Raw genomic sequence first — 72,089 nt, forward strand, 5'->3', positions numbered from 1 at the left:
TAACATTAAAATATTATCCTAACTGTTTCATTCCTAAATCACCCCTGAAACCCCTTAATATTACTGCCCCTAATACAATTTTTCGACTGTATTAAAACTTTTAATTCTAAAATATGTTCAAACTAACAGTTATCTAAAACTAATTCTGACTAACAACTATAACCAATTCTCCTAACAACTGAATGACTAAGGTTGAGTTCCCATTGAAACAAAATGAACTGAATTTAAATCATAGCACAGAACTCAACAAAATCATTAAATCTGAACTTGAAACTGGATCAAAATCAATCACAAATGCAGGGATTCTAAGTCCAACCTATACAAGAATGCAGGATCAATGACAATGCCTTGAAGCTAAGTGTCTACAGATCAGAATACATAACACGACATTAAACCATTTGATGGACTTACTGGTCTACAAACAGGAATGAACTAATCGACGAAACTATTTATAACCTATGTTATTAATCGACAGAACATAAACTGATGGAGAAGGGGGAAAATAACGGACAAAAGACGAATTACAATGAACCTAATTTAGGTAAACGAAGAATTGATTGAACTACTTAAACAAACATTGAAATATTTAATCCAACCAAAATCCGAAAAAGAAACAGAATATATATATTGGATTAACTTAAACTAAAAACCCTAAAAAATGACTAATCACACAGACAAACAAACACATAGAAAAGAAAAAGGAAAAAGAAGAAGTTGAAAAGAACTCACTATTTTTCTTGGATTTCAACCATACGCCCTTTCGAACTTGAGTTCCAGTTAGTATTATACATCTATTTCATCAGAAATAGACTTATAATACTAACTAGAAACCGTTCGACCCTGACAGCATTGAAACAATCTCGAACTGTTGATTCCTAGATCCACCATTCGATGAGTTTTACTCGGATTCGAGCCAATCTGGTTAAGGATTAGCAACGAGGAGGTCAAGCTGATTATTGAGTGTGACTTTGGGACTGATTGGGGTGGGTTTCAAGTTTGGCTCGAATCTTCAAATAAAGATTCGAGGAGTTTCAGGAAGATTCGAGCCAGATGGTTAACATATTTGGAGCGAGGGTGGTCTGATGGTCTTATGGTGTTGATTTGGTGACCGGCGGCGTTGTTGCCGCCGGGTTTTAGGCGGTGGGGTGTCATGGCGGCTAGGGTTTCGGTGAGGAGTGTTTGGTTAGGTCTCTGAGTTGAGACGATGAACAGGAAGACGAGGGGAGGTGTTTGGTTAGGGGCGAGGTAGGAGGTTGAGTTTATATAGGGGCGGGGTTATTTGATCCTGAATGTTCGATCAAGCACGATCGACGGCCTGTATCGTTTCATTTAATGGCACGACGCCGTTTGGTCTCTATACGAAATTGGGCCGACCTTGGGTGAAAATGGGTCGGGTATAGAGGAGGCCTTGAGGCCGTTGGATCGAGATAGATGAACTGCTCAGATCTAATCACCTGAAACGGTATCGTTTCAATTATGCAGGGGCTGAACTGGACCGTTTGATTGAAACAAATCAACGGCCCAGATATGAGACTCAGAAATGACGTAGTTCTAGTCTTCTGAGGGACTGGCTGAAATGGACCGGGTCTTTTGAATGTTTAGGCCTGATTTTTAGTCTAAAATTTTGGCCCAAATCCGATTTGCCTTATATTTCAACTCTTTTCATTTTCTTCTTTTAATTAATAATTAACAAAAATTCTAAAAATAAATTGTAAAACCAAAATTAAACTACAAAATATTAATTAACTCTTAACAACAATTAGCACACAAGTTAAAACATTTAATTAAAATAAAATCACACGATGGCACACTTTAAATGACATAAAATAGACTAAATGCATATTTTTGTGATTTTCTTCTTTTAAAACCAAATTATGGTTCGATTAGTTCCTAAATGCACAATCAAATCCTAAATATGCATGCAACATATTTTTTTTTGTATTTTAATTAATTAAAACAGGATAAACATTCACAGATAAAAACACAAATAATTATCCAAAAATGCCACGCAAATTCTAAAAATTGTACACCAAGAAAATTTGTTTTAATTTTTTATTTCTTTTGGAGTAGTTTTTTTCGTGAAGAAAAATCACGTGCTCACAGCTGCCCCTCTTTATCCGAAAACACAAAGAATTTTCGTGCAAAGATAGAGTGAGCGAATTCGAGCGATTTTTGCCCGTTGGAATACTCCGTGTGAAGCATTCTTTTGAAAAGGTTTAACCTAACCTTTGCTTCAAAGGTTTCCTACATATCCCTGGCTAAAAGGGAATCAGGTTAATGTAGTTCGGGAAGTTTTGGTAGCTGGGACTACCATGGGACTTCAATTTTGTTGTTACTGCTGCTGCATGTTGTTACTACTGCTTACCGATCTCCTTGTTACATTGTGCTCAAAAGAAAACAAGAGGCTAGACTAAACTAGGAATTACAAAATCTTATCTATCTTCCACTCGCTCTGGTTGCCTTGCTTTCTTGTCGGCTTGTGTTTCCTCTGGTGCTTTTTCTTCCGAAAACTGCTGGGGATGACACTGGCCTTTTGCTTTTCTGAACACAAGTTTTATTATTTCGTTCTGCCTGTTGGGGATACTGCTTCCTACATTAAAGCTTGTTATGCTAGGGATTTTTGTTGTAACCCTCCGCATTACTGACTTCTGATTTGATCTTGAAATGTATTCCTCTATTCTGCAGGCGGGCTCCTGACTCCAACTTGACTTTTGAAAGATGAAACAACCTCCATTCTCCAGGCGGGCTCCTGACTTCAATAGTAATTTAAAAATATAACAACCTCCATTCTACAGGCGGGCTCCTGACTTCTTCAACAATTTAAAATATAACAACCTCCATTCTACAGGCGGGCTCCTGACTTCTTCAACAATTTAAAAATATAACAACCTCCGTTCTACAGGCGGGCTCCTGACTTCTTCAACTTAAAATTTTAAAATAAACACCCCCATTCTCCAGGCAGGCTCCTGACTTCTTCAACAATTTAAAAATATAACAACCTCCGTTCTACAGGCGGGCTCCTGACTTCTTCAACAACTTAAAATATAACAACCTTCGTTCTACAGGCGGGCTCCTGACTCCTCAACTTCAATTTTAAAATAAACACCCCCATTCTCCAGGCGGGCTCCTGACTTCTTCAACAATTTAAAAATATAACAACCTCCGTTCTACAGGCGGGCTCCTGACTTCTTCAACAACTTAAAATATAACAACCTCCGTTCTACAGGCGGGCTCCTGACTCCAACTTAAAATTAACAACCTCAGTTCTACAGGCGGGCTCCTGACTCCAACTTAAAATTTAACAACCTCCATTCTCCAGGCGGGCTCCTGACTTCAACAACTACTTCAAAATAATTCAGCCTCCATTCTCCAGGCGGACTCCTGACTTCAACAACTTTCTTAAATTTTAACACCTCCATTCTCCAGGCGGGCTCCTGATTCCAACGATTTCTTTAAAATTTCAGCCTCCATTCTCCAGGCGGGCTCCTGACTTCAACAATTCCTTAAATTTTAACACCTCCATTCTCCAGGCGGGCTCCTGATTTCAGCAACTTTCTTAAATTTTAACACCTCCATTCTCTAGGCGGGCTCCTGATTCCAACGATTTCTTTAAAATTTCAGCCCCCATTCTCCAGGCGGGCTTCTGACTCCTTTAACTTGAATCATCTTCTTTCAACTGCTTCCCTCAAAACTGGTGTTTTATTCCTCTAAAAACTGCTGGGGATAACACCGATATTTTATTCACAAATATGTCATTTTCCTTCTTCAAAGACTACTTCCTTTAAAGCTGGTGCCTTCCTTCCACTTGGAACTACTTTCCTCAAGCTGGTGTTTTCACTTCTCTGAAACCTGCTTGGGATATCACTGCTGGAGAATTATCTTCCTTCTTTAAAACTAGTTACTCTCCTCCCTTTAACAATGGCGGGGATGATACTGATTCAAAGACCGCTACCCTTAAAACTTGGGTTATCTTGCTTCTTCCAAGATTGCTTTCTTATTTCAAGAAAATTTTCGTAATGAGAGAAAATTTTCTGCCCCAGTTTGATAATCTTCTTTATGGCCATGTCTTCCTGCAGTTAATACTATTTCCTTTCCCTGCTTTAAATCAAAGAAAAATTTGTTAGTTTAAAACGTGGTGAGTGGTCGTGCCACTTCTGCTGGGGATGGTTTTTCCCCTTTTCTTTTCCCTGCTTTGCTACAAAACTTGTTGGGGATGATATTACTTGTTGGGGATGATATTCCTGCTGGGGATGGTTTTTCTTTTCTCTTCCTTCCCCGCTCTGTGTTGTCCGACCATTGCGGAACTTGGTCGAGAATCTGTCGGAGTTGTTCCTGTATCTTGCAAATCTGTTGGGGATCCTCTTGGAATTTGATCCATAGCTTTTCAACTGTTGTTCTTTCTGTTTTTCTCCAACTTCCCCTGGAAATTTGGTCCTCTTGGGGTCTAGACTCATTCATCATTTGGTCTTGCTACCAACTTCTTTTCGCTTTGTCGTCTTAGCTTTGGCCTATCCTATTCGCATTTTGCTTTGCACCACTTTGGCCACTGGTTGTAAGCTCTGAAAATCCTTTTCAAAAAACAAACTGCTAAGGAGGTAAAATCTTTAAACCAAGAAATGAAAAAGCGATGATTTCAAAAAAAAAAAAAGTCTTTAAATACTGGGGAAAAAGAAAGAAAAGGACTTATCTGAATGATATAACCGATCCCAACGATCATGTCGTGCATTCCGAACTAATCAACCCAGTCTATTCGTATCAATCAATCTTTCGGACGACCTCATCTTGCTGGGGATAAATAAACACTCAACTCTTTGCCAAATGTGGACCCTTTCCGCCAATCTTGCCTTGTCGCCTCATAGTGCCCATCGAGGGGTTTTCACTAATAAGACTCTCTCATTTCTCTCTACTCCCGTCGCCTCATGGTGCCTGTGAAGGTTTTCACCGATAAGACTCTCTCGTTTTATTTTATTTTTCAGCTGGGGATTGGAGTGCTGTCGATATGACTCTCTTTGCTGGGGATTCTTTCGGCTATCAATTCATTTCCAGCTTATGATCTCCTTCTTTGCTGGGGATCAGAGTGTTATTCCCGACTTCCATTTGCATTGACTTGGCACTTCTCAGATACTGATCGGGAGGTCTTTTTTGGACATCAATATGGGTTTTTATGTATGGTTAAAAAGGAAAAGGGGTATCAAAAGTTCAAAATAATTTTGATGGGTAAAACAGTACAACTCTTGGAATCAAACTTTCTTTCCCAAAATTATAAACACAACTTCTGCCCCCAGTTTTTTCTTGCTTGGGTTTTTTTTTTTGTTACACTATGACCGAGCCGTGAGGCACCTACGTATCCTTCTTTGAGGAATCAGGTCAAATTCGTAGTTCCCATTTCCTTTATTTTTCTTGTGACTTTCTTTTGTCTTTATTATCATTATTTTCTCATCTCTTTCTTTCATTTTCATTACTGATTCCAAAAGAGGGATATGAAAGAACAAATAAGGCTCAAAAAGGGAAGCAAAGGTTACAGTGTTTGGATAGAAGAAAGAATTGCCTCCGTCATTTCATTCTCCGATAAATGCTAAATACAAACAAACAACAATTACAACTACAAGAAATCATACATAATATCTCTTAACTGCGTCAGAATTGATAGCCATGTCGACGCATTTCCCTTCGATATCGGTTAAGCATAAAGCGCCATTGGACAATACTCTGGTTACAATGAATGGCCCTTGCCAATTCGGGGCGAACTTGCCCTTTGCTTCGGCCTGATGTGGCAGGATTCGTTTCAACACCTGCTGCCCCACTTCAAATTTTTTGGGGCGCACCTTCTTGTTGTAGGCTCTCGTCATTCTCTTTTGATATAACTGGCCATGACACACAGCTGCCAATCTCTTTTCATCAATCAGGTTCAACTGCTCCAACCGGGCTTTGGCCCACTCGTCATCATCAATCTCAGCTTCAACGACAATCCGAAGGGATGGAATTTCAACTTCTGCCGGTATTACTGCTTCAGTTCCATATACCAACAAATAAGGAGTTGCCCCTACCGAAGTACGGACAGTAGTGCGATAACCTAACAATGCAAATGGTAATTTTTCATGCCATTGTCTGGATCCTTCTACCATCTTCCTCAGTATCTTCTTGATGTTCTTGTTGGCTGCCTCAACTGCTCCATTCGCCTTGGGACGATATGGGGTGGAATTGCGGTGTGTAATCTTAAACTGTTGACATACCTCTTTCATCAAATTGCTGTTAAGATTAGCACCATTATCCGTGATGATCACCTTTGGGATTCCAAATCTACAGATGATATGGGAGTGAACAAAATCCACCATTGCCTTCTTGGTTATCGATTTGAAAGTTTTAGCTTCAACCCACTTAATAAAATAGTCGATGGTCACTAGAATGAACCTATGACCGTTGGTAGCTGCCGGTTCAATAGGTCCAATGACATCCATGCCCCAGGCAACAAATGGCCATGGTGCTGACATTGTATGCAATTCTGTCGGCGGAGAATGAATCAAATCTCCATGTATCTGACACTGATGGCATTTCCGCACGAAATTGATACAATCACGCTCCATAGTGAGCCAATAGTACCCTGCTCGAAGAATCTTCTTTGCCAACACATATCCACTCATATGTGGCCGACAAACTGCAGCATGTACCTTTGTCATAACTGTCGTGGCTTGACTGGCATCTATACATCTCAGCAATCCCAAGTCTGGTGTTCTTTTGTATAACACCCCTCCACTGAGGAAAAACCATTGTCCAATCGCCGAATGGTTCTCTTTTGATCTTCGGTGGCCTGCTCCGGGTATATCCCCATCCTGAGGTACTATTTGACATCATAAAACCATGGCTCGCCATCCATTTCTTCCTTTATCATGTTGCAATAAACATGCTGATCATGAACCTGGATATGCAACGGGTCAACATGAATTTTGTCTGGGTGGTGCAACATCGATGCTAAAGTGGCCAAAGCATCAACAACCTCATTGTGAACTCTTGGGATGTGTCTGAACTCCATTGATCGGAATCGCTTGCTCAGATCGTGCAAACATTGTCGATATGGTATGAGCTTCAAATCCCGTGTTTCCCATTCACCCTGAATCTGATGCACCAAGAGGTTCGAGTCTCCCAAGACCAAGACGTCCTGGACATCCATGTCTGCAGCTAGTCGCAGACCCAAAATGCATGCCTCATACTCAGCCATGTTGTTGGTACAATAGAAATGCAGCTGAGCCGTAACAGGATAATGACGTCCTGTTTCAGAAATAAGTACCTCTCCTATTCCAACTCCCTTCGCATTTGCGGCTCCATCAAAGAAGAGCTTCCAACCTGGTTCCTCAGGTAATTCCAACTCATCTATATGCATCACTTCTTCGTCAGGAAAATACGTCCTCAACGACTCGTATTCTTCATCAACGGGATTCTCAGCCAAGTGATCGGCCAATGCTTGGGCTTTCATGACCGTCCTCGTCACATAGACGATGTCAAACTCCATGAGTAATATTTGCCATTTCGCTAACCTCCCTGTGGGCATAGGCTTCTGGAAAATATACTTTAGTGGATCCAAGCGTGAAATGAGATAAGTAGTATATGATGACAGATAATGCTTCAGTTTCTGGGCCACCCAAGTTAGGGCGCAACATGTCTTCTCGAGTTGAGTGTACTTAACCTCATATACTGTAAACTTCTTGCTGAGATAATATATGGCTTGCTCCTTCCTTCCTGTAATGTCGTGTTGCCCCAACACGCAGCCAAACAAATTTTCCAGGACCGTTAGATAAAGAATTAACGGTCTCCCCGGCTCAGGTGGAACCAACACAGGTCGATTTGATAAATATCCTTTGATCTAGTCAAATGCCTCCTGACATTCTGCCGTCCATTCTATCGTAACATCTTTCTTCAGTAGCCGAAAAATGGGTTCACAAGTTGCTGTGAGTTGAGCAATAAATCTACTGATGTAATTCAACCTTCCCAACAGACTCATTACTTCTGTCTTGTTCTTCGGCGGTGGCAAATGTTGGATAGATTTGATCTTCGATGGGTCCAATTCAATACCTCGCCGACTGACGATAAATCCTAACAACTTTCCAGATGGAACTCCAAATGCACATTTGGCCGGGTTAAGCTTAATATCGTACCTTCGAAGTCTTTGGAAAAACATCCTTAGGTCTGCTACGTGGTTTTCCTGATGCTTGGATTTTATGATCACATCGTCCACGTACACCTCAATTTCTTTATGTATCATGTCATGAAACACAATAGTCATTGCTCTCATGTACGTTGCCCCAGCATTCTTCAAACCAAATGGCATTACCTGGTAGCAATAAGTCCCCCACGGCGTAATAAATGCTGTCTTTTCCGCATCTTCTTCATCCATCAGAATCTGATGATACCTAGCATAGCAATCTACAAAAGATCCGATCTCACGTCCGGCACAATTATCGATCAAGATATGGATTTTGGGTAAAGGAAAGTTGTCCTTTGGGCTTGCCCTGTTCAGATTGCGGTAATCGACACACACCCTGATCTTCCCATCTTTCTTCGGCACCGGCACCATATTAGCCAACCAATCAAGATATCGAGTGACACGAATAACCTTTGCTTGCAGTTGCTTGGTTACTTCCTCTTTAATCTTCACACTCATATCCGTCTTGAACTTCCTCAATTTCTGCTTGACGGGAGGGCATGCCGGGTCAGTGGGCAATTTATGAACCACTAAATCCGTGCTTAACCCCGGCATGTCATCATACGACCATGCAAAAACATCTTTGAACTCAATAAGTGTTGTGATTAGTTCTTCCCTAATATTTGGTACAATGTGGATGCTTATTTTAGTTTCCCTAATATCGTCTGCATCCCCTAAATTGATGGCTTCTGTGTCATTTAAGTTGGGCTTGGATTTCTCTTCAAACTGGCCTAACTCTCTGTTTATCTCTTCGAAGGCTTCGTCCTCATCGTATTCCGATTCATTATCATAATCGACCTCTTGTATAGTTAGTTCGGAATCAGATTGATCTTTTAGACTAGGTTGAAGATCCGTTGTGCATGTCATGTCATTAAGACCAGTATAAAGAGAACTGTTCAGAAAAAGAAAAGAAGAAAACAAAATTAAAAATAAAAAATAAAATAAGGAATGAAGAAGAAACTTTTTTATTTTATTGAATTATGGGATAACAAGGTTTCACACTTCGATGAACATAATAAAATAAAAAGGAATCTGGATTACAACCCTGGAATAATCCAGAAAACAAGAAGGAAAATCAGAGCCAACTACCAGGACTCCCTCCGAGTAGGAAGAGGAGTAGCTGTCCAATTGTTGATATTGACCCTAGGCCCCACAAACTGTATGTCTGCCTTACTGGAACCTTCTCCAGCTTCTATCATGTTGACATCGGCGAACAGCCTTTCGAAGCCTTCATTCAAATCTCCTTCTGGCCTGATCAGTGGTCCGAGAACCTTCTGGACCGACAACTCTCTAATACTTGCTCCGACAAATGATCTGGATAGGCGCGGGATTGGCTTAGGGAGGACCCAGACTCTTTTTTCAACTTGCGGGCCCGCTTTACATCCGCTGCGGTAGGCTTGAATCCTAATCCAAAAGTATCCAGGTTCTTGGGCAAGGAAACTGGCTGGACAATACCCTGCAAATCAACCCCCAAACCTTTTCCTGGTACAAATCCGCTGTTTAACATTTCCGAGGCTATCATGAAGGTCGCAACCGAGATTCTGAGAAGTGGAAGGCCCCCACCCTCAGGAATTTTGTCTACTGAGACTGCGTCAAAAACCTAATAAACCCATCGACCCTTGTCATCGTCGGTTTCTATGAAGGGCACAATGGCATCACTAACGGCATGTGTACCGTCATCCCCATGTACCACAATCTCTTGTCTATCTCATTAAAATTTGACCATCTGATGCAGTGTAGAAGGCACTGCTTTGGCTGCATGGATCCAAGGTCGTTCCAACAGAAGATTATACGACACCGCCACATCTATCACTTGAAATTCCATGGTGAACTCGACCGGACCAATGGTCAATTCCAGTATGATATCACCCACTGTGTCAGTACCTCTCCCATCAAAACCTCGGATGCAGACGCTGTTCTTGTGAATCCTATCATCATCCACCTTCAGTTTGTTCAGAGTGGCCAAAGGACAGATATTGGCACTTGACCCATTACCAATCAGTACTCGAGTGACCACCGAGTCTTCGCATTTCACCGTCAGGTAGAGTGCCCTGTTGTGTTCTGTACCCTCTACCGGTAACTCATCGTCAGAGAATGTCACTCAGTTTACCTCGAAGATTTTGTGCACTATTTTCTCCAAATGGTTCACTGAGAGCTTGTCCGGAACATGGGCTTCGTTCAGAATCTTCATTAATGCCCGACAATGATCGCTTGAATGGATCAACAAGGATAGCAACGAAATCTGGGTCGGGGTCTTCCTCAACTGCTCTACAATGGAATAGTCTTATGCCTTCATCTTCTTCAAAAACTCCTATAATTGAGTAGTCTTGTGCCTTCATCTTCTTCAAAAACTCCTCTGCTTCTTCCTCTGTCACTGGCTTCTTTATTGTTACAGGATTGGCCCTTCTCAATTCTGCGGGAACAAAACACCTTCCCGAACGAGTTAACCCCTGGGCCTCGCATACTTCTTCCACAACCTCCTTCCCCTTATGCATCACTGCCACTTGACTGTAGCTCCACGGCACAGCTTTCTTACTTGTTATCGGCAACTGCATTACTGGCCTGATAACAACTGGTTCTACGTAGGCCCCCTTCACTACCAACACTGGTGTGTTTGATACTCCCTGCAGCACTACCCTGACTGACTCTGGCTTCTTCGCAGCAACAGACGAACCTTTCCCCACTACCACAAATGGCTTGTCATGTACCTTCCCAACTGTACCACTGCCTTTCCACTAGTCGACTTTTCGTTTGGACTGGCACGAATCATCATTACCATTTGTGAGGGTTTCTTGGGCTCTCCCCCTTCGTGCATTAGTTCGATCATGTGAGCCTCGTGGTGCACCGACAATGGGTTCTCATTGATGTTGGGTGCCTCTGGTGCCTGAACCTCGATCCTATTTGTGTCAATAAGATCTTGTACGACAGTCTTCAACTTCCAACACTTCTCAGTATCATGCCCGGGAGCCCCCGAACAATATTCACAGCTTACTGAGTGGTCCAGATTTTTGGGAAGGGGATTTGGCAATTTGGGTTCAACAGGACTTAATAGGCCTAACTACCTCAACTTGTGGAATAGAGTAGTATAGGTTTCTCCCAACAGAGTGAATGTTTTTGACCTCTGCACCCTTTCGTTCCTGAAAGTCTGATTCCCATGAAAGCTTGGCCCTGAAGGATTCCTGTAGGCCCTTGGTGGTGGATATGTGTTTTGTGGAGGTGGATATGTGTTTTGTGGAGGTGAATATGTGTTTTGGGGAGGTGGATATGTATGTTGGGGAGCCGGCGCACGCCATTGCGGGCGAGCCAGAGGCTGGGTGTAAGTTTGGGCGTGATGGACGGAGAAATGTGGCTCTTGTGGTGGATAATAGGGTTGTGGAGGGTTGTATGGAGTGTGTGGATAGTTTGGGTAATGGGGTCTAGGTTGGTAGTGAGGGGAAGGACCTCTTGATATGGACCAAGTACCTGCTTCGACTGTTGAGACCTCCTCTCTCTTCTTTTTCCCGAGTGCACGTCCCGTGACGCTTTGGATAGCCTGAGTTGTAGCCTTGATTGCTGAATAACTCATTATCTTGTTGGACCTGAGTCCTTCTTCAACCATACCGCCCATTTTTACTACTTCATTGAAAGATTTACCAACTGATGTCACCAGGTGACCAAAGTAAGTTGGCTCCAACGTTTGTAAGAAGTAGTCCACCATTTCACCTTCCCTCATTGGTGGATCGACTCTTGTTGCTTGTTCTCTCCAACGGAATCCGAATTCCCTGAAGCTCTCTCCAGGCTTTTTCTCAAGTTTTAACAGTGTGAGACGGTCGGCGACGATCTCAAGGTTATACTGGAAATGACCTGCAAATGCTTGTGCTAGATCGTCCCAGGTATACCACCTGCTAGGATCCTGCCTCGTGTACCATTCTAATGCGGACCCGCTTAAACTTTGACCGAAATAAGCTATCAACGGCTCATCCTTTCCACCTGCCCCTCTCATCTTACTACAGAAACCTCGTAGATGCGCCATGGGATCCCCATGTCCCTCATATAGATCAAACTTTGGCATCTTAAAGCCTGCTGGCAATTGAACATCGGGGAAGGGACACAGATCTTTATAGGACACACTGACTTGGCTGCCCAATCCATGAATATTCCTGAAGGATTGCTCCAGGCTTTTCACTTTACGAAGCACCTCGTCCTGCTCCGGATTCTTAGCCAGCCTCTCAGTTTCTGCTGGGAGCTGAAGGTGAGGGGTGTAAGTGTATGGCTCGGGTGCTTTGAAGGTGAGTTCAGGAGGATAGTACTGGTTGTCGTGAACCTAAAACACTGGTTCCTCGGGTGATTTTTGCAATATGGCGGGTGGAGGTGCCACAAAAACATGAACAGTTGGTGGAGGAGGGTTTTGTTTGGGTGGTGAAGCTTGGGGATTATAGGAAGTTTCCCCCTGATAGTATTGGGCGATGAGGAAGCTCGTTGATGGACCAGTGGAAGGGTGTTCCGGAGTCCGAGCTGGTGAGAGGTTAGGAGTAGGGGGAAGTATTGGTGATGTTTGTCCCTTAGCCCAGGCTAGGTGCATCCCAGCTATCTCTTGTCTCAACCTGTCTACTTCCTCCTTCATCATTTGCATCTCTGTTTTTTCCTCTTCAACACTTTTGTCTAAACCAGACATACTTTCCGGAATGGGCCCTTTAGATCTTGTGTGGTAATGGTAATCTGCTAGAACGTTCTAACGAGCTAACTGTTTCGAAAGCTTTCTCTCGTATAAACAACAAACTTGTTAGCGTTAGAGTTTAACACATATTGCAATTTCACATTGGGGAATGCAATGTTCCTAGGCAGTTTAACCATTTCTAACATGTCTTTGCTTCAATTGCATGCGTCATCCCGGCTTACTCTTTCTTTTTATGTCCTTTTATCCTTTCTTTTATTCACAATGCCTTTTCTCTTTTTTTTTTCTTTTTAGTGATGGTCGAATCTTATGTGGATTGCCTACGTATCATGTCCCCGCATGAATCAGACCGGGCGTAGTTCTGCCACAAGTGCGGAAAATAAAGACACCATTTTTGGATTTTTCAACTTTACTAACAAAACGTTTTATTATAAGACAAAACATTTTTGAAAGGAAATTAACAGACTTGATACAGACTACAGAATTTTATGCTAAAACGGGAAATACAACTCCGACGGTCAACAGAAGACAAGGAAGTTACAGACTCAAGCTATGAATGTTTCAGAGTTTTGAATTTTGGCGCCCGCGGGGCGTCGTTCGGCTTTGCCGCGGGTTTTGGTACAAGGTCCCTTTGCAGATCCTTCAAATCTTCCATGATCTGGTGGACATAAATCATTATTGAAGCAAGGAAGGTGGTGCGGGACATATCCTCACAAGCTAGGCACTTTATGGTGATGTAGTGCCCGATATCGTCGATTCTTCCCTTGATTCTGTCCCTTTCCATAAGCAATCGCTCTATTTGTTGATTCCGCGTCCCCATCATTTGAGCGTTGTAAAGGAGTTGATCCTGAAACTCATTCACTTGTTTCTCCATTTGGGCCATTAGATCATATCATCGCTTCCTCTCTGCTCTGGCATTTCGGACTTGTCTGAAGATCTGCCCTTCGAGAGTGGATATTGTTTCTCTCAATAGAGCGATTCTCCTTTCGTAGTCCCTCTTTATTTGTTGCATAGACAGTGCTCGATGTTCTGCTTTCTTTATCCATTTCACCTGGATTCTCACTAGACCAGCTTTAGATTTTTCCAGGTCTTCTTGATACTCGAGGACTTTCTTCTTCAGACTGTTTATGAGCTTTTCATCAGCCCGGATTCTCTTCAGGTTTCTGGCAACTATTTTCATTTCCCGGATTTGAGATCTGAGGATCTCGCTTTCCCGGGCTAATTTGTTCTTTTCTCCTTCATCGGCAACAACTTTCACCTTGTTCTCAAATTTCAGATCCTTAATCTGTTGTTTCAGCTTGCCTATTTCGGCCCGGTATTCCCGCTCTTTGGCCAACCAGTCCCACGGTTCTTGCGACGCCTCAATGAACTCTTGAATGTGAGGTTTTTTGGCTGGTCGTTCTGGCTCATCTCTTACAGTATCTCTCTTCCTGTACCAGGCGATATAAGCCGGTGAGACTTCACCTCTGGAAAGGTCGCGCACTCGAGTGTTTACTGTTAAATAATGGCATTCATTCCATATAGAACGAACGACTTCTTCATGAAATTGGTCGTTGATACCAATCTCGATTGCATAAACACTAAGATCTTCATCTGGGTGTACCACTTGACACCTCCCTAACTGTCTCATCACCCGGTAAGGCGCATAAGGCTGAATGCTTCGGAGTCCCATTAAGAGGAAGTAAGGACCCGTGGCGGGTATGTACACAATTTCTTCAACAGGAAGCCAAGCCAATGTCCACCCTATTTGTGCTGCAGTGATGGCGCGAAGGCAAGATACCCAATCCTCAGACCTTTCTGGCAATTTGTGACCTGAAACCCTCGTGTTATATCCTTCAATGCAACCTTCGTTTGTAGATCTATAGCTCGTATATTGAGGATGATGACTCAAGTGCTCGATCATCCACATCTGCAATAACAAATTGCATCCTTCGAAAAAATCTGCCCCAGCTTTACAGGCTGTGAGAGCTCGGTATATCTCGGACACTATCATAGGGGCAAGTGTGCTTTTGTTGTTGGTAATCAGGACATTGACGACTCCAGCCACCTTCAAATCAATATTTCTATCTTTCTGAGGAAACACCACAATGCCCAAGAATGCTACCATGAAGGCGAACCGCCTATCTTCATCCCATTTTGTCCGATTCCCTCTGCTGCAAACCCCGCTTTCCAGATCGTCGAACCCTCCTATATGCCCATACCTCTGGTATATGAACTGCAAAGTAGAAAAACCCCTATCCAATTCAGAGTACGGGACTCCCTTGCTTATCTTCAGCAAATCCATGAACTTGTGCGAATTGACGGCTCTTGGAGCAATCAGATATTTGTGCCTTAGCCCCTCAGTAATGTCCATATAACCTGCTACCTCTTCTAAGGTTGGGGTGAGTTCAAAATCCGAGAAGTGGAATACGTTGTGGGTCGGGTCCCAAAATGTAACCAAAGCCTTTATGATGTCACATCTGGGTCTGACGTTCAACAAACTGGCGAGACCTCCCAGATGTAGTTTGATCTTATCTCGCTCTGACTTTTCCAAATCCTCCCACCACAAGCGCAACTCCAAAGGGATCTTGCTCCTAATTGTTACCGGCAAACTTTGACCCAGGCTCATTCTGTATGTTTGTTTGGGGTGATTAACACTCATTGGACTCAAAGAAAGAATAAACTAAAATTGACACATATTAAAATAAAACTCCGGTCTTGTCAATACGGCCTTTCAGCACTTCGAAGAAGATTTAAAGGTTGTGTTTTACCAACCGGACAAAACATTGAAAATGACCAAAAGTGACTATTTTTGCAAAAACAGCCTTCTGGCGTCTTTTTAGGGATATTCGACTATTTTTACAAGAATGAAATCACCCGACTTATTTATGACGAACGATTAAAATTTTTGACATTTTTGGCTATTTTTGCAAAAGGGGAGGTTGGACCCGATGAGGGTTGCCTACGTATCTCACATCCTGTGAGAATCAAACCGGCGTAGTTCGGGCCACGACAATAAACTAATTCTGACAACAAGACTTGTTTAAACAAATTATACTTAACAAAAACATTTTTTTTCATTTTCACAAAATTTTGGCAAAGTTTGCCGGTAACTCAGAATTATCTCTCTACACCGCTATTTTTTTCCCAATATTCTAGTATTTTCAGAAGCCGGTCAGCATGCAAGTCTGCAGCAAATAAATGCGTAAAACAAACAGGATGCAGCAGGATGGTCTTTTTTATTTCAGGTCGCTTGTCCTAGACGGACCCAACCCCTGTGTTGAGTCCCCTAAGTCAAGTGTACATGATGCAAATAAGCGTTCCTACTAGGGATCCGACAGGAGGTTTTGCTATACTAGGTTTATCCTGGGTGTTTGTTTTAGACCTGTCTTACCCGAGCGGACAACTCGAGCCGAGGATGGGAACTTCGTACCGGTAACCAAAAGATCATCCAGTTTTGCAACTCCTCCGAATCCTCGTTCTATTTTGGGATAGGACACTAACAGAAAGAAATCACGACCAGCGTGCACTCCTCAAAAGAGAGAAGAGAGGGATTTCGTAGCATTTTATATATACAATTCAGATAATATCAAAGCGGTAAAAGCAACATTTAGCACATTAGGCCCAAACATGTAATAAAATCAGATAATAAACAAAGCCAGATATAACAATTATTATAAGCTCGAATTCTGAACCCTGAACCAAAAGTTCTGGGTTCGGATCCTCCCCAGCGGAGTCGCAAGAGTTGTCACACCTCCTTTTTCACTACACCCGCAAGGGTACAAGGGAGTTTTTTCAATTATAGAACAATTGAAACAAGATTATTATTAAAGAATCAGAGTCGCCACTTGGGAGATTTATGGTGTCCCAAGTCACCGGTTGAATCCCGAATCGAGAAAAAGAATGACTCTGTTTAACAGTCTGCGCACCAGAAATCCGGATAAGGAATTCTGTTAATCCGGGAGAAAGTTTTAGGCATTCCCAAGTTCTGTGGTTCTAGCATGGTCGCTTAACCGTCATATTCGACTTATTTATCTGATTTTAATACATTTTTGAACCTTTGTGCAAATTTTAACTTTTAGCCGCTTTTATTATTATTATTTTAAAAGAGAATTACAACGTCGTTAAAGCACGTCTCGAACCACGTCACATAAATGCACCCGTAGTTTTTAACATATTTTAACGTCGTTGAGATTTGATTTGGGTCACATAAATGCGCACCCGAATTTAGGAAAGTAATTTTATTAAATATGCGCCTAAAGAGACTATCGTGTTATTAATTCGGTGAAGGTCGTGGATATTCGCTAAACGGCCTCTCCCTAAAGCTAGATAGTTAATAAAAATAGAGGGCCTCGCCGCTGGTACGTTTTATTTTGGTGAGGCACGCCTCTTTTATTTTTAAAAGGACATTCCTAAAGTGTCTACATTTCCTATTTAAGTTTGTCTCTAAAATAAAAGAAAATAATCCTAGTTAATTACACGCTTGAAAAGGCCATCACTTATTTATCGGATTAAAACAAGCGCAACCGGAAAACTGCAATCAAACTTGCGTAAAAGGAGATTATTTCATGCCTTATTCTATAAGCCAATACTACTGAAATTGAAAATACGGAATTGACAAACAATATATATTCAAAAGAAAACTAATTATCCTATAACTAATTTAAACCCACATTGTTAGATGAAATGAACCGTTGGAACTAATTGTTTTCAACTACTTGAAACTAAGCCAACCTTAATTACTAATGATTACGAAAGTTTGCTTAAGCTGTTCTGATTAAATGCACAAGAAAGTTATGGCCTTGGTTTTAACTCTTACGACCAGATTTACATACTATTAGGCGCGTTATTGCATTTTTTTCTTCAGAAAGTATCGGCTAAGATGAAGCGCTATTAACTAAATGAAGCTAACACATTCGAGATTTTCTGATTTTTAAAGAAACATGAATATTGGCTAACTGATTATTCCCAACACTAACACTCACCCAAGTGTTCATTCAAATTCCTATCTTTCTAAGTTTAAGGCATCACTATGTTCACTCAAAAGTTATCTGTTAACAGAAGTCTATTATTTGCTATCATCACTGTGAATATAAACAACGGGAAAGCTGGAAATAAACTACTACACCAAAGTACAGTCCATAGTTTGTTACTAGTCTAAATGGTTCAAAATGATAGAGGCGATCCTAATTGACCAGTTCTTGACTCAATATAATTCAAACAAACGGAAAATGACAACATTGGACTGACTATCACTACAAATATTCACGTGAACATAGGCCGGAAATACTACTTCATTTCATTCCAATTCGAGGTTACACCAATGAATTCGAGCGTGTACCTGGTATTGAAAATACAAGAATAGGAAGAATGAGTGAGTAGCAACAGTAGTGACAACAAAGCAGCAGCAACCCAGAAATAGATTAAAACCAACAGAAATCCAGCAAACAACCAATGGAACAGTTTTGTTTAACCAACAGCAAACTCAGGACCACAAGTTGCAATTTCAGAAGTACCAAACAGCAACACAGATACACCAGAAACCCAGGAATAAAACCAGAAATACCACCAGCAATCACATGCAGAAACAACATGTATTTAGAAATGCGATATAACAGTAGATTTTCTGATTTATGTTCTTCAGACTCTCAAATAAAGAAACTCAGAACTTCAATTAAACAGTAACAACTACTAATACTGATTTTCAATGGTAAAAGAAAGACCTCACTTTCACTCAATACTGGATTCTTTGTCTTAAAAATCCAGCATGTTTTTACTCTCAAACTACTGAACTCTTAGCATTCAAAATTCAGCCTAGACTCTCTCAAAAATCCCTCCAAAATCTCTCCAAAAATCCGCCCAGAACTGAAAACTAACGAAAAACTCTCCAAAATTCCTCCTCATTTCTCTGAAAAAATGTCCAAACCTACTGCCCGACCCCCTTTCTCCCACTAAATCTGAAATTTTCCACTTAAAATCCACTAAGGAAAACTTTGCTTTTTTTCAACCCCCCATTCCCTTTTGTTCCCCATTACCATATTAATTAATATCCCACTAACAAAACACTAACATTAAAATATTATCCTAACGGTTTCATTCCCAAATCACCCCTGAAACCCCTTAATATTACTACCCCTAATACAATTATTCAACTGTATTAAAACTTTTAATTCTAAAATCTGTCCAAACTAACAGTTATCTAAAACTAATTCTGACTAACAGCTATAACCAATTCTCATAACAACTGAATGACTAAGGTTGAGTTCCCATTGAAACAAAATGAACTGAATTTAAATCATAGCACAGAACTCAACAAAATCATTAAAACTGAACTTGAAATTGGATCAAAATCAATCACAAATGCAGGGATTCTAAGTCCAACTTATACAAGAATGCAGGATCAATGACAATGCCTTGAAGCTAAGTGCCTACAGATCAGAATACATAACACGACATTAAACCATTTGATGGACTTACTGGTCTACAAACAGGAATGAACTAATCGACGAAACTATTTATAACCTATGTTATTAATCGCCAGAACATAAACTGATGGAGAAGGGGGAAAATAACGGACAAAAGACGATCAATGAACCTAATTTAGGTAAACGAAGAATTGATTGAACTACTTAAACAAACATTGAAATATTTAATCCAACCAAAATCCGAAAAAGAAACAGAATATATATATTGGATTAACTTAAACTAAAAACCCTAAAAAAATGACTAATCACACAGACAAACAAACACATAGAAAAGAAAAAGGAAAAAGAAGAAGTTGAAAAGAACTCACTATTTTTCTTGGATTTCAACCATACGCCCTTTCGAACTTGAGTTCCAGTTAGTATTATACGTCTATTTCATTAGAAATAGACTTATAATACTAACCAGAAACCGTTCGACCCTGACAGCTTTGACTGGTTTTCGACTTAGGGTTCGAATGTTTCTAGGCAGATTTGAACTGAACCAAAGTCATTTATGGTATGAGGGAGGTCTGGGGGTTGCCTGGTATGAATTTGGAGTGGATTGGGGTAGGTTCATGTTTGGCTCGAATCTTCAAATGAAGATTCGAGGAGTTTCAGGAAGATTCGAGCCAGATGGTTAACATATTTGGAGCGAGGGTGGTCTGATGGTCTTATGGTGTTGATTTGGTGACCGGCGGCGTTGTTGCCGCCGGGTTTTAGGCGGTGGGGTGTCATGGCGGCTAGGGTTTCGGTGAGAGGTGTTTGGTTAGGTCTCTGAGTTGAGACGATGAATAGGAAGACGAAGGGGGGTGTTTGGTTAGGGGGCTGGGGTAGGAAGTTGAGTTTATATAGGGGCAGGGTTGTTTGATCCTGGCCGTTCGATCAAGCACGATCGACGGCCTGGATCGTTTCATTTAATGGCACGATGCCGTTTGGTTTCTATACGAAATTGGGCCGACCTTGGGTGAAAATGGGTCGGGTATAGAGGAGGCCTTGAGGCCGTTGGATCGAGATAGATGAACGGCTCAGATCTGATCACCTGAAACGGCGTCGTTTCAATTATGCAGGGGCTGAACTAGACCGTTTGATTGAAACAAATCAACGGCCCAGATTTGAGACTCAGAAACGACGTCGTTCGAGTCTTCTGAGGGAATGGCTGAAATGGACCGGGTCTTTTGAATGTTTGGGCCTGATTTTTGGTCTAAAATTTTGGCCCAAATCCGATTTGCCTTATATTTTTAACTCTTTTCATTTTCTTCTTTTAATTAATAATTAACAAAAATTCTAAAAATAAATTGTAAAACCAAAATTAAACTACAAAATATTAATTAACTCTTAAAAACAATTAGCACACAAGTTAAAACATTAAATTAAAATAAAATCACACGATGACACACTTTAAATGACATAAAATAGACTAAATGCATATTTTTGTGATTTTCTTCTTTTAAAACCAAATTATGGTTCGATTAGTTCCTAAATGCACAATCAAATCCTAGATATGCATGCAACATATTTTTTTTTGTATTTTAATTAATTAAAACAGGATAAACATTCACAGATAAAAACACAAATAATTATCCAAAAATGGCACGCAAATTCTAAAAATTGTACACCAAGAAAATTTGTTTTAATTTTCGATTTCTTTTGGAGTAGTTTTTTTCGTGAAGCAAAAATCACGTGCTCACACAAGGTTTTTAACGAGACAACCAAAAGGCGTATTGTTAGATATGTGTACTCTTTTTCCTTTACTAGACTTTTTCCCATTGAGTTTTATTTTAGTTAAGGTTTTAACGAGGCACATTACTTATCGAGTAGACATTCAAGGGGGAGTAGAGTGAATGTCTATCTTGTAGAGAGTTTTACTTTGTGACTAAGTCATTTTCCCCTATAAATAGAGGGGTCTTACCGCATTGTAAATCATCCCAAAATTCAATAAAAATTTCCTCTCTTTCTTTCTCTGCAATATTGTTCTTCTACTTTTATTGTTTTATAAATTAACAATTTCTACTTCAAATTAAGTCATATCGTGGGCATTAAATAGGACGAAGAAAATATCTTTTGCCTTCAGAAAATCATGGTGCAGCTGTTTCTTTTCTTTCTTTTATTATTACGAGAGTTTCTTCCCTTTTTTTGGAGAAAAGACGAGGAAAAAAAAAAGATTAACGTTACATTTTTGGGATCAACAAACGTTTGTGTACAATCCTGATCACTGATCGATAGCGGGTTTCTTAGTTGTTTCGCATTTCTTTTGGTAGCAAAAAGCGTCAGATAGGGCCCACAGTGGGTGTTATAAAGGGGGGCCCAGCATGCATGGAATGGGTCATCAACCCAATCAAAAACCCCGCCACGTCAACTACCCAAAGGTCCAGAGTCGTACATTAAATGTACAAGATTATCCTCGGATAAATTCTTAATTGACAAAATCATCCTATGTAACTTCCTTAGCGGCATAGGTCTCCTCCACTCCTATCGAAGCGGATACTACAAATACAAATAGGACGCGCCTTCCCACACGCTCTCTACTCTCCCCTACGGTACGTTCCACCTCTATATGCTCATAATTTTGCCGCTGCTCTATCCCAAATCCCTGAATTTTCCACTAGGTCAGAGATTTGACCTTTTTCCCTTCTTATTTTTTGATTAATATGGTAGTCTCTTAGGGTTTAATCTGTTTTTTTTGTACGTGTAATATGATTGTGAGCTTTTGATTGTTTTACCCGTGCAATATGTAAGTCTCTTCGGGTTAGGGTTTTCCTTCTCTTTTAAAATTTATACTCTTCCTATGCGTTAGAGAATTTTATAACACTAGAATATAATGAGCGGTGATAGAGCAGAATGGATGCAGAGGATCTATATAGAACCGAACTAGTTTAAGGCTGATGCGTAGTCAATTGATCTGATTTTGAAATATTATTTGTTTATTGCCTTTTTTATTATCAATTCAGTTATTTGTGTTAAAAGGCGTTCTGTTATTTTAAAATCTGTGTGTTTGCCCCGTCGTTGAGTGGTACTGACGGTTTCGTGGTCTTTGCACACCTTTGTTGTCTTTTTTGAGCAGCATTACATCCATTGCTATTGGAGATGGGATTTAAGAAAGTTTATAAGGCATTGCACGAGATTTTTCCTGAGGTATGATGATATTTATTTTTCGTTAAAGACTCATCATATGCTCAGTTTTTTGTTTCGGCTTACAGTAAAGTGGCACAATTTTAGCATGTGTGCTCAGCTCTGCACTATCTTTAGAAAAATGTAAAACATCAATTGCCATTTGAAGACATCAAATGGGCTCTGTTATTTTTGGGATGAACGTCCAAACTTGTTTTAAATGTCTGTTTCCCTATGAAATTATGTTCCGTAATCATACAATTGGATCAATGTTACTCTCTTTTTCCTCGTTTAGTTCCAATTTATATGACACTCTTTTTATTTTGGGATATCCAAAATGTCTGACACTATTCTACTAACAATACTATCCTATACAACTTTCACAAGTTTCTAGAATTTAAGTATGTTTAAGAATCTAACTAATCAAATTTGAATGTTGATGTTATGTTTCTTCGTCGTACAAAATCTTCAACTATTAGTGTTAGCATTTTCTTCTACTACTGCTCGATTGGTGTAGCTTAAAATGAGTCAGTGGGAGTGTGGTTGTAAAAAACAAATTACCAACATCATCCCCCAGGAGTGTAGTTCCCATTTATCTATGTTGAGTTTAGTTTGAGATTTGTTGCAAAATATGTACCAAAAATAGCTACAGTTTTGACACTCTGTTTCCTTGATTGATCAGGTTGATTCTAGAATTCTTAGAGCTGTTGCTATTGAGCATTGTAAGGATCCTGACACAGCCGTCGAGGTAGTCCTCAGTGAAATTATCCCCTGTTTGTCTGAAAGAAATAAGCTCCTGTCAGCTTCTTCTGGAGAGACTGGAGTCACTGTTAAAGCATCTGAAGGTAATGCCTAGCTTTGGTGAAACAACCATCTTTCTCTGGTTTAATTTATACGTAAACCTGGGTTCTTGAAATGGAAGCCCTTTTTATTCTTTGTTAGTCCCTTTATCAGACTGAAGTATATTTTGTTTCCATTATACTGCCTGCCTCAGCTGCAGTAGATGCTAATGGAGCTCCACAGACCGATGCTGCTCTTCTTCACAACACAAAGGATTTAGATGAACTGCAAAATGGCTTGTCATTCTATGATGCCAGCTGTGGACATCATCAAACACTTGAAGATACTGATGGTGAATCCCTTCAGCATTATCATGATGCTGTTGGTGGAGATCGTACAGTGCTTGAAGGTGGTACAGCGGTCTCCAGGGAGAAGTGCGATAAAACCAATGTCAAAGTTAATGCTGACGAGTCATGCAAAGTTATATCTGTCATGTCAAATGCTGAAGATAGTCCTAGATATGATGTTTATGAGAAGTGTGGACCCTCCCTCATCGAAAATGAGGAACGTGCTCAGTCTGCAAGTCTTGAAGCAAATCCTTTCAAAGTAAAAGATGATGGAACTGAACTTGCATACAATCAGCTTTATCAGCCTACGGAATGTGTTGTTTCACATAATACCCTTGAAGTGACTGACAACTCACCTTCTGATGATTCTACTGCACTTATTCGCAAAAAAATAGTATCTTCAGTAGACAATCTGGACATGAAACATCCTGAGAGTCAGCTTGCTTCCTTGAATGCTCAAAATTCTACCTTGAGTGGTTCTGAAAGTAGTATAGAGTTGGTGGTTGCACCAGATGCGCGTGACTATGAGCTAGAGAAAGCAGAACTTAGTGATACCGTCAATGTTACATTTAATAATGATTTGGCTGGTGAAATGCTTGTAGATGAAGTAGAGTCTACGCCAAATCCTGTGGTCACTGCATCTGGTCAAATCTGTAGCGTTGACCTTCTTGAGGATATGATCACAGAAGCCAAAAGTAACAAGGTACTCTTTATATATCTTTTTCACACTCGTTTACCAAACAATATGGACGATTAACATTGGCTGTGCCAAATGAGTTACTCTATTGTGTGGCCTAGTGGTTTAATGGTAGAACCACGAGGTCTTATGTTCAAATCTAGGTGATTTTTTCCTATCTGCCTAAGCCTTGGTAGGAAGAGTCACCCGGTACTTGTGCCAGTGGAAGGTAGCATGTACGGGTGGAATATTGAGGTGTGTCTGCTCGCCCGAACACCATCGTCATAAAAAAAAGTTTTTATCCGCTAGTGTAACTTGTCTGTGTTGATGTTGGACACCTTGGTTGTGCGAAGTTGGGAGTATTAGCTGCTTTCAAGTGGAAGTCAGAAGACCTCTTACGCATAGTTCAATTGTGCATACAGGGTTGTTTTTCATGGTTTCTGTTGTGGATTATATTTGTTTGTGCTTATCACAGTGAAAATTTGTTGTTGCTGCTTATTTATGTAGAATGTTCATCAATCAAGCTTTACTGCTGAAGATGCAACTCGCTGTTCTTTCTGTTACAGCAAACTGTTATCAGGTGTTTAGTTCATTGGGATAGGCAGCATTAGGTAGTGCTTCATAATGAGTGCTTGATCAATTGCTTAGTAGTTTCTGAGATTAGAATCTCTTTGTCATGCAAATAATCTGTGCAAGTACGTCCCTACCCCTTGTAATTTGTTTGTCAGTTCCAAGTCCTCTTTAGCTTTGTAATACTTTGGCATGGGGATCAGCTTGGGCTTGTATTTACAGGTCACTGTTGCATAGATGTCCACCATGTCTAGAAACATCTCCGTGTTTACTTTATATTCGGGCCCTGATACATCCCAATCTTATCTAATATTCATGGAAGTTGGAACAGAAACAGAATAAGCAAAGGCCTGTTTTCCTGAAATATGTTTTGAAGTCTGATAGGGGAGGTTAGCAACTTTCTTGGGAAATTTCTGGAAGTCTAATAATTAAAACTTGGTGCAGAAAACATTGTTTTCGGCTGTGGAATCTGTTATCTGCTTGATGAGAGAAGTTGAACTGCAAGAGGAAGCCGCAGAGCAGGCGAAACAGGAAGCTGCTAAGGGGGGACTGGATATGCTTCAGAGGGTTGAAGACCTGAAAGAAATGCTACAACATGCGAAGGAAGCAAACAATATGGTTGCCTTTCTCTTCTTTGGCCCTTTGATATATGATGGTTTAGATCTTTCATCACTCGTAACCTAACAACCACGTTGCACAATGTTTTCTGCAGCATGCTGGTGAAGTATATGGTGAGAAAGCCATCTTAGCTACTGAAGTTAAAGAGCTTCAATCTCGGCTTCTCGGCTTGGCAGATGAAAGGGATAAATCTCTTGCAGTTCTTGATGAGGTGAGGGAATGTTTTAATCTTTGTTTGTGAAAGTGAGGAGCTGTACAAGAGCCTCTGTAAGGAGAGAATCTTATGCAGTCATCGCGACCTCTACAAGCTGAATGTGCAGACAGAATTGCTAGTTTTAGCTGATGATCTTTGTTGTGTTTCAGAGTTAGATTTTTTTTTTTCCATTTATTTTCCTTTTCTTCTAACATGATTTTGTTCTACTATTTTGATTTATACCTGCAACATTTAAAGGGCGACTGGGCATGGCCTTTGTCATTCGAATATTGCATTTAAATGTTCGAGCACTTCCTTTTGTCCTTCAATAACTGTCACTTGACCTCAATATAAGGTATACTAGATCTTGATGTCTAGGATATGCTGAATTGTTTCTGAAACATATAGGTCTGGACTGACACAACAAGCTTACATATTGGACTTGTTTCTGATAAGCTGGGAGGACATGAGTTAAACACAGGGAAATCTAAACATTCCGTTTTAACATTTGTATATCTGTTTGCATGTTCAGTGATACCCTTCTCTGTCTGTCAAAGCTTCTGTTATTGTAGTTCGATCCTTTGAAAGGTGTTCTGCCTCCCAGTGACACACACAAAAACAACCCCCAAAAAAATACAAGGGAAGAATAGAGTGGTTAAGCAGGAGCTTTCAACATGATATGGCACCTTTGAAAGGTGTTCTTCCTCCATTAGTCCATTGGATAGAGCACGTCTTTTCCCTTGTTTTGCCTTGTTCTAAACTTTTCTTGTTTCATATTGCTGGTTCTATGGACTTGAGTGGTAGCTTTCACATGGATATCAAGCTGCCAAACCACAGATGCTTCTCTTGTACTTATGGTTCTCTCCAAATAGAAGAGAGGTGGATGTGAATAGTTGTATGATATGCTTCTTTAACCTGAAATTGGAAGTTTCCTTTGTGCAGATGCATCAGACACTTGAGGTGCGAAAGGCTGCAGCTGAGAAAGTAATGAAAGCTGCTGAGCAAGAAAGACTAGACAAGGAAGAGGTCGCACGCAAAGCACTTGCTGACCAGGAAATCATTATGGAAAAAGTTGTGCAAGAGTCAAATATTCTGAAGCAAGAGGCAGAAGAAAACGCTAAGGTAATGAACCTTGTTACTTAAATGGATTTTTACTCTGCATGGGTCTTCTGAAAAAAGTTGTAGTTTAGTGATTTTATCTTCTTGTTTGTCCGTTGCACAGTTGAGGGATTTCCTGGTGGACCGCGGGCGTGTTGTAGATATGTTGCAGTAAGTGTTCCTTAAATTCTTTAGGTCTTTTTTAAAAATTTCCTTTGATATTTGTGCTCTCCTAACGGGGAATTCTTTTGCTGGAAAAATGTCGAACTGTGCTTGATTGGTGGCATGCCAAGATAAAAAACAGCTGTCTGATTCAGGCTGGTTTTTGCTTGATACATTCAACAGCAAACTAATATTTAACTTGTATTGGGGGAAAAACCAGCCGTCCAAATAAACTTTTATTCTTGTGTTATGATCTGATTTCGCTGATATACCTTGCCCATCATACAATATCCTCACGCTTTTCTTTCTTTGGTTTAAAATTCTGTTAAGCGAAAAAATGAAAAATTCTTTTGAGCATTACTTTTGATGATAGTTTGAATTAACTATTGATGATAGTTTGTTCTCTCTCCGTATTGCCCTTTCTTTTTTTAGTTTTTCCCCTTTACCCAGATCCTATGCCACTGTAATCGTTGTACTTGCTAATCTTTTAATCCTTTAAGACTCAATGGATATTGTTGCAACCTTTTGCAGAGGCGAAATCTCTGTTATATGCCAAGATGTGAGGTTGTTGAAAGAGAAGTTTGATGATCGTATTCCTCTAAGCAAGTCTTTATGTTCCAGCCAAACTAGCTGCATCTTAGCCTCATCTAGTTCATCTTTGAAGAGTATGGTTCCAGATCAGGTGGCTGACCCTGCAGATTTGTTGGATGCTCCAGAAAAGATGGATACAGCTTCTTATCATGAGGAGGAGCACAAGGCATCTGAAGATGTAAAGTCGGTGATCCATGACAAGGATCTTCTAGATGATGAATGGGAAATGTGTGACAACCGCGAGTTATGTATGTGAATAAGTGGTATATGTCGTGACTAGTATAGAAAAACCATTGACTGCTTGCTTTAGCTCCAAATCTCTCATCTATTAAATAAGTTTCTTGGTAGAAACTTTTTTTGAATTCAAGTTTGTTATGCCATTTTGCGATGGTGGTTGAGAGCTATTTCAAACCTGAAGTATCTTATCTCGATTTTGAAGTATATGTACAGAACAAGTATATAATAAAGGCTTATATATAGAGAAGTACATCATGATTTTAGTCAAGTTTAGCTTTATGGTTTCAGCTTGAAAGTGTTGTAGCCTTGTGCCACTTCCATCTATCAGGAATGCAGGGCTATGAGTCAATTTAGAAATTTTCACCTACTGTACTGTTTTTCTTTCCATTTTTCCTATTTGTCACTGCTGACAAGTGATAACGTTAATTTAACCATGCCACATCTGCATAAATTTTGATCAACTAATGTCACGAGTCCAGATTGTTATTGCGCGTGCATACCTCGATTGACTTCCAAAAGTTTCATATAAAGTGTTTATTTTAAGATCCTAAATGACCGAACTTTGCATGATTTGTTAAGAATCCAACAAGTACGACATTGATTTCTAAGGTGATGGATCTTGTATTCCCTGACCAGCCTGTTTCATCAACATGTTTGCTTCACACTCCATCTCCATGTGTTTTGCTCCTGTTAAAACACTAGGATCCTCCGAAAAATTCCACCGATTCTAACAATTCCACGTGTTATTATGCGATTGGCTTCTTCTTCTCCACATCTGTCTTTTCGAGCTTTTAGGGTTAATTTTTGGCAGATCAACAAACAGTTCGGCTGCCTTCGTTCTCCTTCACATCTGAATTGGTTAGTCATTAGAATTCATCTTTCTCTATTTTCCCGATGTCGTTCATACTGTACTATTTGGATTTCTGCCCTTGTGATTACATCATAGCTGTTGACGGAGGTGAGAGTTTGATTTATCCAAATACTTGTATGTCTCCTTTTATTTTGCTCCTTTTCCTCGATTTTTGTCGATTAACAATTCATAAAATTCCCGTTCTTGATAAAAATTCAAGCTTTTCACACTTTCTCTAAATACCCATTAAGAGTTTCAGAATTTCCAAACTAATTGGGATCAAGACTTGCTTAAAACAGTCTTAAGGCTAAGCAGCGTCTTGAAATGAGTGTTTTCGATTCCGGATGCTTCGTTACAATCTCTTAAGGCTTGAGAAAATTCCTAGAGATTTAAATGGGCTTCGGCGCTATTACAAAGAGTTAAACAGAGGGATTTTCTAAGAGGTTATTTTCGATTTCGCATGCTTCGTTACAATCTCTTAAGGATTGAGGAAATTTCTGGAGATTTAAATGGGCTTTGCGTGATTGCAAAGAGCTAAACAAACGAATTTTCTCTATTTTGAGAGGTTATTTGAATCAAGATTTTTGTGGGTGTTTGGGTTATATTGTTGGAACTATTTGAATGAGATGGAAATGTAATTACTGACTCTATTTTGCCGAGGAAAATATTTTCGTACAAGAAACAGGGAGACACCCTGAACAAAAGCTTTGATTGGCACCATTAAGAGTATAAGTTTCACAAAGCCTGCGTGTCTAATCACAAAACAAAAATTATCTATGAAGATCTTTAGGATTCTATTATATTCATGTCTCTTTAAAAAGCATTTGCATATGCTGTCTTGATTTGCTGTGCTAATTGCACTTCAGATTTTGTCGTAATAAATTTCATTATTCTTCTCTATCTTTTAAATCCAAGGAATTAAAATTTCGTTGTTGATGTTGTTTTCAATAGTTCCTAATTTGTGTTTTTGTTTTGGTATAGTTTTTATCGCATCAGGTAATCTGAGTTCCTGAAATTAAATTAATATTGAGTTTCATCAAGTGTTTTCTATTTAATGAATTTTTCACTGTAGATCTTGCATCAACGCATATTTGGGAGCGAGAAATTTGAATATCGATGGACTCTAGACAAACAACTAAGCGTCCATGCTCTGGAAAAAAATGTCTAGATCAGAATGTTAAACGACGTGAACAATATAAACTTAAGATGGCGAATAAAAAGAGTGCCTTAGCATTACAGGAGGTACCTACAAAGCAAGTGCCGAAACATAGTCCCTTTGAAAGAGTGACTTCTATCATTCCTACTAAGATAACAACAACATCAGGATATCTCCAGTGTACTACTACAAAGGATTCTTGCTCTACTCCCAAAATAGGTTAGTATATCAATTTTATATCGCAGTCTCTATAGTATGCGCAACTGTTTCATTATTTAGTGCAACTAAAATTTCTCTGTGTGCATGAATATGTATCATAAATTTAATATTGTGAACATCTGTTGTACTTATTGCCTATCCGTAGATAGTGACGTCACAATCCTTCCATCGTTCCCTGCTTTTGACAAAGAAAATCCTCTTTGCACTTATGAGAAAGGCAAGTTACTGAAAGTTACCATAAGATTATGCCATTATACAAGACATACTATTGTTCACTAAAAAACTATTTATCTGTTAGGTTCAACATCAACTGCACCAAATGAACAATATGATACAACTAAGATAGTGATAACCAGAGGTTTGTATTTGTGTCATCTTTGAATAATATTATTTTTTTCTTCCTGTTTCACTCCATACAACTTCTAGAACGTGCAGGTCGCAATCAAAATAACACAACTGCTATGAATATTAAACTACGATCAGACTATATACCATTAAAAAAGGTTCCCAACTATAAATTCTGCTCTGCGAAAAGATTTGAATATGAATCTGCTGGATTTTGTTGTAGCAACGGTATAATTAAGATAATTTTACATCGAATGCCCGCTAAGCTACATGATCTATATTTCGAGAATAATGAAAAATCCCAACACTTTCGGACATACATCAGAACGTATAATAATTCGTTTTCATTTACATCACTTGGTGTAAACTATGATATAGACTTAGCGAGAAGGACTCGTGATATCTATACTTTCAGAGTTCAAGGACAAATGTATCACCTAATAGACGATTTGTATCTCGGAGAAAAAGAAATCAAAAAATCTACAACTATACTTTTATGACAACAACAATGAGTTAGCAAATAGAATGGCATACTCTAACAAAATTAATGAATCTATAGTGAGAGAGCTAATAGATATATTGAGAATTAACCCATACTCCTTTTTTATCCGATCTTTGATAGATATTCCCGAGCTACAAAACTTTCATATTGGACTCAAATGTGATCCTGGTTTAGATCAACGAGTATATAATTTGCCAACTTCATCAGAAGTTGCTGCAATATGGGTTGAGAACAATGACAATAGTATAAATCATGCACCACATATTCAAATTTACACTCAGAGCAAAAAAACACAAATAGTGAACTACTATTATGGATGTTATGACGCCTTGCAATATCCTTTGTTGTTTCCATATGGGCGAAATGGGTGGCATTATGGTATTAAGAAAATTCCTAAACCAAAAAATATTCGTGGAAGTTATACTCATGAATGTCAACAGTTGTCGAGCATACAAAATCTTTGCTCTCTTGATTCATATCTTCAAATGGAATCTCAAACTTTAGAAAATGGAAAGAAAAAAAAAGATACAGTTTCTGCTCGTGAATATTACTGTTATAAACTTCAATTGAGAAATGATGATGAAGATGCGTTGCTACATACTGGTAGACTATTTCAGCAATATTCAGTTGACGAATATATAAAAATTGAAACCCAAAGATTGGATTTTGCTTCGTTTAACCAAGATTTATTTAGGATGGATATACTGCAAGGATTTCTAGATATTTTAAGATTTGGAGAACGAGATTCTTCTAATATTGGCAAGCAAAAATTCCTTTCAGCTTCCTTTATAGGTGGACCTAGAGATATGCGACAACGATATATGGATGCTATTGCCTTAGTACGATGTTTTGGTAAACCAGACTTGTTTATAACTATGATCTGTAATCTAACTTGGACGGAAATAAAAGAGTATCTATGGACTATTGATGAAGCACAAAATAGACCTGATTTGATTAGTCGAGTATTCAGAGCTAAAGTTGAAGAACTGAAAACATATATAAGCAAGAGAAATATCTTTGGAAAAATTGTTGCTTTCATGTATACTGTTGAATTCCAAAAAAGAGGTTGACCACACACTCATTTTCTTATAATATTAGCTAATGAATATAAGTTATTGACATCAGAGGCTTATGATGGAATTATTAGTGCTGAATTATCAGATGCTAATTTGGATAAAAAGTTACGTTCACTTGTTCTTAAACATATGATGCATGGTCCGTGTGGTAATTTGAATCCAACAAATTCATGTATGAAAAAGAATGGTCTTTGTAAATTTAATTATCCAAAAAGTTTTGCTGAACAAACAGCAAAAGGAAGTGATTCTTATCCCATCTATAAAAGACGAAACACAGGAGAAGTTGTAAAAGTACGGGAGCAATATTTAGATAACTCTTGGGTTGTTCCATATAATCCTTTTTTACTTGGTAAATTCAACTGTCATATGAACGTTGAGGTTTGCTCTGACATAAAGGTTGTTAAATATATTTACAAATATATTTGTAAAGGACATGACAAAATTGCATTTTATGTACATAATAATGATACAAACAAAGAAATAGATGAAATAAAAGAGTATCAATCTGCTAGATGGGTATCACCACCTGAAGCTGTATGGCGTTTATTTGGTTTCTCTATTAGTGAGATGTATCCAAGCGTTTATCATCTTCAAGTACATCTTAAAGAGCAACAATTTGTTTTTTTTAAAGGCAATACAGATATAAACACAATCGTTAATAATCCAATGATTAAAAAAATAATGTTGACAGAATTTTTTCAGATGAACAGAAGTAACAAAGATGCCATAAAGCTTAACTTATTGTACAAAGAATTTCCTGAACATTTTGTATGGTCAACAACAGACAAAACATGGATACGTCGACAACAACGTTGTGCCATTGGTCATATCGTAACGTGTCACCCAACTGAAGGAGAACGATATTATCTGAGACTACTATTGCTGAATGTGAGGGGACCGAAATAATATAATGATCTTCGAACTATAAATGGGGAATATTATAATACTTTTAGAGAATCCTTAGAAAAAAGGGGACTTTACACTGTGATAACAGTTTAATTGATTGCATGTCAGAGGCAGCAAGTTATCAAATGTCATATAGTTTAAGGCGTTTATTTGCTACATTATTGGTGTATTGCAATCCAGCCAATCCAAAAGAAATATGGAAACAATTTGAAGAGTCAATGTTAGAAGATTACAGAGTGTTACCTAATGTTGAAAGAAAAGATATTCAATATCAAGTTTTAAATCAGATTAATGATGTTTTACACTCTATGGGTCATAATGTAAACGAATATGAGCTTATCCCAGAATCAGTTCGACCATCTATATTGGAAAAAGAAGCAAATGAGGTATTCTTTAAAAGAATCATCACGGTTAGTGAAGAGGATATACTGTTACATAAAAAACTGAACACAAAACAATTGAAAGCATACAATGTGATTATTGACCGAGTATTTTCCAAGAAACCAGGAGCTTTTTTTTATTGATGGCCCTGGAGGAACTGGAAAAACTTTCTTATGTCGTGCTTTATTAGCAATTGTACGTAGTAAAGGATACATAGCTCTAGCAACTGCTACTTCCGGCGTTGCTGCTTCTATTCTTCCAGGTGGGCGAACTGCTAATTCACGTTTTAAAATACCTATAGATATTGATGAAAATTTCAGCTGCAACATCAGCAAACAAAGTTCAGCTGCATGTCTGATTCGTGATGCAAAATTAATTGTATGGGATGAAGTATCTATGGCTAAAAAAAGAATCTTGATGTTTTTGACTTGTTCTTAAAAGATCTTATGGATACAAAAATTCTATTTGGGGGAAAAGTTGTTGTTTTTGGAGGTGACTTTAAACAAACTCTTCCAGTTGTTCGAAACGGAAAAAAAGAAGATTTTGTTAGTGAAAGTTTGCTATATTCTACCATTTGGGACGAACTTAAAAAATTGCAACTGTCCGAAAACATGAGGGCATAAACAGATCCTGCTTTTTGTGATTACCTTATGAAAATTGGAAATGGACAAGAGAGGGTCAACACTAATAACAAAATTGAACTTCCAGATTCTATGATTATTCCTTTTACAACTGAAGAAGAATCTCTGGACCATTTATTCGCTGTGACATTCTCAAATGTACACACATGCTCCTCTAATCCTTTTTTTTTTTTACAGATTCTCGTGTTGTTCTGACAACGAAAAATGATTTTGTGAATGAAATCAATGATATTATTATAGCAAAATTTCCAGAAAAAGTAACTACATTTGTTGGCTTTGACGAAACCGTTGAGCCTAATGATCAAAGTCAATTTGAAGACCTATTACACAGTTTAAATCCGGCTGGTTTACCTCCTTACAAATTAACTTTAAAGGAGAATTGCCCCTTTATATTGCTGTGTAATTTGAATCCGTATGAAGGTTTATGCAATGGTACACGATTGATATGTTGTGACATTAAGACAAATGTTATCAGTGCTAAGATTGCGACAGGCGATTTTAAAAATAAGCACGTATTTATCCCAAGAATACCATTATTATCGTAACAGGACGAAAGAATACCAGTTCAATTTAAGAGAACACAATTCCCAGTAAGATTATGCTATGCTATGACTATAAATAAAGCGCAAGGTCAAACTCTGAATTTCGTCGGAATATATTTGCGAAAACCTGTTTTTTCACACAGTCAACTTTATGTTGCCTTAACGAGAGCAAAGAGTTCAAGTTGCGTTAAAGTACTGGTCCGACCGTCCACACTAGCCAACCGTGATGATCATTCTACATACAACATTGTTTATGACAAAATCATCCAAATAGCGTCCTTGTAAGTCTTCTGCTACCCCAAGATAGAATAATTTTTTTGTTTTATTCTGTTTGTCATTTTACTCACGTACATTTTGTTTCATTTTTTATTAATCCTTGAATAGTTAAACAAATAAACTTATAATGCTCTTGGCTCTGTAATATTGTCAGCACTGTGATGCTACCTTCATTCTTGTGCTACATAATTATTCTCTGCCAATTCCTACTCTCCATTTTCTTTGATTTACCTTTTTCTTTTCCCCCCCAGATTCTTCCATTTATCTATTACAGAGAGAAAGTAGCAAATTTAATTGAAATTCTCTCAAAATTGCAGTAAATGAATGGGTTGATGATGCTCTAATTCTTGTTGTATTATTATTTACTCTATCGTTATGTGTGTTATATGAGATGGATTTAATAATTTTCTGTTATTGGAAAATCTAATGTAGGAGGCTTGAACCAACTTCCAATGTACATTCTATTTGAGAATGCTATAGAGACCATGCGCTTTTAACAGTTTGATTCTGAACCATATGTTTTGCTCCTGCCATTACGAAGGTATTCTTTGCTACGTCCTTGATCAAGATCGATTTGTTTTGGCTCTATTTTGGGTGTTGCTCTCTGGCTTCCTATTGTTTCTAAAAGAACTAAAGATAGGAAAACACAGTTGTCTCATTGAAGTGTTTCAGTCATATTTGTTATCTTTGTACTAATTATGTCATATTAATCATGATGGTATCATTGTACAGGCAACATATCTCTACAACATGCTATCAAATGAAGGTTCATATACTGTTCTTATTTCAGATCTTTGTAATCATATTTGGATGTACTTTTCGACTTAAAGGTAATTTTTTCCGTGTTACTCTAATTTTCATACTGCTATGACTAAAAATAAGGTTTACTTTGTAAATTGGGGTTCTTGTTAGCGGGATTATGGCTGTGAATTTTTCTGTATTGATTGTTGATCAGTGGGTTCCCACTGAATTTGGTGTTTGGATTACTGATTAAAGTAGTTGTATTGCTGGTGTTTGTTTAAATTAGGCTTAATACCCATACCAGTACCATCAACGAATTGAGATCGAGAAGCCATTGATCTCAACCAAAAAATTTTCATGTAGGATGAAACTAATCGAATGAGCAAAAGAAGAAGAAAGAAATACAAAACTACAAAATTGAAGTGGAAGAGGATAGAAAAGAAGTATGAACAGAATCCATGAATGTAGAATCTGGTAAGTGTTTTCTATCGTAAAAGAGACACTTAGCTACTTTTCTTTTTCAACCAAATGAATTTTTTGTTAAATCATAATTTACACTTTACATTATAATTATAATCTAATTGAGCTACCTGTCATTTTTAAAAGGTATTGAAACATGTCTTACTCTTTCAATCTTATCCGTTTTAAAATACTTCCTTAAAAAGAATAATTAGCTTAGCCAACATGTATGATGCGTCATGATAAATGCAATACTCAAGCTATTATAAATTGCTTGAGTTTTCTTATATACCCTTCATGTGCCATGCTTTCTTTGACTAGGAGGATAGAGAAGTTTCTATTAGCATCATGATACAATAATTGACATTATATCTAGAAGATTTAAGCTATGTTAAACAAAAGTGAGGTAGTTAAAAGCACCTCTATGTATCATGTTTACACTCTCATAAGCAAAGCTTTGACATTTTCATTAGTAGGCAAGTATTTACCTTATTCTTTTAGTACAAGGTTAACAGTAGTATATGACGGCCATTTTGAGAATCTTACCTCATGTGAAATTTATTTTAACGCAGACATGTCACATTAGAAGCATATGAGAGATCAAAGCACTATGAACTTTTTAAGATAACCTGCACTGAAATACTCATTTATGAATGTTTGTTGCATTTTTCTGTACAAATAGAATAGTGCTTTGCAACTATCCAACGTTGTTACAATTCTGCTTTGATTTGATGTGGTTAATGTTAGCGCACAAATATACAATTGAAACTCTAGGGATAAAATTAACAAAACACTACTCAAATTTACAGTAATAATATCACGTCTAAGGATAAATAATTCCTTCTAACTTCTAAGTTGCAAAGTTACCTAATTTTCTAGGTTTTTGTTTTTTCTTCTGAATCTAACAGGTCCGTTCCTTTTCATTTTCTCTTATATGTACTCTGTGTTTGTTGGCTTTCATTTTGAACTTCTTCGTTTCCTTTGAAATATTTATGCTTCTTGATCAATAAAGTAGATTTGTTGTGAAGTTAATCTGCAACAGATTCCCACTTATTTAAGTTCACATTAAAATTTTGTCTTTTTTCTCATATGTGCTACTTCTTTCCCTCTAGCTTTCCACATAACCTATATTAACAGGATCTATTTTGAGAGAATACTGAAGAAGAATTTGAATTTTCCCTGAAGACATTCTACTTAAATATCGTTAATTATGTTGACATATGAAGTTCACACCAGTTCATTGTGGTCTAGGGGAAAGCATGATAAAATACTGTTCAAGGTCATCCTCTTATATCTTTCTTTCACAAGATATAGTGTCAACCCTGTATGATATATATGTGTTGAAACAAGGGGAGTAGGAAATCTAAGCTTATGACATGTTGATTCAAGTAGCAGCAGAAGCAAGAGGAGTAGGAAATTAGATGCTGCTGAAATTTTGTATTCTATTTATACCTCTTAACTACTTTGAATCTAATTTAAACAATAGTATGATAAAATGGAAAAAGATACTGCTTGAAAGTAGTAGTTGAATAATTTTGAATATATAGTTCAAATACATAAATTAGCTACACTAGTACTTGTTTACTTCTCTTATACATGGCATTTTTCTATTGTCTTTTGTTCATACATTGTAGCGACAATAATTCCTACCTTGGCTACGTCACGTAACAGGTCCCAATGTATTTGTCGAAGACCACAACAAATGAGGCTGACAACTACATACCTTGGTTGGCCTTCAAGTCGATGCATCATGTTTCATTAATATGTGAACAATTAGTAAATAGGTATCTTGTAAACCTCTGGACATATAGTAAAACTTGATACTTTAGTGGATAGTACCAAGAGGTATTAAAGGAATCTTGGTGTATTTGCATTTGTGCTGGTGATCTCTTGCTTTAGGATTCTAAGAATATTCTATTGATTCACTATATGCAATGTAGTTATGCCTCATAGGGACTTGCTCATTTTTATGAATGCAAAGAGGGACGATAATCTTATGGTATATGTTCACAAGTCTAAAGTGAGTAGGAGCTTTAAATCTGATTTTGCCAAATTATAATTATCACTACTAGAAATCCGGGAAAAAGCGACCAAAAATTAGCGACCAAATTTGGTCTGTCAAGAAAAGCGACCAAAGTTGGTCGCCAAACTGCCGAAAATAATAATAAAAATATTTGAAATACTTTAGCGACCAAAGTTGGTCGCTATTTGGCCGCAAATTTAGTCAAATTGTTGACTGGACTGGTCAGACTTGCTTGGTCAAATATATGCTGAGATTAGCGACCAATATTGGTCGCTAAAGTGGGACCCACATTAAATTTGTTAATAATTTTATTATTATTTTATAAAACTTATAAAATATAAATATATATAATTTAAAACTTGCGACCAACGTTGGTCGCTAATTGAAGGATAAGTTGATAGCGACCAACATTGGTCGCTAACATGGGACCCAGTTATAATATTTTAATAAATATATATTTATTTTTTAAAAAAAATTAAAATATAAATAAATATAATTCAAAAGCTAGCGACCAAAGTTGGTCGCTTAATGAAATAGAGACCAACGTTGGTCGCCAATGTGGGACCCAGTTCTAACGTTTAACAATTTTTATTATTAATTTAAATATTATATAAAATATAAATAAATCTGATTAAAATTTAGTGACCAAATTTGGTCGCTAAATTAAATTCATGTACTGTTAGTGACCAACTTTGGTCGCTAAATTAAATTCATTTACAGTTAGCGACCAAAGTTGGTCTCTATATGGTCAAAATTAAAAATTACTTTTGTATTAACTATATAAATAATATAAATGTAAGTCGTTAACACTTTTGTAATACAAGGGATGAATAGTACTACGAAGCGGGCGTGTGTGTCTATATATATAATATATATATACTTACGCTATATACTATGCACTAAGTATAAGTGTATTAGGTAATACTGTATCGAATATAGCTTATATATATAATATATGTACTTACGCTATACTATGCACTAAGTATAAGTGTATTAGGTAATACTGTATCGAATATAGCTTATATATATATAATATATGTACTTACGCTATACTATGCACTAAGTATAAGTGTACTTACGCTATATACTATGCACTAAGTATAAGTGTATTAGGTAATACTGTATCGAATACAGCTTATATATATAATATATGTACTTACGCTATACTATGCACTAAGTATAAGTGTATTAGGTAATACTGTATCGAATACAGCTTATATATATAATATATGTACTTACGCTATACTATGCACTAAGTATAAGTGTATTAGGTAATACTGTATCGAATACAGCTTATATATATATATATATAATATATATATATATATATATATAATATGTACTTACGCTATACTATGCACTAAGTATAAGTGTATTAGGTAATACTGTATCAAATACAGCTTATATATATATATATATATATAATATGTATTTACGCTATACTATGCACTAAGTATAAGTGTATTAGGTAATACTATATCGAATACAGCTTATATATATATATAATATATGTATTTACGCTATACTATGCACTAAGTATAAGTGTATTAGGTAATACTGTATCGAATACAGCTTATATATATAATATATGTACTTACGCTATACTATGCACTAAGTATAAGTGTATTAGGTAATACTGTATCGAATACAGCTTATATATATAATATATGTACTTACGCTATACTATGCACTAAGTATAAGTGTATTAGGTAATACTGTATCGAATACAGCTTATATATATAATATATGTACTTACGCTATACTATGCACTAAGTATAAGTGTATTAGGTAATACTACCAACGTTGGTCGCCATTTTTTACCGTTTGACCAAAAGGCGACCAAAGTTGGTCGCTTTTGTAGGATATAAATATATATATATATATATATATATATATATATATATATATATATATATATATATATATATATATATATATATATATATATATATATATAAAATAATTATTTTATTTATTTATTTTCAAATATAGCGACCAAAGTTGGTCGCCATTTTGGTCAAACGGTCAAAAATGGCGACCAACGTTGGTCGCTATTTTGGTCAAACAGTCAAAAATAATTTGGCATTTAACAGGAGCCAAAACGGGTTTCAGGTCCATTCTTTCAAAATTATTCCCCAAATTAAAATCTTTCTCCTCTAACACTCAAAACCCCTTCCCCCTCCGACTTCCAGCAGCAGCGACGCCCCCGCCACCGGCGACCCCTGACGGCAGCAGCAAATTCCGGCGACCTCCACTCCCAAGGTTAGTTTCTCTCTCCTTTCTTTTATTTTTCCGAAAAACAGTGATTTTAGGGGTTCAATTCCAATATATTAGGGTTCAAAGTTATATATTATTTGTTCAACTATGTTTAGTTCAAAGTTAATTCCATGTTAGGGTTTAATTTCTCCATGTTAGGGTTCAATTTCTCCATGTTATATATTATTTGCAATTTTTAGGGTTCTTATTAATACTTTTAGGGTTCAAATAAATTAACTATTTAGGTAGACTAATTTATATATGAGGTTAAATTTCATTTTATGAAGCAACAATAATAAGATATGAATTGGACTTTTAGTTAACTAAAAAAAGATTAGGCTATGAATTAACTAATTTAATTTGTTCTTGCTTTATTTAAATAGATGGAACATCGTTCTTGGATGTACAATAGGAATTATCCTAATCGGCGGGGATTGCGGGAGGATTTTGTAGAAGGAGTTGAGGACTTTATTAGACATGCAATGTCACTTCCGCCATATATAAAAGAAGGAGTAATTAGGTGCCCTTGTGTTAAGTGCGACTGTATGAAGTTTGGAAAACCGGAGGAAGTTAAGGTTCATCTTATATGGTGGGGTTTATAGCGAATTACTTTGTGTGGACTAATCATGGAGAGATGAATGGTAGCCATGGGATATTTCATAACATGGTTGTTGGTGAAAATAATAGGTCGAGGGAGAATAGAAATAGTGATTCCAGAATTCATGATATGGTTGCGAATGCTTTTGGAATGCACTTTGGGGGTGAGCCCAACGAAAATATTGAACAAACTCCTAATGATGAAGCAAGACATTTTTATGAACAGTTAGAGGAAGTTAGTCATCCACTACGTGAAGGACGTCCGCACTCTGAGTTGTCTGTTGCAGTTAGATTACTAAGTATCAAATCTGATTGGAATATTTCTCAAGCAGCCATGGATTCTTTCATTGACTTTATCCGTGAACTAGTTGACGAGGAAATCGAATTACCTGGTGATTTCTATAAGGCAAAGAGATTAGTTTCTAAGTTAGGACTTTCGTCAATGAGAATTGATTGTTGTGAAGATGGTTGCATGTTATATTATAAAGATGATGCAATTTTAAGCAGTTGTAAATTTTGCGGAAAGTCTCGTTTCAAGAGGCTTTCCAGCGGGAAGATGGTCGCTATCAAGGCGATGCATTATTTACCTCTTATACCTAGGCTAAAGAGGTTATATGCGTCGATGAGTTCTGCTCCTCATATGAGATGACACTTTGAAAATAGAAGACCACCTGGTGTTATGTGCCATCCTTCAGATGGAGAAGCTTGGAAGCACTTTGATAGGACATATCCATGTTTTGCTAGTGAACCAAGGAACATTCGGTTAGGTCTGTGTGCGGATGGCTTCACGCCTTTTTCTGTATCTGCGACACCGTATTCATGTTGGTCTGTCTTTCTTACACCTTATAATCTACCACCCGAGTTGTGCATGACTAGTCCATATATATTCTTAAATTGTATTATCCCCGGTCCCCGTAATCCGAAAAGTTTGATAGATGTATATTTGCAACCTTTGATTGATGAGCTAAAACAATTATGGTACGATGGTGTTGAAATATATGACATATCAACCAAGCAGAATTTCAATTTGCGTGCTAATTTAATGTGGACAATTAATGATTTTCCTGCGTATGGAATGTTGTCTGGGTGGATGACTGCTGGGAAGCTAGCTTGTCCTTACTGCATGGAAAATAGTAAAGCGTTCACTTTGAAACATGGCCGAAAGCAATCATGGTTTGATTGTCATCGTCAATTCTTGCCTGAGGGTCATGAGTTTAGAAGGATGAAAAATGCTTTCAAAAAGAATAAACTGGAATATGATTATCCACCTCCGATACTTTCAGGTGATGAAATTTGGGAGAGGGTCCAGAACTTCAGTAAAGTTACTGAAGTTCCACCGCATAGATTCCCCGGATACGGTGTTACTCATAATTGGACCAAACAGAGTATATTTTGGGAGTTGCCTTATTGGAAGGATAATCTTCTCCGTCACAACCTTGATGTCATGCATATTGAGAAGAATTATTTTGACAATTTGTTTAACACAGTGATGGATGTTAAAGGTAAGACAAAGGATAACCCGAAGTCTAGAATGGACTTACAAGAATATTGCAGGCGACCTGAATTACACTTGCAGACAGCAAACAATGGTAAGTTATTCAAGCCCAAAGCAAGTTACACATTCACTTTGGAGGAAAGACGGCAGATTTGTAATTGGGTAACGAAATTGAAGATGCCTGAGGGTTATGCGTCGAATTTTGATAAAAAAGTTGATATGGAGGTAGGGAAGTTGAGCCATTTGAAAAGTCATGACTGTCATGTTTTCATGGAGACCTTAGTGCCTATTGCATTTTCTGGTTTGCCTGAAAGAATCTGGAAACCCATCACTGGGATTAGTTTGTTTTTCAAAGACTTGTGTTCTTCCACATTAAGGGAAGAAAACCTACGCCGGATGGATCAGAACCTTCGTGTAACTTTGGGTAAGATGGAAAAGATATGTCCATGTGGGTTTTTTGATGTGATGGAACACCTTCCAATCCACCTTGTACACGAGGCACGACTTGGAGGGCCTGTTCAATGCAGATGGATGTATCCCTTTGAGAGGTAATATTATAGTCCATATATAATTTTCTGTTTTATTTGAATGTTCTTGGCTAACCTGAAATTATGTAGGACAATTGGCAAATGCAAACAATTTGTTAAGAAGAGTAATATAATTGAAGGATCTATATGCAAAGCTTATCTTGCAAAGGAAACTGCTCATTTTTGTTCTTATTATTTTGAGAGCAACGTGCCATGTTCTAGGAATAGGCCCAACAAGCACACGGTCGACCTTACGAATGATCCATTATATCCGCCTATGTCCATATTCAATCAACCAGGCCGATGTTCTAAGGATGGTAGAAAGAGAAATTTGAGTGATATGGAGTTCAAGTCAGCTACACTTCATGTGTTGCTAAATTGTCCCGAAGTAGTACCATTTCTCAAGTAAGTATTGATTTAATAGTTATCAAAATATAAAATTTACTGTGATTACATCTCAATGCAACTACTAAAAATATTTGATGTGTCACAGTCACTTCGTGGGTCAATTTTGCCAAGATGCTGTATATACGGCATTTCATAGGTGGTTCAAACAATTTGTAAGTATATCCTTAAAATATTCTAACACTATGTAGGTAAACAATGTTTGGAAGTTATGCTAACTTATGAATTTTGTTAACAATATGTAGGTAAATGATCCAAATAATGGTGCAAATCAATTTTTGAAAGATATATCTTGGGGACCTGGGGTTGAGGTCACAACATATTCCAAGTACGTTGTGAATGGTTATAAGTTTCATACAGAGGGTTGCTCTAAAAATAAAAAAAGCATCAACAGTGGGGTGTGGGTTCAAGGTGGCGATGGCAACCAAGTTGGAGATATTGATTATTATGGTGTGCTCAAAGAAATAATAGAACTAGAATATTCAGGTAGGCCATTTAAGAAAATTATTCTCTTTAGATGACCCAAATCCAACAAGAGGTACGAGAGTACACAATCAATACAACATAATTGAGGTTAATCATACGAGGGAGTATGATCGCTATGATCCTTTCATAATTGCACATAATGTTAGGCAAGTGTATTATACTCCTTATCCATTTCGGCGGAATAAGTTCGATTGGTGGGTTGTAATAAAAACTAAGCATATAGGTAGGGTCGAAGTCGAGAATGTGTTGGATGTTGCATATCAAAACGATATCTCCAGTGTTTACCAAATAGTGGACGAACTTTTAGAAAATGATTTGGAACATCCTGAACACATATTGGAAGAAGTTGATATAAATGAATTAAGAATTATAGAAAACGAGGAAGAAGAATCAACTGATCAAGCTCAAACTAGTGAGGAAGAAGAATTCTCTGACGAGGAAGAAGAATTGTCTGACGAGGAAGAATACGTCGATGAGCTTTAAAAAGTTGGTTTCTTCGATAACTCTCGTTTATAGATAGTTTCCTTATATGTTTCAATCTAAATATTTATTATATTATGCAGATGACAGGCAAGGGTCGAGGTAACAATGAAGGTAGTGGTTCTCGGGGTCGAGAAAAGTCTAGGAAGCAAAAGAGAAGGGTAGAAGATACTACTCATCAATCTTTTCCGCCATCTTTTGATTTGCCTATCACTATGCCACAGCCTCTACCCCATGGCTATACTGAGCTGCCACAGCATCACCAGCCTTACACCTTCGTGCAGACCCCGGGTGTTTCTTCATAGGGCCATCAGACTGTACGTCCGACATACAGTCCACCTGCCTCACTACCACATGGATCCCACCCAGCAGCATCACATGGATCACATCGATCCATGTCACAGCCACATGGATCACAACCATCAGTGTCACAGCCAGTCGGGTCACAGCCAGTCGGGTCACAACAGTCAGTATCACAGCCACTTGCGATCCGCGCAGCTATATCGCAGTCACAGGGATCACATTTATCGTCATCAGTGACTCTACCTATTGGAGGCCTTCGCTTGCGGATAGTAGCTCTGACCCCCCTACTCCTTCCACACATGCCTCTGATACACATGTTTCGGACGATGATGCTGATGTTGTTACTTCTTCTGATGAGGAGGTGCATTATGATCAGTATGGCAGGATCATCATAGTCCTTGAGGGTGATGGGTAAGAGTTATTTGTTATTTTTATGTTTATTTTTTTGTACAGTTTTTACTAAGATATTAATTTATTTTATTTATTAAATTGCAGGTTCCTCCCGAGTAATATTACTACGAGGATAATCACCAAAGCAACCAGAAAGCTTTATGATGCCCCTTATGCGTTTTGGCGTGAATTCCCATTCTCACTGAAGGAGGCAATTTTCAATGAATTTAAGGTATAAATGTTCTTTTAAGCAGTATAATTATTTATATTTATGATATTTCCATATAATATTTAACTTTTGAAATATAGAGCAAGTGTGTATGGGAACACCAGTATAGCGCGGACGTGGCTGCAAATTTTAATCTCAAAGCTCGCAAGCGGTTGTCGCATTCTTTCTCCATAGCTAGACAGCTGAACCAGAAGCCTGGCTGGTTGCTTCAGGAGTTTTGGGATGATTTGCAAAGGCAATGGCTTACTGCAGAGTTCTTACAGAAGAGCGAAAAGGGAAAGAAAGCTCGCGCATCTGAGAAGGGAGGATCATTGCACATTGGAGGTGCGGTCAACCAGGGGACAATAAAAAGAAGAATGGTACGTAATTGCTTAATTTATTTTAATTTTCAAAGTGTATCTATTCTATTTATTAATTAAAATTTATGAGTTTTCAGGAAAAGAAGTTGGGCCGTCCGATGAACCAAGATGAGCTATTCAGGGAGACTCATATTGTGAAGAAGAAGAAAGAGACGGATCAAGAAAGGTGGGTCGAGGGACGTGCCTCGACTGTACATGTAAGTTTTCACTTTTCATTAAGTATTTTCATTTACTTTTATATAAATTTTGAATTACTAATTCAATTTACTTTTTCTTATAAGATCGCTTCAGAGTTGAAGCTGAGGAATTCATACGCAGCCAGCCACCTAATGAGTCGGGCGCGCCATTCCAACTTTCGGACGAGGATGTTGAAAGACTATGGACGCGGGCTGCAGGTGGTCCAAAATGGGGGAAGCTATACGACCTTCCTACTAAGACATTCCATCGATAGGTGTGGAATGCAAGTAATAGAGACTTCCTCGCAAGCCGAGCAACTTGATGGGGAGAGCCTCTCCGCTATGCGGGAGACTGTGACAAAGCTCACATCCGAGCTAGAAGCGTCCAAGGAAAGAGAAAAGCTTAGAGATGCTCAGTATATTGGCGTGGTCGCTCAGTGCCAGAGCATGCAAGAGCAGATCAAAAATCTCCTAGCTGGATTTTTTTCGATTCCCCGGTCTCGGCCATCATCGCCAGAGGCTGCCGGTCCCCGTGCTCGTTTGTCCCGTCCTCCAAGTGGCCGTTCCTCCCGTCCTCCCCGTGATCATTCTTCCCATCATCGACAAGTAGACCCTTCTCAATACCGTAATGATGATGAAACTTCATCAGACGGTGATGATAATGATGTACCAAACAATGAATGAATTTTAGACAATTTGAACTAGACAAATACAATTTGTTTTCCATTGGGTTGTAATAAGAGTTAACTTAGTTTGGTAGTTCTATTGAAATTTACACTTTCTTGGTTTTAATGTAGCTTTTAATGTTGTTTTTATGTTGTTGTTGTTGTTGTTGTTGTTGTTGTTGTTGTTGGGTTGTTGTTTGGTATTGTTATTGGAATTATTGTTTGAATTGTTGTTGTTGTTGCTTGTTAAGGTTTTGGTATGACTGGCAGGTGGTGTAGCTGCCAAAACAGGCAGTTTCTGCCAAAATAATACACAGAAAAGCGACCAAAGTTGGTCTCTATTTGGTCGCTTTTCATGTTAAAAAAAATAATTTTCTGGAGAATAGCGACCAACGTTGGTCGCTATTTACCCAGATTTCTACAAAAAGCGACCAAACTTGGTCGCTATTTCATTAAAAAAATAAAATTTCTGGTGATATAGCGACCAAAGTTGGTCGCTAATATTTAAAAAATAAATTAAATTCATGTATTTAGGGACCAAAGTTGGTCGCTAGTTTAATAAAATAAATAAATAATTGAATAAAAAAGCGACCAACATTGGTCTCTAGTTTCCAGATTTTAAAATATAATATTTGGATTAGAGACCAAAGTTGGTCGCTTTTTATTGATTAATAATAAATAAATAAATAAATAACGTATTTTATATTTAGAGACCAACTTTGGTCGCCAAATTTATATTATTAAATTAATAAAGCGACCAAAGTTGGTCTCTATAGTCAATATCCGGAAAAATTGGTCCATTTAGCTTAGAGACTAAAGTTGGTCGCTATAGCGACCAACTTTGGTCCCTAAATAAAAGAGACCATCAATATAGCTACCAGGCCCTTTTGGTCGCTTTTTGGTTGCTTTTTAGCCCAATAACGACCAATTCTGGTCGGTTTTTGCGATCGCTTTTTCCCGAATTTCTAGCAGTAATTAGACGAGTAAGAACGGGCATGAGTGACTAGGAGATGATAAGAGGTCCACTGTTATAGTGTTCTCATTTTAACTTTACTTAATGTGCATTGCTTACTCTTTCACACTTCTTTAGCTTTGAGTGGGGTAGCTTAAGATGGAAGATGGTCTGATGAACTTAGTATCTAAGGTCCATTTGATTATAATACTCAAGTTTGTGCAAAATATAAATACATTTGGCTTTATTCTCTTTATTTAAATGATATTAAATATAATGGCATTAACTTAAATCTCTTTTCTAGTAGTACAAGAATTCGCAGTGTGCCCTGACAGTCCGCCCAAGGTCTAAATAATTTAATTATGAACTAATCGTGTCTACTTTTAAGATATTTCGGTCAAATAGAGTTGCCTTTCTTGCTCTCTTTTGCTTTAGTTTTCTTCACTTTTATCTAACATCAGTCATCTCCACCAGCATTAATCTATTTGCATTAGTCATGGAACATCAAATCTTACGCACAAATTCTTCTTCACATATCACTCAATTGCGTATATATTATTAATAATAAAAGATAAATCAATCATTTAACTATCTCTTAGTTCCAGTCCAAACTAGTTGGGGTTGGTTATAAAATCTGTTGGATCAGTTTTGTTTTACATCTCAATACTAATAATTTGTCTTTTTACAGAAATTAGGTGCTATAAGTGAGAAGTTCTCCTTATCTTGTACTTATCCATACACTTCATTAAGTGTCTATTTTGACTCTAATGGTAGAATGTCTTAGATTGTATTCCTTTTCTAAACTAAATTGTAAAACTAAAACACATTGTAAAATAGTGGGACATTATTGGTTCCAGATCATAGCATTAAAAATGTAGGGAAAAAAGCTTGTAGCTCCTTGTCAATTTATAATAAGAAAAGTTTCCTCGAGTATTATTCACTCATAGGCTTTTCACTTTTGGTATATATTTTACATCGTACATGTAATTTAGTCTCTACTCCTACACAAAAGTCAGGGCTATACCACCCCTCAAACAGCTATAAATCGGATCCTTACTCTGAATCATCTGAGTATTTTGGTACCTCGAACTCCATTACTGAAATCCCCATCACGAGAACTTAATCATGCACACAACTAACAATTAGGCTTATTGCAGCGGTTTTCCTATCTATTGCAACGATTTTGGAACCATTGTCAAGACAGTGGCGGAGCTACGACACCCCTTTAATTTTTTTTAAAATTATACTATATTGCTAGGTAAATCGTCATTGACCCGATTTCTAGTCGTGCCAACAGAGAAGTAGGACTGTACATCTCCAGATAATGTAAAGTCTTGCCCTCTGCTCTCTAACTTGCTTCGAGCATCGTTGCATTGATTTGATCTTTGAACTTCTTAATGATGACAACGAACTTGCAAGAGCAGCCATATATGGAAGTAACAATTACTATGTATAGCTCTGAGTTGAACAAGGTAGAATTTAACTGGAGATGAGTTAAGAGGAAAATTGTTTGAGAAGTGTTTAGGACTTGAAAATATATATATAGAAGGGAAAGAGAAGATATGTGAAAGGAAATATGTGGTGAATGAAAGAGTTAAGAGATGGAGTTGGTCCTACGAGGAATGCATGGGACATAGGTTTAACAAGGGCTTTGTCTCTTATCCATCCCCACAATGAAAGAGACTTGTTATCAAAATTTAAGCCATGGGATAGATTGGAATAATGTTGGGGTGGGGGGCATATCTGTCTTGTCCCTCTATTGTAATGGGTACCCTACCTTAACCTCTCTATCATACAGGTTTGCTGTATCCAGAATAATAATAAGATAACGTTTTTCGTACTCATGTGAAATCATTCGAACGTCCCATCTATCCGTATATGATTATTTATTGTTACGTTATAAAAAAATAAGATATTTATACACGTATTTGATGATGTGAAATATATTGTGTATGAGTCAAAATCTGACCAGACAAGAATCGGCGTGGAATGGGAAGGCAAAAAGTTATTTGAGGCAGCCGTATCCATACAACGCTATAACGACACGCACCTCGGCCATCGCCGAGGTCATGTCTTCAGAACGCTTAGGAGGCGAATTGGATGTTACAGCATTTCAAGGGGTCAACCTGTAATATAGTCAAACGACTTAAGTACTATGGTTTATGACCATTGGTTAAAGGAGAAGACCTAGTATATAAAGGGAGCGGGGGGCGGAAAACATATCCATACACAGACATGCTCTTTGAGAGGAGGAGGGATCTTCATCCACTACTAGAAATCCGGAAAAAAGCGACCAAAATTGGTCTGTGGGAAAAAACGACCAAAGTTGGTCGCTAAACTAGCGAAAATAATAAAATAAATAAAAGAAACAAAATAGCGACAAATGTTGGTCGCTACTTGGTTGCTATATTAGTCAAAATGTTGACTGGACTGGTCAGACTTTCTTGGTCAAACATTTAGTGAGATTAGTGACCAATGTTGGTCGCTAAAGTGGGACCCACATATAAAATTTTAATAATTATATTATTATTTTAAAAAAATTATAAAATATAAATATAAATAATATAAAAATGGCGACCAACGTTGATCGCTACTTAAAGTGTAGGCAGATACCGACCAACTTTGGTCACTTAAATGGGACCCAGCTATACAATTTTAATAATTATATTATTAATTTAAATATTTAATTAAATCTGATTTAAATATAGCGACCAACTTTGGTCGCTAAACTAAATTCTTGAATAAATAGCGACCAAAGTTGGTCTCTATTCAGGTCAACAATGGTCAAAATTAAAAATCACTTTTGTATTTACTATCTAAATAATATAAATATAAGCCGTTAATACTTTTGTAATACAAGGGATGAATAGTACTACGAATCGTGCGTGTCTCTCTCTCTCTCTCTCTCTCTCTATATATATATATATATATATATATATATATATATATATATAAAATATATACTTACGCTATATTATGCACTGAGTATAAGTCTATTAGGTAATATTATATCGAATATAGCTTACATATATAATATATATATACTTACGCTATACTATGCACTAAGTATAAGTGTATTAGGTAATACTTGTATCGAATATAGCTTATATATATACTATATATACTTACGCTATACTATGCACTAAGTATAAGTGTATTAGGTAGTATTATATCGAATATAGCTTATATATATATAATATATATACTTACGCTATACTATGCACTGAGTATAAGTGTATTAGGTCATACTGTATAGAATATAGCTTATATATATATATATATATGTACTTACGCTATACTATGCACTAAGTATAAGTGTATTAGGTAATACTGTATCGAATATATATATATATATATATATATATATATATATATATATAGCTTAAATTGAATTAAAATCCTAAATTTATACTACATATGTACATAATTTTAAATTGTATTATATATATATATATATACATATATCCGAAGGTGGGAAATCCGGGTCGTAACAGTCTATTATATATACTAAGTGCATAGTATATATAGTGTGTATATATATATATACATAACGACCTATAATGTGACGCTAGTGTAACAAATCATTGTGGTTCGGCCCTTCCCCAGACCCCGCGCATAGCGGGCGCTTAGTGCACCAGGCTGCATTTTTTTATTTTTTTTATTTTTTATTGTAACAAATCATTGATAAGCTTCAAAAACTGATTATAGTATAGTAATTAAAATCCTAAATTTATACTACATATATATATATATAATTTTAAATTGAATTAAGTTGGTCGCTATTTCTAAAATTTCAAAACTGATTTACCTACTAAAATAGCGACCAACCGTGGTCGCTATTTTTAATTCCAGAGTGTCAAAATCGGGATCCCCTCCCATTCTTTCTAAAAATTTCCCAAAATCTCTCTTTTCTCTCTCACACTCAAACCCCCTCCCCCCCCCCCTTCCAACTCCCAGCACCAGAGGCCCCACCCACGCCACCAACGACCACCGCCCAGCTGCCGCCGCCCCGTCGCCGTCGCCTCTGCCGCTGCTGCGTCTCTCTCCTTCTCCACCTCCTAAAAATTCTAGGTTATAATTACAATTTATATCTTTTGTGTAAGCTTATAATGTTTTGTTTATTAGCTATGAATTAGTTTCAAATGACTAGTGTTTCAATTGATTATTTAACATTGTATTTTATAGAAACCTAGGGTTTAGGTTGTATTTATCATTATATAACATTTTATAAAAATCTAGGGTTTATAGAAATCTAGGATATAAATTGAAACTTTTAGGATATGAGTTGAATTTTTAGGATATGAATTGAAACTTTTAGGATATGAGTTGAATTTTTAGGATATAAATAGAAATTTTAGGATATGACTTGAACTTTTGTGGATATGAATTGAACCTTTAGGATATAAATTGAACTTTTAGTTTATGTTTAAACTCGTAGGATAAGAATTGATGAACTTTTAGTTTTTAGGTTTTGTTCTTGTGAATTGAACTTGTATGATATAAATTTAAGCTTTTATGTATGACTTGCACTTTTTAGGATATGAATTGAAACTTTTAGGATATGAGTTGAACTTTTGGGAAATAAATTGAACCTTTAGGATATGTATTGAACCTTAGGATATGTATTGAACCTTTAGGATATGACTTGAAGTTTTAGTTTATGTTTAAACTCGTAAGATATGAATATAACTTTTAGTTTTTAGGTTTTGTTCTTGTGAATTGAACATGTAGGATATAAATTGAAGCTTTTATGTATGACTTGAAATTTTTAGGATATGAATTGAAACTTTTAGGATATGAATTGATAGGAAATAAATTGAATCTTTAGCATATGTATTGAACCTTTAGGATATGACTTGAACTTTTTGTTTATGTTTAAACTCGTAGGATATGAATATAACTTTTAGTTTTTAGGTTTTGTTCTTGTGAATTGAATTTTTAGGATATGAATTGAAACTTTTAGGATATGAGTTGAATTTTTAGCATATAAATAGAAATTTTAGGATATGGCTTGAACTTTTGTGGATATGAATTGAACCTTTAGGATATAAATTAAACTTTTAGTTTATGTTTAAACTCGTAGGATAAGAATTGATGAACTTTTAGTTTTTAGGTTTTGTTCTTGTGAATTGAACTTGTACGATATAAATTGAAGCTTTTATGTATGACTTAAACTTTTTACGATATGAGTTTAAACTTTTAGGATATGAGTTAAACTTTTAGGAAATAAATTGAACCTTTAGGATATGTATTGAACCTTTAGGACATGACTTGAAGTTTTAGTTTATGTTTAAACTCGTAACATATGAATATAACTTTTAGTTTTTAGGTTTTGTTCTTGTGAATTGAACTTGTAGGATATAAATTGAAGCTTTTATGTATGACTTGAACTTTTTAGGATATGAATTGAAACTTTTAGGATATGAGTTGAAATTTTAGGAAATAAGTTGAACCTTTAGCATATGTATTGAATCTTTAGGATATGACTTGAACTTTTAGTTTATGTTTAAACTCATAGGATATGAATATAACTTTTAGTTTTTAGGTTTTGTTCTTGTGAATTGAACTTGTAGGGTATAAATTGAAACTTTTAGGATATGAGTTGAATTTTTAGGATATAAATAGAAATTTTAGGATATGACTTGAACTTTTGTGGATATGAATTGAACCTTTAGGATATAAATTGAACTTTTAGTTTATGTTTAAACTCGTAGGATAAGAATTGATGAACTTTTAGTTTTTAGGTTTTGTTCTTGTGAATTGAACTTGTACGATATAAATTGAAATTTTACGATATGACTTGAACTTTTTACGATATGAGTTGAACCTTTAGGATATGACTTGAACTTTTGTGGATATGAATTGAAGGTTTAGGATATGAATTGAACTTTTAGTTTATGTTTTGGAATTTTAGATTGTCGTAGGATTATTAGAAGAGGTTGATGACGTTATTAGACATGCAATAGAACTTCCACCAAGAATAACTAAGACACAGTACCTGGCAAAGTGTGCCTTTAATTGTTCTTCTCATTAGCGACAATGATGATGAGAAGGCAATGACATGTGTTTCAAATAGTGATGGTGTAGGTAGAAATTTAGTATTTTCTAAGTAGATAAAAGAAGAGCTTATAGAGTAATTCTGTACTTCATTTTTCATGAGGAAAAGAAGTTTAATTGAGAGTGACAAGGTTGATGAAGACGGAATGTGTTCCGTTGGTCATGGCAGTTCCCATAGAATGGGGATCATAAGACTCTATGATGACAGAGATTATAGGAAGTTTTGTTCTAAATTTTCTTTCAAGTCTGATCCGTACAAGCTTAATGTGATATTGGTGATATTTCTTCGGATTCAGACAATGATTTGACCGACAAAAGTATGGAAATGCTCTTAAAAAGAATTAAAGGTAAAATCTTTTCAGCATCCTTCTCTACCAAGAAAAACATTTTACCTTTAATTCTTTTTAAGAGCATTTCCATACTTTTGTCGGTCAAATCATTGTCTGAATCCGAAGAAATATCACCAATATCATATTAAGCTTGTACGGATCAGACTTGGAAGAAAGTTTAGAACAAAACTTCCTATAATCTTTGTCATCATAGAGTCTTATGATCCCCGCTTTATGGGAACTGCCATGACCAACGGAAAGTATTCCGTCTTCATCAACGTTGTCACTATCAATCAAACTTCTTTTCCTCTTGGAAAGTGAAGTAGAGAATTCCTCTATAACCTTTTTTATCTACTTAGGAAATGTTAAATCCTACCTATACCATCACTATTTTGAAACACATGTCGTTGCCTTCTCATTATCATTGTAGCTATAGAGATCAACAATTGATCAAAGACACACCCTGTCAGGTACTGTATCCAAGTTATTCTCTATATCCAAGTTCATCCCGAGTAATAGTACCACGAGGATAATCACCAAAGCCACCAGGCAGCTTTATGATGCCAATGAAGCAAGATGAGCTATTCAATAAAACTCGTATTGTAAAGAAGAAGAAAGAGACTGATTCAGAAAGGAGGGTCGAGCCTCGACTATATACATGTAAGTTTTTTACTTTTGCATTAAGTATTTTGATTTACTTTTATATAAATTTTGAAATACTAATTCAATATATATAATTTTTTATATAGGTTCGCTTCACATGCAGCTGACGTGGGGGAATTCATACGCAGTCAACCACCTAATGAATCGGGCGAGGCAATCCAACTTTCGGACGAGGATGCTGAAAGAACACTCCTTGAGTACTTTATATACTTTGAACTAGACAAAAAAATTTAGTTCTATTGTGTTAGTTCTTTTTAGTTCGAATGGGCTTGTAATAAGCGTTAACTTAGTTTTGTTAGTTTGATGTGTTAGTTATATTGATTGTTGCTTTTAATTGTTGTTGTTGCTGGCATAAAATGCATGTTTAGGATATTTGGTAAGCTGGCAGGTGGTGTAGCTGCCAAAACAGGCAGTTTCTGCCAAAAATATACCAAGAAAAGCGACCAACTTTGGTCTCTATTTGGTCGCATTTCACTATAAAAAAATAATTTTCTGGGCAATAGCGACCAACCTTGGTCGCTACCTGCCCAGATTTCTATTAAAAAAATACAATTTCTGGAAATATAGCGACCAATGTTGGTCGCTTATCTTTAAAAAAAAATTAAATTCTTGAATTTAGCGACCAACTTTGGTCTCTATTGTCCAGATTTTAAAATATAATATTTGGATTAGAGACCAAAGTTGGTCGCTTTCTAATGATTAATGATAAATTAAAAACAACGTATTTCATATGTAGAGACCAACTTTGGTCGCCAAATTTATATTATTAAATTAATATAGCGACCAAAGTTGGTCACTAAAGTCAAAATCAGAATATTTGGTCCTTTTACCTTAGAGACCAAAGTTGGTCGCTAATTAGCGACCAACTTTGGTCCCTAAAATAAAGGGACCAGCAATATTGCGACCAGGCATGTTTGGTCGCTTTTTGGTCGCTTTTATGCCTATAAGCGACCAACTTTGGTCGCTTTTTGTGGTCGCTTTTTACCGGATTTCTAGTAGTGATCTCTCTCTCTCCCCGAAGGAGGAAGAAGCAAGGAAGCTCATATCCTCAATTCATATCGTTAGTCTCACCATAACAAATGTATGGGGTTCTACCTCGTTAAAGATCGGTGACCCTCTTCATCTATGTATTTTTCATGGTTGTTCAATATTATAAAAATTATCTTCTTCTTATATAATGTGATCTAATCGATGTTATAGTTAAATCTTATACTGGCTTTGTTCGCTTACTCATATCTTCTATCTCAGATCTATGGTAAATTATCTTTGGCTACGATTTACCTAAAATCTTCATATTTAATTAGTTTAACAAAAGGCTCAACACTTTTTGTCAAACAACTTGGCGCCGTCTGTGGGGATTTTCTAGCCAAAATCTTAGTTCCCTCTAGATCTAAAGCCATCCAGATTTTCACTTCCCGGTTGTCGTAGCCTTACCCTCTCAGTATAAACACCAACTTGAGAAAGTTGTAGGCAAGCTTTTGAAGTAACCAAACTAATTAGGGTCAGATCTTTGCATGAAATCGAAATTATGTCTGATATCTATACGAAATCCACGTCTCTCCTGTAGCGATGGGTTTGGCACGTCGTATGGGTACTCAAAGCGGGACTACGACCACTATGTACTTAGCTCGTCTAAAACCCTATTTGCTATATTAACGTTATATGTCGATCTATACTTTCACCTCTTAGGAAGGGACGATAGCCTACTATGTGATTCTTTGAAATAACCGGCTTATCCTGCCTTATTTTTGTACCCGTATACAAATAGTGTAATTTATATATGGAGTATAACATGTTGCCCTTATCTTTGCACACATCGGACGGGATCATACCGGGACTCGAGCTCGAGATCCTAACAGGCAAAGTAAGTTCATCCCATAAGAATCCTAGACACAACTAACGGCAAAGCCAAACACGAGGCTGCCAAATCTGAAACTACGATTCGAGTACGGGATAAAAAGAGTCGTCCTACAGCGCCCTTCTCCCCCTGCCGACTTAACAGGTCAAGCTAACAAGCAATTTCGTTTGGGTTTAATTTGTTAATTTTCTTTTTTGGATTGGGATAGGAACACGAGCATTCTCATAGGTGCGCGAACAAGGAACAAATGCCACCGAACACACCAGGAAAACGTTCCTCACCATATCATCTCGCAAGTGACGGTCAAGAAAAACCCTCCACGTCGTATCATATTACAAATAACAGAAACAACTGAGAATAGGCCGACATTATTAAGAAACAATCTCCATAACTTGGGACTGAGCAGTGAGCCCATGGAACATACAGTCTCTCCAACACAGGCAGAACATGAACTCGAAAAGCTAGCACGTATGCTCTCCATGACAATCCTATGCCAATTCAGCCGATTAAATATTACGAATCACGTCCGAACTTCATTTGAATTAATGGTCCCAGGGTGCCCAGTAGCCCAAGCAATAAGTTCATTGCCCGTCACATCAATGGCCTCTCCAGGCCGAGCAATGAAGGGACTAGATAAACTAGGACTCCACTGACGTATGCACAAACTATGCAACAATGCATAATATTCTCCAATGAAAGCAAGAATAAATAAACTGGGACTCATCCTGACACTTACACAAATGATACAACAACGAGTAATATTCTCCAATAAATGCAAGGCCGCGTGCGACATCCTTACCACTCCACCGAACCAGCACATCGCCAAGTAAAAGTAAAATTCGACCTCGTTCGAATTCATCACGGGTCAAATTCGACATTGCTCGAATTTACACCCTTACGGTCTCCGGCCGTCGCCGAGTGAACCTAAAATTTGACCTTGTTCGAATTCATCATGGGTCACAGTTCGACCTCGCTCGAATTTATACCCTTACGACCCCCAACCGTCACCGAGTGAAAGTAAAATTCGACCTCGTTCGAATTTGTCATGGGTCACAATTCGACCTTGCTCGAATTTACACCTTACAGCCCCCGACCATCACCGAATGAAAGTAAAATTTGAACTCGTTCGAATTCATCATGGGTCACAAGTTAACCTCGCTCGAATTTACACCTTTACGGCCCCCAGCCGTCGTCGAGTGAAAGTAAAATTCGACCTCGTTTGAATTCATTAATGATCACAATTCGACCTCTTTCGAATTCATCATGGGTCACAATTAGACCTTGCTCGAATTTAATCTCTTACGGTCCCCGGTCGTCGCCGAGTGAAAGTAAAATTTGACCTCGTTCGAATTCATCATGGGTCATAATTCGACCTCGCTCGAATTTATACCCTTACGGCCCCCGACCGTCGCTAAGTGAAAGTAAAATTTGACCTCGTTCGAATTCGTCATGGGTCACAATTCGACCTCGCTCAAATTTATAACCTTACGGTCCCTGACCGTCGCCGAATGAAAGTAAAATTCGACCTCATTCAAATTCATCACGGGTCACAATTCGACCTCACTCGAATTTACACCCTTACGGACCCTGGCCGTTGCCAAGTGAAAGTAAAATTTGACCTCGTTCATATTCATCACAGGTCGCAATTCAACCTCGCTCGAATTCGCACCCCTATGGCCCCTGGCCATCGCCAAGTGGAAGTCTAAATTCGATCTCGCTCGAATCAACAAGTCAAAACTGACTCCGCCTAAGTTGGCGAGTCTGAATTAGACCTCGCTCGAATATATCAGTCAAAACTGACTTCACCCAAGTTGGCAAGTCTGAATTCAAACTCGCTCGAACTTGCAAATCAAAAGTGACTTCATTCGAACCAACAAGATAAGATCCGACCTCGCTCGAATCAAGCAAACTCAGTTCGACCTCATTCGAATTCCTAATTAAAAATCAAGGACTCATCACGGGGAAATTTGAAGATCTTTTTCAAAAAAAAAAGAGAAAAAAGGAAAGTCAAAAGATATGCAACTAAAGGCAAAACAACTGTCTTATTCAGACGATGTACATATGCAACAACTGCTCCTTACAAAAGGCCAAAAGTGGGCCCCCAAGAAAAATAAAAATAAAAACAGGCAAAGAACAAAAGAAAACTAATTACAAAAGGTGCAAAAAACTTCACCCAGCATCATCTCCACCATTGTTCTCTCCAGCATCGTCATCATCAGAAGGAAGCTCATCTTCAATCTCAACACCCTTACTGGCCTCTGGTGTCGTAGGGTCATAACCGCATGCAAGATGAGCCTCGCGTGCCTTCACCCGAGCATCTTCAAAAGCGGCCTCAGGAACACTCCCTACCTCTTACAAACCCTTGTATATATCTCGTTGGGTCTTAACATGGACCCATAGCTCGTACAAACGGCGGGGGATAGCAGCAGAGGCAGATTCTTAAGGGGAGGGCTTGAGCCAACAACTGCACCTTCTCAGCCTCGAGAGATGCAACTCGGTCTTCCAGGCTCGAAGCATCCCGGTCAAGTTCACCGATCCGCTCCTCGATTCGTGCGTCCCTCAGTATAGTCGTCTCCTTCTCAGCTTACCATTCAGACCTGAGGACGCGGATAGTGTCTTCCAGTGTCGCCGCCCTCGCCAAAACCACTTTTTGAGCTCCCTCGGCTCTCTCCAATTTGGCCACCTTAGTTTCTAGCTCAGCTACCTTCTCCGTCCACTCTGTACTTAGGTTGGCGACTCTAGTGGCATTTTGCTCAAGCTCGGCTCGCAAAGACATCACATTCGCCTGAATGTCCTCACATTTCGATGCAACCCCTTTGCCCACCTCGAGCTCCTCGTCTTGGCATTAAGAAGCTCCTCGAGGTCGCTGCATCTGTGGATAGACCACATCAGATCTTCATCCCTTTTCTCCAACTCCTCCCTGGCGGATTGGGTACTAGTGCCCGCCCTAAGTTGTTCGTGCATCTCATGGCACATGTTGTGATACCGCCGATACTTCTCGGCCATTTTCAGAAAAACTTCGGCCCGCGTCTCAGCCCTATGAGTACTCTCGATCTCCAGCATGTAAGTCTAAAAAAAAGGAATCAGTAAAGCAAAGGGCACAAAACAAAGAAAACAACAAAAGAAAACTCACCCTTAGGGCCATCCCAGCCACACCGCATGACAAACCAGAATCATTGATCTCCCGAAGAGATCTGCTTTCAGCGGCGGAGCACAGAAGGTCGAACTGAGACACCAAGCCGTGTCCTCCAATAGGTTAAAATCCGACGGGATTTCGAGTATGCGGGAAGGGCCTTCCGCCCTCACATCGACCCAGGTAAAGCCCTCCTCGAACATTCTTATGTCCTCAAGAGCAACAGAATCGGATTCATAGTCCTCCACCACTAGGCCTTTCAATCTCTCACTAGCCAAAAATGGGGTACGACCTGGTCAAGACGTCGATGGACCACTCGGAACAGTAGCGACAGCTTCAGAACTCCATCCCTCTATCGCAGTAGCCTCTTCCACACCCGCAACGGGCATCGCCTCCACAACCAGGCTGGCACCACCGCCGGTTTCAGGCACCGCTAAAATGAGGTCGCCCCTCGAGGGCGTTTCAGCTAAAGATGCCCTTTCTAACACTATCCTTCGCCTATTCAACGGGGCCTCTCCTCCACCGCCACGAGAAAGTTTTCCCGTTGAACGGAATGCAGGGACTGGAGTCTCTGACCGAGGAGCAACCTCTTCGGCCGCAGACGTGGTCCGCCGAGCAACCAAACTCTGGTCACCCTCATTTGTAGTTGCTCTTGGTGCAGGCCGGGCAGAGGAAGCCGGTTGATGGAAATCAAGGGCGGGAGCCCTCGACCTTCTCACTCCTCTCCGACCTTCCAACTAGAAATTGGATCAAACAAAGATAAGATAAAGAAATAGGACGGAGAAAAGAATAAAACAACTAAGGATGAAACAAGCCGACTTACCAGTGGAAGGTTTGCGCCCGAACCTCAAATGAAAAGGCACCCATTCGAGGATCCCCATCGTGTGGGGTAGAATCGCACTCACCCATTCCCGAATGTTGGCAACTTGCGAATGAGGCACCTCTCGACTGCGAAAACAGAAAACACTACGGTCAATAAAGAGATGACCAACAACCGTGTTAAAAAAAAGTAATATAATGAAAGGGAGACCTACAGGCGAAATTCCACACCTCAGGGAACCCAGCGGGGTTAGACACCACGTGCTCCGTGCGGACATAGAAGTAATTTTCCCAGAAGCGGCGGTTGGTCTTATCATCCATCTTCACCGCCAAACCCTTGGTTCCTCGGTGACGCATGTGAATCATCGTGCCCCTATGAAAATGGGGGGGCGAAGAGGTAAAACATGTGTTGTAGAGAAATTCCTCGATCGGCTAACTCCGCGTACTTGCTAAGCATAAGGAAGAGCTTATATACGCACGTAAAGAGTTGGGCCGGTCACACCTCGTAGAAGCGGCAGAAGTCCATCGCCAACGAAGGTAGGGGAAACATGTATCCAATGACGAATGGATATGCGTAGGACGTGCAGTAGCCCCGACGGTGTATATGAACTATGTCCCGACCCACCGAAACTAGCTCAATGTGATCGAGAATCCCCTATTTGGCTTTGAATTCCATAAGCCCCGCAACATCCATCATCGAGAAAACAGGTTTCGGCTCATCCCCAGCAGGGCTGTTGAAATCAATCCTCGCCTTCCCTGGACAGGGAACCACCTTATCTACCATTAGAAAACTCTCGTCTTCTGCCGGACCCACTCCCTCTTCGATTATGGGTACATTTTTCGGCACCGGAGCACCAATGGCTTTATCAGAATTAGAATCTCCACTTACTATATTTTCTTTAATTGAAAGAAACGAGAATGATAAGGGAAAAAGGTAGTGGTCACAACAAATCCTAATAGACAGAAGTATGAGAAACTGAAGGAGAAGAAGAAAAGTTACAAAAATCTCTCTTGAGCGATTAAGAAGCATAACATTCAAATGAAAGATCCTCTCTCTATTTATAGGGATATAAAATGCCTTGAGCGGGAAAACCAAACGCCGCCATTTAGAAAATGGAAAGGGCACGGAAAACGACGCAATGCATAGAAAACGTGCGCCATAATGACGCATGAGGAGTATTAATGACATTCTGAACTGATGTGACGGTCTAATGTAGCTCTTGAAACGTCACTTCGCTACCTCGCCATGAGGTGCTTGTCTCTCGCTCAAAGTGTTTTGATTTCTCACAATTTTTGAATCGATAGAGTCCTCCCATCAAGCTCGCCAAAAGGCGACCCCAACGGGCGGATGGACTAACTATATAGGTCAAAATCTGACCAGACGAGAATCGACATGAAAAGGGAAGGCGAAAAGTTACTTGAGGCAGCCATATCCATACAACGCTATAACGACACGCACCTCGGCCATCGCCGAGGTCATGTCTTCAGAACGCTTAGGAGGCGAATTGGATGTTACAGCATTTCAAGGGGTCAACCTGTAATATAGTCAAACGACTTAAGTACTATGGTTTATGACCATTGGTTAAAGGAGAAGACCTAGTATATAAACTAAGTGAGAAGGAGAAGAAAGGGGGGCAGAAAACAGATCCATACACAGACATGCTCTCTGAGAGGAGGAGGGATCTTCATCTCTCTTTCTCTCTCTCTCTCCCCCCGAAGAAGGAAGAAGCAAGGAAGCTCATATCCTCAATTCATATCGTTAGTCTCACCATAACAAATGTATGAGATTCTACCTCGTTAAAGATCGGTGACCCTCTTCATCTATGTATTTTTCATGATCATTCAATGTTATGAAAATCATCATCTTCTTCTAATATAATGGGATCTAATCGATGTTATAGTTAAATTTTATACTGGTTTTATTCGCTTACTCATATCTTCTATTTCAGATCTAGTGTAAATTATCATTGGCTAAGATTTACCTAAAATCTTCATATTTAATTAATTTACAAAAGGTTCAACACTTTTTGGTCAAACATATTGGGCCAAAGATGAGGAAGCAATAAGAGACCAAAGGACAAATTGATACTATATATTCATGGCTTGCAAGCTAGATATTGAAAAAAAAACTACCATTAAGAAACCTATCTTTAGTTTCTGAGACACTTAAGAAATGGTAAAATCTGGGTTTTACTGGGTAAATACTTACTTGTACCAAGTGATTTACATCAAATAATTAGTTCTATCATAACGGCCATTGCTTCACGAGTCTCAACGGTTCCCGAGAATCTTGCAACCTTTCACTCGATCATACTCTCACAAGCTCTATAACTTGGATGGAGATCCCCTCCATTGATAATTTGTCCATTATTGCTCAATACACTTACTCATTTGTGCCATATATCTACCCAATTAATTAAGGCTGAGATTAAATCGGTCACTAAACAACTAAAAATAGTAATGCAATTTCATATAAATAAAATAATAAAAAGTTTACTGCTAACAGTGTCAGTCTAGTTTCACCTTACTTGAACTTTTCTCTCACTCAACACAACATGCAGGCCCCACCATAATGTCATAACTAGTAGAATGATGTTCCCGAATCCATTTTAACTGCTACAAGTGATTTCTTAACTTTTGGAATTGGCCTTTTCTATTTATTTTTTTCTTCTTAAATGAGACTTGACAAATAACACAATAAAAAATTATCTCTTTCATTCATGTTGACACAAAAGCATTTGAATAGTAGATTTAAGTGAAGTTGTTAAAATGCAATAAACAACCTTTAATAATCATCCAATTACTTCTAAAGTCCAAAGAAGCTATGGAAGTACTTAAATAACATGTCCAGTATCTTAAATAAAATACTAAAACTCAACTAGAAATAAAATTAACATAGATCATAGTAAATTATTATCTCAAAACTCTTGTGCCCCTTGACTCTCGAAAAAGCTCGCCTGCCAAATAATGATAAATTATATACGTCAATAAAATAATATGTGTTAAAAATAAATATAAAAGCTTCTTTTAATATAAACCTGATCATGAGGAAGAGAACAAGAATTTTGTGTATGTGCAAGAGCATCAAAATTAGAAGGTTCCTACACAAATAATATAAACTAAGTCAATTATATATATATATATATATATATATATATATATATATATATATATATGATAAAAAATTACCAAAAAAAGTGTGTTAATATTACCGTTAGCATTTGAGTAAAGCTATAAGATGCCTTCGAAAGTGAAAACTCGGAATGCTGGGATAAGTTGGCACAAGTCATACTTTGAGAGACACTTAAATTAGAATTGTAAAAAAAGTTCTCATCTTTTGTTGAATCCTACGAATAAATATAAAAAATATCATAATTGTGTAACATTATAATAGTTGGTCAATATGAAATATTCGAATTATGAACTGAAATAAAATATGATATACCTGGTTGATACAATTTTGCTTATCAATTTTAGTTCTATCATTAACTGTAGATCCATCTTGATTAATAGAATCTGACTTCTTTCCTCGAGCTTTCTTACTCTTTGAGTTCGCTTCAAGAGAAGTTTTGATCCTCTTTTTCAGACGTTTTGTGTTATTTTTTTTTTAAACTTTTGGCTCGTGAGAGGAGATTTCTGTCATTATTTTCTTCTGGTAAATCTCTCGTTGAACCAGTAGTATGGAGAGATGGAGTTGTCACCTCCATAATTTGTTTCAATCTTGCACTTAACTCATTTACACATGTTGCCGCTAGCTTATAGCCTTCATCAGTTTCAGAAGCTTTAGCTATCATTCTAACAAATATAGGACAAAGGATTCTATAGCGATTCACAACGATTAGCTTTGAATCCTTGATCTCTATATCTTGCCCATCAATTTCTTTAATATTTACTACTTTTGCAGTTTTTGTCCATCTTTTCAAAATATACTCATCTGAAATTTTATCCACTCCTCTTATCACATCAAGAATTCTTATTGTATGACAACAAAGTATACCCATAGACTCAAACTTCATGCAAGTACAAGATATATGATCTGCCTCTGTCACCTTAACAATATGCTCTCGAGTGTGCCCATACTTGCTGACCTTATACATGATGGGAAAATTATTTCCCTCACATCCATTCACTTTGATTATTAAAGACTTCATATATTCATCTTGAAACTTCGAAAAAATATTTGGTGTATATCTAGCATGAAACAAAATTGGCACCTTTGCTTTTAATACTGGCAACTATTGTGATGCATCACATGTATCTTGCAGCTCATTATATCTTTTGTCCTCAATTGCTCTATCATAATGCTTAAAAAACTGTACCAAATTATAATCAGACTGCAAATAATCCTTTAATTCACTATTCAAACTCTCACTTAATTGTGGGCTATTCATGCTACCCGAAAAGGTTTGCTTTCTATATGCTGCAATTAATTTTTCTCTCAAAGCATATATTCCTTGCAACCATTCATTTTCATGAAGATTATATTCATCAAGCATAGTAGTCCAATCATTTATAAATTCTCCTTCATCCTCATACTCGTAAATACATTTTCTAAAATCACCACGGAAAGAAGCGTACCTTTTATAAACTTGATTGAGGTGTTTTACAGTATTTTGTTCCATGTGCCAAACACACAACATATGATGAACTTCAGGCATGACGAATGAGATGGCTTTACTCATAGCAGCATCTTGATCTGTATAAATAGTTTTTGGTATTTTTCCAGACATTTCTCTAAGAAATGTTTCGAACAATCACTGAAAAAATTCTGAAGTCTCATCATACATCAGTGCACCTCCAAAAACAATCATTTTTCTATGGTTATTAAATCCAACAAAACTAGCCAAAGGTTTATGCTCTTTATTTGTCTGGTACGTAGTATCAAATGAAAGCACATCTCCAAAAATCTCATAATCTATTATCATTATAGAATCTGCCCAAAATATGTTCATGATCATATCATTAACATCCAACTATACCGCAAAAAAAAAAAAAAAGATGGATCTTCAACTCTTTTTTTCTCAAAATATTCTAATAGTACTCCTGGAAGAAAATACCAAAAATAAGTATGTATGTGCTATTTTTAATATGAGAAAATCACATTCCAAAGAATAAATAAAAAATTATTAGGCAATTTGAACAAGTAATTTACCTACTTCTCATTGTTCCATAGCTTGTTGCCTTTTGGTTCGAAGGTAGTTCTTATGATCTAACTTAGTACAACCCAAATTTGCTCTGCCACCAGCTTGAAGACTCATAAAATCAAAAGTTCCTTTAGAAAATAATCCAGCATCCTCCGCCAAATCGATTTCATGAGTTTGTACGTCGTTCAAATTTTTGTGAGATGGCAATATGTGAATCATTGTCGGTGGAACGAGAGGATGGTTATGTTCTAACTCAACCTTAGTAATATGGTACTTTCCAACAAATTGGCGAGTAATAACAATATGAGCTTGGCATCCTGTTCTAGTCTTTTTTCGTGGATTTTTAGCTTGATATTTTCGTTTATCATCTCCACGGAAACCCTCCTTGAAACATGTAAGCTTTTGTGATGTTACATAACCCAATTTCTTATTTATATTCACGTACTCTTTGCGAACACTAAAACCAATCCTTTTCTTGCATACTCATTGTAAAAATTAAATGCACTCTCATCGTCGTCAAACTCAAGACCAAGCGCAGGCTCACAATCTATTGACCCTTGAAAATTATTTTGTAAAACTTCTTCGGCAGTAGCTTCACACTTGCTTTCTCCAAAATTGTCCATTATACTTCAAAAGAAAAATAATACAAAACATAGAAACATCATTAAGTTTTGAATAGTTTAACTAGAAATATATAAACTTGTTATAAATTTATTTTAAAAAAATTTATTTAAACTTGTTGCATTTGAATTCTAATATGTAATGGAAAAAATATTATACTAGAACAGATGTAAAGCATCTTCCAAAGAATATAAAATAAGTACAGTACATTAGTTAATCAAATTTAATAAGACTAAATAAGTCTAGTAAAAAAAAGAGTAGAACCTTGTCTTTCAAAAATTCTTCAACTGTTACGAAGTTGATCTTAATAACAATGACGCTTTTGGTTTCTTAGGAAAAGAATAGAAGACAATATTCTTATAAATCTACAATATATAATTAGTTAGAAAGATAAATGCAGATCTTTGATTTCTTATTCATAATCTTTTATAAAAGGAATGAGATGATGGACTGTTTTTTGGCGGTTAAATAATTGGTAAGATGAATTCCCGCTACTTTAATTTTCTTTTACTTTTCTTACACTTATTTTATGGAGATCATTTTACTAGTTATGACATCATGGTGGGGCGTGCATGTTGTGTTGAGTGAGAGAAAAGTGCAAGTAAGGTGAAATTAGACTGACACCGTTAGAGTAAACTTTTTGTTATTTTATTTATATGAAATTAAATTACCATTTTTAGTTGTTTAGTGACCTATTTAATCTCAGCCTTGAATTGATTGGGTAGACACATGACACAAATCAGTAAGTGTATTGAGCAATAATGGACAAATTATCAATGGAGGGGATCTTCACCCCTATAACTTATATTCTACTCTTTGCTCAACTACTCTACTCTCACAAGCAGATTTAGGATTGTAATTTGATGGGTTCAACTTTTAAAATTTTTGGTATTAAACTTATTGTATTCTTAAAATTATGGATTTACACCTAATATTTGTTAAAATTTTAGTGAATTTTTACACACACACATACATACATACATATATATAGATATAGATATAGATATAACGTTTCGAGTCGAAAATACCGAGTTTAAATGAACTCGTTACCAAAGGACTAGATCTGCACCTCTATGTGTTGGAATTAGATTGATCTTAATCTATATCTATCTATCTATCTATCTATCTATCTATCTATCTATCTATCTATCTATCTATCTATCTATCTATTTATCTATCTATCTATCTATCTATCTATCTATCTATCTATATTATTATAAAAACACGAATAATTTATGCTAAATGTTGAACGACTAAAATATTCTCGAAACATTGATAGACTTTTATGCCCTTAAATATTTATATAATTTAAGGATCTAATGATAATTTACTTAATGGTGTAATTCTTTTTTGATTTAAACTACACATATATCGGCCCTACAAAGTCGATCCTACTTTAATTAGAAATGCACGTTCATAATGTCCTCACTTTCTTCTATTTATATTAGATGCTACGTATTTCTGAAATGCAATATAATCAAATTGCATACATGGAGTTTTAATTTTTTTTTTTTTTTTTTGGTACTGTGATTTGTTTTATTTTTATCAATCAAATTGCATACATGGCAAATTCTTAATTTTTATTCATTGTTGGAGATTATTTAGCTATTAAAAATTTTATTGTCTTTACGTGAAGAATAGTGAGAAATTATTAATATTTAATCCTAATTAGACTATCCAAGACTAGATGTGCGCATGGATTTTCATTCTTTCGTCCTAATTTTTGTTAATAATAAAAAATAATAGCAATAATAATAATTATTATTGTTACATAATATTTGAAAACACCGATCAATATTGAACAAATTACTAACAAAATATTTAAATGGTTGACAAGAGTCAAGTACATTAATTTTACAAACACAAAAATCCAAAAAGTAAAATATTAAATTAATTTCTTTACTCTTTGATAATATAATTTAGATAACAGTATAATTATAATTAATTATTTGAAATTGGATGAGCTAATATGAAGAATGTGAATCAACAAAAAAAAGTAATTTTATTTAATGTTGCGAACATATAATTAAGCCTTTGAATTGACTAATTAACAAGAATCTATTTAATTAATTTCATATTCTTGGTATAAGTAAAATTATTTTCAAATTGACAAATCTTATAGGATACAATTTTTTTGTGTGTGTGATAAGAATAGCCTTAGCATATGGTAAAATTGGTTATAATAACATTAAGAGTCAAATTAGTAAAAATACAAACTTGAAACAATAAAGAGGAAACAATAGAATACAAATTATATTCTAAACGAATTGTCATGTATTATTATTATTATTATTATTATTATTATTATTATTATTATTATTATTATTATTTTACAAATGACAACTCCTCTTATGCTCTATATTAAATTATTTTCTGTAAAAAATATAAGTCATTTAGGCTTTACGTTAGCCCCTTATCAACTTTTTTTTTATGAGCATAACACCAACCTCTTCATTCCTAAAATGGCAGAGAAATTCATTTTTTTAAAATGTATCTTATTTGACAAATATTTGTTGATAATAATATTTACATATTTTTTTTGTTTATTTTTGTATTAGGTCATAAAAATAACAATATTCTTTTATAAGATATTTCTACAGAAGTCCTTAGAAACTACAGTAAGGCATCTAAGAACTTTTATGAAAGAATTCTTTCTTTATTGAGCCAGCTAAATAAAGTATTTAGTCGTCATCATTCTCAAGAACTTATACATTTGTTAATTTTTATTTTAAAAGTCAAACACACTGCTTATTAAATTGTTTACTACTTTTTTGAAATAGTATTTTACTGATATAGAATGCATACGCAAAGCGTGTACTCTAAGACTAGTAATATAATAAGACACGGAAAGGATGGTAGATGGAGGTAAACATAAATTGGACACACTTTTATCATATTTAAAAACTCTACTCTTAAGTTACAAGATTACGTACAAAGATATTTATAAGTGTTCATGGAAAAGTTGTTAGGGTTTGTCCTAATTTTCTTTTCACATATAAATTTTATTTACCATAATTTATTTTACTTTTCCTAAGAGGAAAATATAAATTTCTTCCATATATGAAAGTTCTTTTTCTTGGAGGAAAAACTTATAGGCTCAATAAACTGAGGATCCCTCTTTCGCATGATAACATAATAGCATCCATCATATGCTTTAAGAGAGTCTTGTTTAGAGAGAGATTTTTCTCTCAATATTTTTTATATTTCTTTTATATTAGTTTTCTCATATGTAGGTCAATTGACCATACCTCGTTATAATATTTAGAGTTTTATATCGTTTGATATATTATTTTTAAAGTTTGCTTTGTTAGATTCAGCATGACAATGTTATTTCAATCCCAACAAGTGAACAGAGCCAGTGGTTTGAAATGAGGTTGAGGACATGTTCAAAGCGGGTTTTGATCAAGCACGGCCAATTTGAGGATAACGAAGATTTTTGTAAAAAAATAATGGAGTACTACATGTGGAGATAAAAAAGTTAACCATGTTTTCAATAATCATGTTGTTACATCTTTAAAAACAAAAATTATTTTTAACTCATGCTTATTTTTAACGCGTGAGCTCCAATTTTCAACTCATGCTTACTTTTAACGGATGAGCGCCTACTTTTAACTTTTCTCACTTTTAATGTAGGGCTCCATTTTTACCCCTATTCACTTTTAGCATATGGCTCCACTTTTAACTTTGACACAAGGCTCTAATAATTTTCCCCGTGTTCATTTTTAATGCACAACACTTCAATTTTTATCCAATTCTCACTTTTAACTATGACATGCAACAGTGATAAAGATTATGTAAAGAATGTTGATCTATTATTAAGAAAATTTAGGTCAAAGGGGAGAATTGTTATGATTTACCCTAATTTTCTTTCCATATTTGAATTTTACCTATTACTTGAAGAAATGATAAAATACTTATCATAGTTGCTTTTACTTTTCCTAAAAAGGAAAATATATGGGGTCAATTGACCAAATAGTTACACTATTCTCTTATAACATTTTATTTTTATTTTATTTTGCCGTGTGATTTATCATCTTCAAGGTTTGCTTTGTTAAGTTTCGCATGATGTCTTATTATTTCAATCCAAACAAAAGTCTAACTCAATAGTAATAAATGCCAGTGAAACCTTCTATATAATCAATTTGGCCAGCTTAAAAATACAAAAGCATGCACCCAGATAACATAAAGGCTTCACGTAGATATTCTAAGTACTCACTTTGAATAACATTAAAGTACAATCAAACCTCTCTATAACAGTTTTGTTTGTGCCGAATATTTTTGAATGTTATAGCGAAGTGCTATTTTATAGAATATTTATTATAATATAACATGGAAATTGATTCCGGAAAAGCTTGACTTTTATAATAAAATGTTATTATATAGGGATGTTGTTATAGAGAGGTCTGACTGTACATGCACTTAGTAATTCTAGACTAGAATATTCAAAATTACTTTTAATTTCCCAATAATAACGACGTCGTTGGCCCTGCTTGTTTGGTGCTTAATGACCATCATCAACAAGATCTTTATAGCTTTCATTCTTTATTTACAGCTTTTTTGGATGGTTGTTACCCATTGTAATATTGTATTGTATTATTATTCTAAAATAATGTTTGTTTTGATTGCTTATTTAAAATTGGTTGTATCATATTGTTAAATTCATTGTTCTGGAAAAATTAAAAGCCCCATTTTATGAAACAATCGATTTGATGTGGTGGGATCGTTTCCTATTTTCTTTTTCAATTATGCTCTTACTTATTACTCTATAATTCTATTTGTTATTTAATTTTTTTTATTTTAACTCCAAATCTCCAACCTGTTGACCTACTTTGTCTTCTTCCATCTTTCCTAGAGTTGGTTTGCCCCGTTCTTTTTATCCAAGTCTCCGTTCAATTCTTTGTCTCTTTCCATCGTTTTTTTTGGCTAATATTAGTTAACCTTTTTTTCCAGATTTTTGCTCTTGTTTTCAAGCATGTAATTAATCATAAATTAGTAAAAAGAGGTTGTCTTAAATTATTTTTATGTGTAATTTTTGATAAATTTTATTTAAAACAATTGGGGGTATTTTAGTGAATTTATCAGTTACAGTACAATACGATACTGTCAAACCGAACAATAAAATGTTATATAACAACAACAAACGATACAATCTCTTCAAATATTATATCCATAAAACGATATAATACAACATAATACAGTACAATACAATACATTATAAAACAATGGGTAACAATAATCCAAATATAGTGTTAAAGTCTTAATTTACCATTTACTTTACGATGACGCCGTTAGTGTTGGTGTTTTATCCTCCACAGTATATATAACTTATACAACTACTATAAACTGTCTTCACAACCTAGCTACGACATCTATAGCTCTCATACGTACGACTACTAGTATTAGCTTGGTTATGTAACCTAAAGGAGTAGCCTTTGCTTGGATTTTGCTCAAAAGAGTGTATTGAAGGTGGCCGAACCAAAATATTGTTAATTTTAACTAAAAATACTAAAATAAGTGTAAAAAAAAAGTTACCAAAGTATATATAACGCCACTAATAGTGGCGCTATACAGTAACGTTAACTGTACCGTTACTGTATAGCGCCACTATTAGTGGCGTTATACTGACAAACTTACATAGCGCCATTAATAGTGGCGCTATATGTCTTATACCTGAAGACATAGCGCCATTAATAGTGGCGCTATACCCCTTAATACAAATCCCCCCATCTTCTTCTTCTTCGTTCCATCTCCATCTTCCATCTCCCTCTTTTCACTTCTGGTCCCCCCCCCCCCCAAACCACCGATCTGCCCCAATTTTTAATTTTTTTTTTGGGTCCCCCGTCACATAAAAGTTTAATATTTGTGGTCCCACTGTCGAGTAGAGCTTCGTGTTATTGTGGATTCACTCTTCCGGAGTCAAAATTTCGATCTATCTACGTTTCAAAAATTCTAAATCGAGGTATTTCGATTTATTTTAAGTTGAAACTTTTATAACAATGCATATTACTTGATTTGTATGTGTTCTATTTCGGTTTGTGTTTATTTTTTCCGAAACTAGCATGTTAAATTTTATCCGGATTTAATTTTAGTGTTGTATAAAAATATGTAAATTAGTCTAAAAATGTGTTTGTTAATATCCTCATGTATATTTATGTGTTTTTATGCCGTTTAGTTTAGATTATTTTTTAGCGTAGTAAAATGTATACTTTATTAGCGTAGTAAAACGTAGACCCCTTTAGCGTAGTAAAATGTAGAGCCTTGTAGCGTAGTATTGTGTAGTAATTGTTTAATTATCTTATATTCTAGCACGAAACCCATATATATATATATATATATATATATATTATTTTTACA

General features: G+C 36.8%; 4 protein-coding genes across 6 annotated transcripts; 3 read left to right on the forward strand and 1 right to left on the reverse strand.

Annotated features, from left to right (window-relative positions):
• The first annotated feature begins 21,714 nt into the window (after positions 1 to 21,714).
• On the forward strand, positions 21,715 to 27,942 carry LOC107809980 (uncharacterized). The gene is made up of 9 exons (XM_016634695.2): positions 21,715 to 21,831; positions 22,356 to 22,426; positions 23,085 to 23,247; positions 23,397 to 24,232; positions 25,220 to 25,393; positions 25,488 to 25,604; positions 26,529 to 26,708; positions 26,809 to 26,855; positions 27,378 to 27,942. Exons 2-9 carry the CDS (start codon positions 22,379 to 22,381, stop codon positions 27,691 to 27,693), a joined length of 1,881 nt encoding a protein of 626 aa, XP_016490181.1. The 5' UTR covers positions 21,715 to 21,831; positions 22,356 to 22,378; the 3' UTR covers positions 27,694 to 27,942.
• A 146-nt stretch (positions 27,943 to 28,088) lies between these two features.
• Positions 28,089 to 37,770, forward strand: LOC107809981 (uncharacterized). 3 transcript variants are annotated; one of them, XM_075244569.1, is made up of 7 exons: positions 28,089 to 28,632; positions 29,597 to 29,899; positions 30,045 to 30,116; positions 30,198 to 30,257; positions 35,001 to 35,109; positions 35,301 to 35,783; positions 37,440 to 37,770. In XM_075244569.1, exons 2-5 carry the CDS (start codon positions 29,641 to 29,643, stop codon positions 35,063 to 35,065), a joined length of 456 nt encoding a protein of 151 aa, XP_075100670.1. In that variant the 5' UTR covers positions 28,089 to 28,632; positions 29,597 to 29,640; the 3' UTR covers positions 35,066 to 35,109; positions 35,301 to 35,783; positions 37,440 to 37,770. The 3 variants fall into 3 exon arrangements, with proteins under 3 accessions (XP_075100670.1, XP_075100669.1, XP_016490183.1); XM_075244568.1 differs by having other exon boundaries at positions 28,089 to 28,532; XM_016634697.2 differs by lacking the exons at positions 28,089 to 28,632; positions 29,597 to 29,899; positions 30,045 to 30,116; positions 30,198 to 30,257 and adding an exon at positions 30,264 to 34,573.
• A 6,350-nt stretch (positions 37,771 to 44,120) lies between these two features.
• LOC107796771 (uncharacterized) lies at positions 44,121 to 46,265 on the forward strand. Its single transcript, XM_075243201.1, has 6 exons — positions 44,121 to 44,151; positions 44,286 to 44,751; positions 44,836 to 44,962; positions 45,040 to 45,318; positions 45,396 to 45,515; positions 45,600 to 46,265. Exons 1-6 carry the CDS (start codon positions 44,121 to 44,123, stop codon positions 46,176 to 46,178), a joined length of 1,602 nt encoding a protein of 533 aa, XP_075099302.1. The 3' UTR covers positions 46,179 to 46,265.
• A 17,940-nt stretch (positions 46,266 to 64,205) lies between these two features.
• LOC142176127 (protein FAR1-RELATED SEQUENCE 5-like) lies at positions 64,206 to 64,700 on the reverse strand. Its single transcript, XM_075243202.1, has one exon. It carries the CDS (start codon positions 64,698 to 64,700, stop codon positions 64,206 to 64,208), a length of 495 nt encoding a protein of 164 aa, XP_075099303.1.
• Positions 64,701 to 72,089: the final 7,389 nt, after the last annotated feature.

The sequence above is a fragment of the Nicotiana tabacum genome, chromosome 22 (assembly GCF_000715075.1).
Source record: "Nicotiana tabacum cultivar K326 chromosome 22, ASM71507v2, whole genome shotgun sequence".
Lineage (NCBI taxonomy): Eukaryota > Viridiplantae > Streptophyta > Magnoliopsida > Solanales > Solanaceae > Nicotiana > Nicotiana tabacum.

Excerpts from the sequence above, each read along its gene's own strand:
- LOC107809980 (XM_016634695.2), top strand. The coding sequence starts at position 22,379 with ATGGGATTTAAGAAAGTTTATAAGGCATTGCACGAGATTTTTCCTGAG. Across the intron at positions 22,427-23,084 it reads TGCACGAGATTTTTCCTGAG|GTTGATTCTAGAATTCTTAG; the intron begins GTATGATGATAT and ends TTGATTGATCAG. Across the intron at positions 25,394-25,487 it reads CGAAGGAAGCAAACAATATG|CATGCTGGTGAAGTATATGG; the intron begins GTTGCCTTTCTC and ends TGTTTTCTGCAG.
- LOC107809981 (XM_016634697.2), top strand. The coding sequence starts at position 30,770 with ATGGCATACTCTAACAAAATTAATGAATCTATAGTGAGAGAGCTAATA.
- LOC107796771 (XM_075243201.1), top strand. The coding sequence starts at position 44,121 with ATGACAGGCAAGGGTCGAGGTAACAATGAAG. Across the intron at positions 45,319-45,395 it reads GGACAATAAAAAGAAGAATG|GAAAAGAAGTTGGGCCGTCC; the intron begins GTACGTAATTGC and ends ATGAGTTTTCAG. Across the intron at positions 45,516-45,599 it reads GACGTGCCTCGACTGTACAT|ATCGCTTCAGAGTTGAAGCT; the intron begins GTAAGTTTTCAC and ends TTTTCTTATAAG.
- LOC142176127 (XM_075243202.1), bottom strand. The coding sequence starts at position 64,700 with ATGTCTGGAAAAATACCAAAAACTATTTATACAGATCAAGATGCTGCT.